Source organism: Panicum virgatum, chromosome 8K, assembly GCF_016808335.1.
Source record: "Panicum virgatum strain AP13 chromosome 8K, P.virgatum_v5, whole genome shotgun sequence".
NCBI classification, from domain to species: domain Eukaryota; kingdom Viridiplantae; phylum Streptophyta; class Magnoliopsida; order Poales; family Poaceae; genus Panicum; species Panicum virgatum.
Window position 1 is genome coordinate 43,285,057 of NC_053143.1, and position 72,089 is coordinate 43,357,145.

The following is a 72,089-nucleotide window of genomic DNA, read 5'->3' on the forward strand; positions in this document are numbered from 1 at the left end:
CAAGATGCTGACCGGTACTAAATGTTACCCTTTAGTACCGGACGGTGTCATTTACCAGTACATGCATTTTAGTACCGGGCCAAAACACCAACCGGTACTAAAAGATGACTTTTAGTACCGGGTGGTGTTATGGTCCAGTACTAAATGGCATCAGAGGGCGTCAAAATTTAGAACTGGTACTAAATGCACCATCGAGGCCATTTAGTACCGGTCCTAAATGCGACCGGTACTAACGCTCATGGACGAATGACTAGTTTTTTTTGTAGTGTCTATAGACACTTGGGATAGTATCTCGCACGGCTCATGGTTGGAACTGTCTAGGATAGCAGCTTATCACAGGCAGCTCTCGGCCTTTATTAGGGTGCCAGGGTCCTTATGTCAGGGGGCTCTAATTCAATATCCGCCTAAGAAATGATCATCCCATATTGTTTGCATGCAACCATTTAGGATGACTCATTAGAGGTGTGTTTTGTAGTAGTGATGGGACCCATGAATTAAGTGGTATAGATTGAAAATTAACGTGGTGATTTCTACCAAGAAAGAGCGAACGAAGTGGCTTCTCTTTTCACATATTACTTCATCAATTGTACTACTCCTATTCTGCAACATGTGTCTATAGCACATTATGTGCACTGACCAAGAAAGTACTAGTTCCAAGTAGAAGTTAATGTGGAACAGCCATCCAATGCCCCTATTACATAATATAATATAACCACTTCGCGCCTTTCGAATCATTTAATGAGGGGTAGTGAGTGCAAAATATTGCAATAACTTTATTGTTGGTACCCATAATGAACAAATATCATGAAACGTTTACTCCCGAGTCCATGGACAAACACTCGGCGAGTAATGGGAAGAACATATGTAGTTTCGTTAATAAAATAAAAGATACGTAGTTTCGTTACAAAATAAAAGTGTCTTTTTTATGCCCCGATTCAATCTCCTTTCATCTTTTGTTGGTAAAACTAATTAATTTCTCTTATCCAATCCTCAAATGATGTGCTATATATGGCAGGTACGCCATCGGAGTGAATGTGGTCGTCTGCTTCTACTCGATCGTGCAAGCATCTGCCAAAATCCGCCGTCAATTATGGCCAAGTTCTATGCCGCGGAGCATCTCAAGCTACTACTGCAGCCTCTTCCTCGATCAGGCAGGCACAACGCGCGCATTCTAGCTTCCAGCGAGATTTGCCGGTGTGATCAGCACCGGTTGAGTTTACTGTGGCTGAATTAGTTTCGCTGCAGGTATTGGCGTACCTGCTCATATCGGCTTCATCGGCAGCCGCGTCTCGCAACCATCTGTGGGCGTCGAGATACGGCAAGGACCAGTTCAACAGCAAGATCAACGTCGCAGTGTGGTTTTCATTCCTTGGGTTCCTTGCGCTATCAGCCAACGCGCTCATCTCCATGGCTAATCTATTCAGCAGGATCTGATAAATTGATGCTGCTCTTATGTTTTCCTGTATTGCATGCAGTACATATATACTGGTGCAAGTTAAATCGTGAACAAATATATACAAAATAATGTAAACTGAGTATGCACAAGCCAAAACACTTGCAATAAAAAATTATGAACTTTGGTATATATCTGTCCACGGTTCAATTCCCCCCTCCCCTCAAAAATCTTTCTAATTTGTGACCTTTTGATCTTTTACTTATTGTTTTCGCTTCTGGGTTTAACACTTGCCTGCATGCTCTCCTTTTTTTCTTCGGACTTGCTAAATTAAACAGACAAGATTTCTTGGTTTGACATGTGAAAGGAATTGGCGCCGTAGCCTAAGAGAGGGAGGGGTGAATTAGGCAAACTTAAAACCTTAATTTATGGCTCAAGCTAGTTTGCACAAAACATAAACTAGATCACGTTTTCATTTAGTGTGAAACTCTCATCCCAAAACAAGTTTTGCAACCTATAATCAATCCTAGCTTGGAACTACTCTAAGGAAGTAAAGCCACACAAGTTGTAAGTATGAAGTGCGAAAACGTAAAGAGGGATGAGAGGAAGTAAACTCTTGACGCGAGGATTTATCCCATGGTATCGGTAGGCACAAAGCTACCCCTAGTCCACGTTGCTGAAGCACTCACCAAGAGTATTGCTTTCCGATCACCAAGTCTCTTCCAGGGCACCCCATTGACTTGCACAAAGGCTCGGCCACTAAGTCTCACGCCAAGTCTCCCAGTCACCTTGATGCCGCCTTCACTACGGAGCTTCCCACGAAGGAGGGGTCTCCTTGTCCCCCGCACAAAGCCGTCGTCGCCGCTATACACCAAGCCGGAGGGTTGAAGACATGCCAGCGAGTCACCAAGAATCCAAGGGGTCGGTACACCAACATTAAAGTGGTGGTTCACTCTAGAACCAAACACAAGGCAAGTATACCTTGCTCTCTCACTCTCTCTTGGCCTAATAAACTATCACTAACACTCTTAAAGCTTGTGTTAAAGCCTATGTATGTGATCACTAAGCACTATGGTGGCTAGGATGTCCTCTTGAATGTGTATGAGCTTCCTCTAGGCCCCAGCACCTTCAAATGGCCGGGTAGAGGGGTATTTATAGCCACAACCAAGAAACTGGCCATTGCAACTCACAGCTGCATTTCTGCGTCTGACCGACTGATCCATTCAGGCATGAGTGGTACCACCGAATGAATTGGTGGGCCGCTTCGACTAGTCGTTGGGCCGCTGACTTGCGGGCCCTTTGCGCATCACCGACTGATTCGATGATTTCTTCCTTGGTATGACCGAATGATACTATCAATCTAGAGCCGTCTGCCTTCATCCCAAACTCACCGACTGATTAGGTGAGGTCTTCATGGTATTGACCGAATGATATTGTCAATCCAAAGCAGATCTTCTTCCTTCCGCCACCCTCACTGACTGATTCGGTGACCGTCATCTTGTCACCACCGAACATTACTATCAATCTAGGGAGGTTTGCCTTCATCTCAGACTCACCAATTGATTCGGTGCTCCCTTTGGTGGCTTGACCGAATTAATCTGTCAATTGCATCGGTGAGGAATCTTTGCTTGTTTTGATTGAAACTTTTTACTCGGACTCCAATTTTGATGATATTAGACTCTATGAAAAGCTTGTGAAATGCTCTACAAGATTCTCTAGAAATATAACCTATTTGATCAGTCAAAATATAAATATTCATGGGATGCTTCCAATTCATTCCTCTCAGTGTCCCGGCTTTGGAGGTTTTCTTTGTGTTGCATCTTTGGAACCTATAAAACCCTACAAATATTCATTCTTGACACACATGTTAGTCCCAATGACTATGTTGTCACTCAATCACCAAAATCACAATCATGGCCTAATGGGGCCATGTATCTTACAATCTCCCCCTTTTTGGTGATTGATGACAACACAATCAAAGCCAGTATAAATTTGCAAGAATTGATAAATTGAACCACTTACCTTGCTGGAATGCTTACCACTATCCAATCTTGGACTTGGCCTCCCCCTAAGTCCATAGTTTCACCTTGTCTTGTCCCCCTTTGCTTCTCCCACTATGACAAAATTTTTGAATTTGGTATATGGGTCTTTGTATTGGATTTCTTGTACCCCAAACCTTTTGAATTTTGTATGGGTCTTTGTATTGGATTTCTTGTACCCGAAACCTTGATTGACTCCATACTTCCACACTTCTCCCCCAATCATAATTGCTTCGATTCCACACTTCTTCCCCTTTGGAATCAAATCACCTAAATGGCCTAACAACACAATATGGCTCAAAGGGAAAAGTTAGTAGCCTAGGGAGTTAACTCCATGAATCATGATCCATATGGGATGATATCAATGAAGATACCACTTGAAAACTTACTAAGATGGATTACAAAATCATGAAACTAGCATGACATGAGCTAAATTCTCCACAAAAGTGTGCACGACATGATAATGTGAAAATGAAGTGCACAACTAGATATTTGAACAAGAGAGATTAGACCATATCATGCACGGAGGTAGCTCTAAAAGAACAAAAGAATTGACAAGGATACCAATTGAAAGGGTTTGAACCTTGCATACCTCCGGGGGATGATTAGTTACCTTGATTGTACCACATGAAAGAAGTTGAGTGAAGAGCACTTGGTACACCAAGGAGAGCAAATATATGAGCACATAGCCTATGTACTAGATATAGAAATTAAGTTCGATAGAGCATGACTCAATATGCATGAAAGCATATGTATTACTCTAATCATGCTTATAGAATTGCACCGGAAACGCGCCGTCAAGAGACTACAAAAGATAAGCTTGCAAACATGTTAGTCTCCAAAATCACAAACCATAGAATGAGCTACCCCTTAATATGTGCATTTAGTATTTGAATCACCAACCAAATATATGCACATGTTTTTGACAACATTGGGAAGCTTATCCTATAGCTTGTGCTCATGATACACAAAAGAAATACATACCTTATGAAGTCCATGTACCATGAAAGCGAACAACATGTAGTTTTCTACACACTTATCAAACCATGTAGGTTGCTGTTGGCGCTCACCAACGTCACCACTAGGATTGGGTGATCCCAGATGGCGATGTCCGCGAACGCCAAGTGAGATCTGAGGAGGTACGACATGAGGCCGAACTCTTCTCAAAAGTGATTATGGATTAGGAGTGAAATTTTGCGGCAAATCAAAACCGGTCATACACTATCCTATTTTCACTTTAAAGAGAAAACAAAGTCGAGTTAGCCTGTTTCGCAACTGAATACCAATTTCAATTTTGTTCATAACCTTGCCTATTTGTCTTTAACCTATGCCTTCCCCGACAAAGGCGCCAAAAATGCTTGTTGGTGCTCACCAATGTCACCACTAGGATTAGGTGATCCCAGAAGGCGACGCCGCGAACGTCAAGGGGTGCAGGTATTTCATGAACCATGGATAAATCTGCAAGCGCACGGAATACCGCTATAGCATTTTATCCGGGAGTATTCCGGGGTGTCATTTATATTTCCGCAGGGAAGGTGGCGGTTAAGGGAATATATATGCGGGTAGTTGAACTAATCTTAATTGGATATTCCATTGCATAAATATGGGTAAGATAAATAGTATGATAAGGTAGTATGACACACAAGTTTACATTCAGCTCTAATTATTCTAAAGGCAGGGAAAAAGGAAGAAGCTAGCAGCTCGGGTCTTATATACTTAGTTAGCTATATCTATACTATTTTATGATTAAATTAACATTAGATTAAACTGGTACAGCCGGGAGACCGCTACTAGCTTGACAGGAGAAACCCGACCAAACCATACGGCTCTTTATGGACCTCCTGCCCCCCAATCCGAATGTGGAGGATTACTAGGGCACGGACAGGGTTGTCACCACCTGCCGGCTACCTCTACAAACCATGGGAAAGGACGACATCTAGTAATACTTAATTAATCTAGACACCACGTCTATATTAACTAGCGATACTCTAGTATCCCGAGCGGAGCCTCCACCCTTCGGATGGACAGACATCATACTAGAGCAAACATATGAATACTGGAACAGCTCCCAGAGTTCTAAAGCTAATATGCTAATAATCTCATGCACAGGGCAATAATGCAACCAGATCATGAAGTAGCGAACATATCAGGTGCAAACCAACCTCTCCGTGCAAACTATGCAAACTTCAATCTAGGCCATCGGATCAACATCCAAGGGGAGGGACGCAAGGGGGTGGGAGGGGGGATTTGCAAAAGTGTGATTACCCAATCCACGTGTGGGCAGTTAATTGTAAAATTACCCAATCCCCCATGCCCTTGGATGTTGATCCAGTGATTGAAGTGTGATTACCCAATCCACGTGTGGGCAGTTAATTGTAAAAGTGTGATTGAAGTTTGCACGGTTTGCATAGAGAGGTTGGTTTGCACCTGATATATTCCCCATGAAGTATATGTCTGACATCTTAGGATATAAATCATGCAGATATCAGTAACTATAAGTTAAGTCTATTACAAATGACCGAGAATTACAAAGGAGAACTAGGGACGAACTCATACCGAGACTCCTGAGCAACTTCGGGGACCCGATGACCACTACTTTCAACCTAAACTCCACTAACCTATAGGCTAAAACAAGAGAAGAACTTGAGCTTGCAACTTGAGGTGTGTCTCTATTCTTACCCTCCCCCCTCTCATATTTATAGGAGGGAGCCATGGCCTTCACGGGCATGATCAGCAGCTGAGCTACCTTGAACCACCTTTTAGGACCAATGAGGAGCAGCCACATCACAGAGTTGAGGAAGTGGGGCCCACGAGCCGGTCGGCCGACTGGGCTGGTCGGCCGACGGCCTGTCGGCTCCAACCGACCCCAACTTCGGGGATTGGGCTGTCTTGAGCTGCCTCTTGTCCAAATAATATGCAAGGCCTCTTGTCTTAATGCTTTTGACCTGCAGGTGGGCCTCTTTTGATCCAATTCAGCCTCTCATTTGTGCTTTGATTTTTCGATGATTTCTTCCTTGGATCCAAACATGCTTGCAACCTGCATTTTAGCTCAAATACAAGTCTTGCATATTCTATAGGGGTAAAGTGTGTTTAGGCATTTATTTGAATAAAGATGTGGGTAAGGAATGCAAACTCTTATGATTTTCTGATGAAGTTGACACTTGGAATTGGTCGTTATTGAGCATTAACAAGATCCCCCAAGCTGTCCTTTGCTCATCCCGAGCAAAGCAGGATAAATCAGGTTGTTGATCAGAAAATCACTCTGACTCTTACCTGCCTGTTATGTCATAGTCTATACCAGAGATATTCATCTATGAATTTGAATGATTTGGCTTACGTACCTTTGCCTTAGTTCCTTACTCATCCATGGAGCTTTTAGCCTTCTCAATGTCATGAGCTGTTGAGAGCTAGAACGGTTCATAGAGCAGTACTCTATTTACTTATAGATCAGCAATTCATCTGGAGGTTTTCTTTTAAATTTTTTTTGAAACCAAGGTCATGTTCCTCGAATGATCCTCTTGAATCACTCAAAGTGTATAGTTTCCTTACCGGGGTAGTATTTGACTTTTGTACTTCCTTACTCAAGATAAAGTCATTGTGGAGCTCAAGGTAGGGCATAAGAACATGGCATACTTGTATTCCATATATTTTAAAGTCAATGAGTGGATCCATGGAGAAGCAAATCATACAATCAAGATCAAGATGTTCATGTGTGTGAGTGGAAGGATGGATAATGGTATGACTTACTCCTAATTGTGAATGGTCTTCTCTCTCTCTTTATTTCATCCCCAAATTTTTATTGTATATTTTTTTCAGATGTGGCTACCCTTTTTTTTTCTTTTCTGGGTCATGCTTCTTGGCATGCCTTCTTTTTCTTTGGGGCAACCATAGTCTAACACATATTATTTTCAGGGATGTTATCAAGAGAGAGTTTGACATCACATGGAGTATTTATTTGGTAGATGGTGGAAATGTTAATTCCTAGTGTAGGAATTTCTCAAGTGGATGTGGACGTGTATGTGATCTTGATCAAGAGAGTATGAAAAAATTCTCACTAGGGTCACAAAATTTGACAAAACTCAATGAAATAACAAGAAGCATATGTATAAGGTTTTTCATTAAGTATGACATATGGCTATGGTAGAAATTTATCATCATTGAGGAACTCACCTTTTTTTAATTTATGAAAACAAAACTTCTGATTTCAAGCATTTCTTAGAACAAGATTGGAGAGCTCTATTCACCATATCTATTCTCACAACAACTTAGACTTGGATCAAGCATTCGTAACCCACAAGATATTTCAGGCACATGACAATGGTTTAAGATAGCCAACAAACTCAAATTTAAGAGAACTCTAAGCCATAAACTAGACACATTCAGCTAAGCAGAATAGAGAGAATTTCATCCTTTCAACTCAAGAGAAGTTAAAACATACTTACCGCGCATATTGGAAAGGGAAATAAAGCAGTAAATATTTATTTTATTTTTATGAGTTTTTATTTTATTTTATTGAAAAGCAATAAAGGATATAGTTGACTTAGGGGAGAGAATCTCCCCCAAGCTAGCTCTTGGTTTAGGGTCCGATGAGAAGGACCTTTCTCCATACCTGATTAGATTGAGGTTGTATCGTCCGTACCTGGAGAAGTGGTAGTAGACGTTGATGTCTTCTTCTTGCGCCACACCTTCTTGGTCTTCTTTGGTGGTGTAGGTGATGCGGGAGCTGGACCCTCGGTCTTAGGGCTATGGACTTCTGAACCTTCCATTGCTAGATTAGTTGGGGGATCATGGATTTACCAATCTTCCCACGCTGGCTCGGCTGGGGGATCATGGATGTCCCAATTCTCCCAAGCGGGTTTGGATGGGGAGTCATGGATTTCTCAATCTTCCTAGCTGGTTCAGCCCATAATCCTTGCCTCCAACTATCCTCATGAATCAGGAACAATTCTTTCTTGTTTTGGAACCTAAATTTCATGGTCCTTCCCATGATGTGAAGACTGATCTTCCCTATTCCAACATCAATCTTGGCCTTGGCATCTCTTAGGAACGGCCGCTCGAGTATGAGCAGAATCCCGAGATCGCCTTCCATATCGAGGACTACAAAGTCTGTGAGTATGAAAGTGTCCTTGACTTGCACCAAGAGATTTTCAACAATTTCCTCAGGGTATCTTACAGTGGAGTCGGACAACTACACACACATCATGGTAGGGGAAAGAGCAGGATAGCCTAGTTCCTCAAATGTTACCTTGGGCATAATATTAACACTTGCTCCAAGGTCGCACAGAGCTTTGTCGAAGATCAATCAACTGATCATCGAGGTTTCGGGATCCTCCCTGATAGTTTCTGCCAATTCTCCCCATGGTCCTTTTGTGGGCCATGTGAGTTTCTCTGCATAGCTGGTAAGAGATGATTTTCTAGATGGCTTACGCCATCTAGTAGTCACAGCATTGATGCTCTCTAGGGTAGATTCGGGTTGCCCTGGGATCTTTCCTGATTCAGCAGCAGGAGTAGCAGCAGCTAGCTGAGCGAGTTTCAAGCATCTTGTTGAAACTCAGCTGGTTCTTGGTGGCAGTGGAGAAGCCATCCATCTTGGAATAGATAGTCTCCAAGGATTTGTCGTTGGCGGCCAATTTCTTCTAGATTGACTCATTGATCTTTGCTTAGCCGTAGACAAGATCCCTCAAGGTATGTTGGTTAGGATTGAAAGAATTTGAATTACCATTACCTCCTTGGTAGTATGGGCGTGGTTGGTTCCACCCCTAACCTCATTGTGGACGAAATCCATTGTTGTTGTTGCCGTGAAGGTACATTGGTTCTTCTTGGGTTTCTGGGAAATCATTGCCAGAATGTTCGGTATTCCGACAGACCTCGCACGTCATGTGAGCATCCAAGGCTTGAAGTGTTTGCATCCGAGCCTTGTCTTGGGAATAATCCTCAAATTTCTTGATGTGGAGATCAATCTTTGCAGCGAGCATGTTCATCTCCTTGATGGAGTGCATGCCCCGCTGATCGACTCCAACCTTGGTTGGACACCATCTTCTCGATTAATGATGTGGCTCTATCAGTGGTCAGCAAGAAGAAAGCTCCATCCGCAGTAGCATCCACATGATCATGGGCTATCTGAGTTAGCCCATTGTAGACGTTCTAAAGAATGAGCCAATTGTCCATCCCATGGTGTAGACACATAAGGATGTACTCCTGAAGCCTCTTCCAAGCTTCAGAAATTGACTCATTAGATGTCTGCTGGAAGCTTGATATCTTTCCACGAAGGGCATTCGTCTAGCATGTCGGGAAGAATTTTGTGACAAATGCCTTGGCACATTTGTCCCAAGTGTCTACTGAACTCTTGTTAGCATAGAACCACTGATTCGCTCTCCCCAAAAGAGAGAACGGGAACAGACGGATCCGGATCGCATCTGTTAATGTTTTGTAGCGTCACGAATAAAATCCGAGCGCACTGATATCGTCGTAGGCTTTCACCCAAGAGTATTTCAGGGTATCGTATCCACAGGGGAACGTGAGTATACTATCTAAGGCTCTAACTCATTCAAGGACACCACACTACTGAAGAGATAAGGGGTTGAGAGGATTTACTAAGGCTCAGAACCTAAGATAAGATAAGATATAGAGTTATTGTTTACTTTGGGCTAACAGGTTCCCCTGGCTAAAAGCCAGATGCCCTGAAAAACTGCGCACTGCTTTGTAACCGAACGTGGAGGATTGCTGGGCTCTAACAGGGCTGTCACCACCTATAGGATACCTCTACAAACCATGGGGTATAAAACAACAAAGTGGTAAAGTCTAGTCTAGACACCACGTCTATGCTATACCATACTAACTCTAGAGGCTACCAGGATTATCCGTCTCTATCCGAAGTCCTACTCTAGAGTCATCCACTAACCTTAAGTGGACGCTCGATCCTGTAAATGATAGAAACTAGTATATGAACTTAAACTCTATTTTTGAGAAACATAAGGAAATCACGAATACTTACTATGATTGATAAGCAACCGTCGAGGTACAAGCGAAGAAGAGTGCCGACAGACCCGACACTTCCCCGAATCTCCCTCACTCACATAGAGGTACAAATTAGAGAAGAGCACCGAAAGACCGGTGCCCCTCCTGAGTACCTCTACCCCTAACCTTTGCAAGACAACTCTAAACTCTAAAAGTGAGTGAAGAGTGAAGTGTGAGATGTGTTGTCCATTCTTCACCCCCTCCTCTCATATTTATAGGAGGGAGCCACGGGTCTTGCATCGCCTTGCTACAGCTGTTCCTACCTGAACCAACCTCTAGGACCAATGAGTAAGTGCGACGTCAAAGATGGAAGGCGGTGGAGCCCATGGGCCGTTAGCCGACCGGGCCTGGCCACCAATATCCCCCAGCTTTGGCTGGGTGGCTGTCCTGTGGGTCCTCTTGCCTTTAGCACGTGGCATGGCCTATCTTAAGGCGGTTTACTTGCTCTGGTGGTCCCATGGATCCATGTGCTTGCGTCTGATTGGTTGAGAAGATGTCACCTTGGATTGATGATGTGTCACTTGCTTATGGACTGCATCTCTTCTCATGTGAGGCTACCAAGTGAGCCCTTTTTGCCCTTGGGATTGCTTGTGCTTGGCTGGGAATTTATGCCTTGGATATTACTTGCTATTTTCTGGCACTTTAGGCCCAAATTCACCTGCACACAATTTTAGACCAGCATCTGTGGAATTCGTCAATAATTCATCCTATGCTAACATTTATTCCTTTCGATGCTCAACTTTTGCGCGATAGTTGATGGTCAAAATGGGTCAGAATAGACCGTCAATAGCATCCTGAGAAATGCCCTTGACAACAAAAGTGTTGCAGAGCTCTAGAAACTGTTGGAGATGAGCGCTAGCATCTTCGTTGGCCTGGCCACTGAAAGGGCTAGCCTGCACCATCGTAATGAGACCCATCTTGATCTCGAAATTCTCCCCTCCAGTGCTAACCTCGAGTCCGACAAAGATGTTGGAAGCAGAAGGAGCAGAGTAATCAAGGAGCGTCTTCTGGGTCATGGTGTGAGAAGCAGATGTTGCGGGGGTGACTGGTTCGGCTGCCGAGAGTGAGGTCTGAGGAGGTACGACACGAGGCCGAACTCTTCCCAAAAGTGACTCTAGATTAGGAGTGAAATTTTGCGGCAGATCAAAACCGGTCATACACTATCCAGTTTTCACATTGAAGAGAAAACAAAGCCAAGTTAGCCTGTTTAGCAACCGAATACTAATTTCGATTTTGTTCATAACCTTGCCTATTTATCTTTAACCTATACCTTCCCCGGCAACGGTGCCAAAAATACTTGTTGGTGCTCACCAACGTCACCACTAGGATTGGGTGATCCCAGACGGCAACGCCACAAATGTCGAGGGGGTGCAGGTATTTCATGAACCATGGATAAATCTGCAAGCGCACGGAATACCACTGTAGCATTTTACCCGGGAGTATTCTGGGGTGTCATTTATATTTCCGTAGGGAAGGCGGCGGTTAAGGGTATACATAGGCAGGTAGTTGAACTAATCTTAATTGGATATTCCATTGCATAAATAGGGGTAATATAAATGGTATGATAAGGTATTGTGACACACAAGTTTACACTCAGCTCTAAATATTCTAAAGGCAGGGAGAAATAAAGAAGTTAGCAGCTCGGGTCTTATGAACTTAGTTAGCTATATCTATACTATCCCATGATTAAATTAATATTAGATTAAACTAGTACAACCGGAAGACCGCTACTGGCTTGACAGGAGAAGCCCAACCAAACCATACGGTTCTTTATGAACCTCCTAGCCCCCATTCCGAACGTGGAGGATTACTAGGGAATGAACAGGACTGTCACCACCTGCCAGCTATCTCCTGTTGGCGCCTACCATCGTCACCACTAAATGACAGTGATGACGCCCGCAGACACCAAGGGGGTGGCAGGTATATCATGAACCACGAATAAATTCGCAGGCGCACGGAATACCTCTGTAGCATTTTATCCGGGAGTATACCAGGGTGTCATTTATATTTTTGCAGGGAAGGCGGTGAATGGAAGTGCATAGGCTAGTTAATGAACTTGATCTAGATTGGATATTCAATTGCATAAATAGGGGTAAGATATATAACATGGTAGGAGGTAGTGTGACACACACACAAACTTCCCTCAAAGATAAATAAACAAAAGATGCTATAGGCAGGGAGAAAGGCAGAAGCTAGAGCTCGAGTCAGATGTGCTAGGCTAGCTATATCTATGCTATCTTATGGTTAGATTGTCAAAGATTAAGCAAATACAACAGGGAGACCGCCCTATGGCTGACGAGCGAAGCCCGACCAACCTTGCGGCTTTATGTACCTCCTACCCCCAATCCAAATGTGGAGGATTACTAGGGCTCGGACAGGGAAGTCACCACCTGCCGGCTACCTCAAAATCCATGGGAAAGGGTGACATCCAGCAACACTTATCTAGTCTAGACACCACGTCTACATTAGTAAGCGATACTCCGCATCCCGCGCGGAGCCCCCACCCTCCAGATGGATAGACATCACACTAGAACAAACATACAAATACTAGAACAGTTGATAGAGTTCTAAGGCCAATATGTTAACCATCGCAAGCACAGGGCGATCATGCAATGCAAGCATCGAATGATAACGCAACCAGATCATAAAGCATATATCCAATAACTCAGAACATACTTCAAGCAAATATCTGTAACCATAGTCTAATTCTATTACAAACGACCTAATATTACAAGAGAGAACTAGAGTGAACTCATACCAGAACTCTCGAGCAACTCCAGGGACTCGATGACTCCTAGACTTCTCCTAAATTGCACTAAACCTATAGGCTAAGCAAGAATGCACTTGAAGTAATGAGGTGAGGTGTGGTGTGTGTATGTTCATTCCTTACCCCCTCCCCTTATATTTATAGGAGGGAGCCATGGCCGGGATGCAGCTCTTCCTCACAGAACCGGCATGGGGAGCCAGTGAGACGCCTCCACGTGGCTGAGCTAAGGAGGTGGGGCCCACTGGGCCATCGGCCGACCAGGTGGCCGGCCGGCCACCCAGTGGCGCCAACCGTCCCCAACTCTCTTCTGGTGCGCTTGTCTGGGCCTCCCCTTATCTAAACACCGAGGTATGGTCTGTCTTAAGTCAGTTTGGGTTGGTCTTTGGGCTTCACTTGGTCCATTTGAGCCTGATTCTATACTCTGATATTTTCTGTGATTTTCTATCGGGCCAAAGTGTGCTTGCAACCTACATATTAGCTCAAAAACACATCTTGCATATTTCTATAGGTAAAGTGTGGTTTAAGAATTTATTTGAATAAAGATGCATGTAAGAAATGCAAACTCTCATGATTTTTTGATCAAGTTGATGCCTGGAAATGATTGTTAGTGAGTGTCAACAAGATCCCCCAAGCTATCCTTTGCTCGTCCCGAGCAAAGCAGGACAAATCAGGTTGTTGATCAGAAAATCACTTTGACTCCTACCTACCTATCATGTCATAGTCTATAGCAAAGGTATTCATCTATAAGCTTAAATGAGTTGGCTCTCATACCTTTGCTCTAGTACCTTACTCATCCATGGAGCTTTTTAGCTATCTCCTCATCTTGGGCTGTTGAGAGTTAGAATGGTTCGCAAAGCAATACTCACTTGTTCATAGATTTGCGATCCATCTGGAGATATTTTTGAAGAAGATTTTCGAAAGCGTGGCTAAGTTCCCCAAAATGATTCCCTCGAAACACTCAACTTTTATTGTCCTAACCAGGGCAGTAACTGCCTTCGGTCTTCCCTATTATAGATACGGCTTTTGTGGTGCTCAAGGTAGGGTAACAACAGGGCATACTTCCATTCTATATATTGTAAAGTCAAAGAGCGAATCCATGGAGAAACAAGTCATGCAATCTCGATCAAAAGGTGCAAGTGTGTAGTTGGATAGATGGATGAATGAACGGTGGTATGGCTTACTACTTAAAGCATTGGTTCCCTCTCTCTTTCTTTTTTTTTTGACATGCTTCTTTGGCATGCCATCTTTTCTCTTTTTGGGGCAACCATAATCTAACACTGTATTTTATTTCAGGGATGTTCTAAGAGAGAGTTTGCCAAAATATGGAGCATGATGGTGGAACTAATTCTCAGTGTAGGAATGTAGCAAATGGATGTTGACGTGTACGTGCTCATGATCGAGAAAGCATGAAGAGATTCTCACTAGGGTCACACAATTTAACAAAACTCAATAGAATGATAAGTAGCAAATGTATAAGGTTTCTCATGGTGTATGACATATGGCTCTGGTAGGACTTGTTTATCACTGAGGAACTTGCCTTTTTGAACTTTTCTAAAACAAAAACTCCAGATTTCAAGCTTCACTAGAACAAGGTTGCACGACTTTATTTACCATATCTATACTCGCAACAACTTAGACTCAAATCAAGCATATGTAACCCACAAAACTTTCAGGTTCATGGCAAAGCGTTTACATAGCCAACGGACTTAAACTTAAGAGAAATCTTTAGCCAAAGACTAGACACATCAGGCAAGGCAGAACAAAGCAAAACTCATCCTTTCAACTTTCATGAGAAGTTAAAACATTCTTACCGTGCATGATGAAAGGGAAATAAAGCAGTAAATATTTATTTTGTTTTGAAAGTTTTTATCAAATTATTCATAGAAAATAAAGGGATACAATTGACTTAGGGGAGGGAATCTCCCCCAATCTAGCTCTTGGTTTAGGGTCCGAAAAGCAGGACCATTCTCCATACCTGATCAGGTTGAGGTAGTTTTGTCCGTACCTAGAGAAGTAGTAGGGGGCGATGATGTCTTCTTCTTCTTGCGCCACACCTTCTTGGTCTTCTTCGGTGGCGTAGATGGCGCAGGAGTAGGATCCTCGGTCTTCGCGACCTTTGAATTACACTTCTTCTTAGGTCTTTTCGATCTTATCTGATCATCCTTTATGAACGTCTTCATGAAGGTGATAAGGCTATCTTTCTGAGAAGATGTAACTTCGACTTCTTTGATCTTCTGAGGATTTGGCCCAAATTTGACCCGGATCATTAAGCACTTCTCTTTCTTAGGCCGGAAGTCAAATTTCTCCTCTTTACCATTGATATGGAGTCGAATTTCTCCGGCTCCAACATCGATGTGCGCATCTGCTATATTGAGGAATGGCCATCCCAAAATAAGGGTGGTGTCCTTCTGATTATCCATATCAAGTACCACAAAGTCAACAGAGATGAAACAGTCCCGCACCCTTACTAGAACATCCTCAGCAATTCCCTCCGGGTGTTGTACCGAGGAGTCGGCCAACTGCAACTACATCGGTGTTGGAGTCAACACTGAGTAGTTGAGCTGATCGAAGACTGCCTTAGGCATCACACTGACACTGGCACCCAGATCACATAGGGCTTTGTTGAAGTTCTGTGCCCCTATCAAGCATCTGATAGTGGGGCACCCTGGATCCTTTTTCTTCTCGGGCAATTGATGAAGTATAGCTGCACTGCATGCCTCAGTGAGCTTTATTACTTCAGTAGTTGGCAGTGGTCACTTGTTGTTGATTATGTCCTTGAGATAGCGAGCGTAGGTTGGGACCTTCATTGCATCCATCAAAGGCACATTGATGTTCGCTTGCTGGATCATCTCGACAAAGCGGTTGAACTGCTCAATTGTAGTTGGTTTCTTTGCCCTTACAGGGAAAGACAATACTTGGGTATCATAAAATTCGTGTGGAGCCATTTTCCCTTCATGAACCTTCTCGGGCTCATCTTCCCGAGATGGTTCTTCTGCCACCGGGCTTGCCTTCTTCCTGTTATCATGGTTAGGATAAGGCGGATCTTGAGTAGTTTTACCTCCTCTTGTCATTATTGCCTTAACGTTCTCCATAGCAGGGGGCATGGCGGCAGCCAATTGAGCGAGTTGATTCTCAATCATCTTGTTGAAACTCAGCTAGTTATTGATGGCAGTGGAGAAGCCGTCCATCTTAGCATGGATGGTCTCCATGAATTTGTCATTCGCGGCCAACTTCTTGTGAAGGGACTCATTGATCTTCGCTTGGCCGTAGACAAGATCTCTCAAGGTAGGTTGGTTAGGATTAAAAGAATTTGAGTTCCCGTTACCTCCTTGATAGTATAGGCATGGTTGACTCTACCCTGACCTCCCTGTGGATGAAACCCATTGCTGTTGCCATTGAGATACATGGCTTCTTCTTGGGTTTCCGGGCATTTATCACCTGAATGTCCAACATTCCCGTAGACCTCGCATGTCATGCGAGCTTCCAAGGCTTGTAGTGTCTGCATCTGAGCCTTGTCTTGGGAATAATCCTCGAATTTCTTGAGGAGGAGATCAATTTTCATAGCGAGCATGTCAGTCTACTTGACGGAGTGCATGCCTCGCTGACATGGTTGGAGACGATCATCGCTCCAACCTTGGTTGGACACCATCTTCTCGATTAATGCTGTAGCTCGTTCAATGGTCAGCGAAGAAAGCTCCACCAGTAGCGGCATCCACAAGATCATGGGAAGATTGAGTCAACCCGTTGTAGAATTCTAAAGAATGAGGCAATTGTCCATCCCATGGTGCGGACACGCAAGGATGTACTCCTGAAGTCTTTCCCAAGCTTCAGGAATTGACTCATTTGATGCCTGCTGGAAGCTCGAAATCCTTCCACGAAGGGCATTGGTTTTGCCCATTGGGAAAAACTTCGCGAGGAACGCCTTGGCACATTTGTCACCGGTGTCCACAGCTGTCTTGTTAGCATTGAACCACTGGAAACAGACGGATCCGAATCGCATCCTGAGATACTCCTTGATAACAAAAGTACTTCAGAGCTCCAGGAACTGCTGGAGATGAGCACTGGCATTCTCATTGGCCTTGCCACAGAAAGGGCTGGCCTGCATCATCGTGATAAGACCCGTCTTGATCTCGAAATTCTCTCCTCCGGTGTTAACCTCGGGTCCGGTGGGGACCTGGTCAGCAGACAGAGCAGAGTAATCACGGAGTGTCTTCTGGGCCATAGCTTGAGAAGCTGATGGTGCTTGAATGACTAGTTCGGCTGCCGAGAGTGAGATCTGAGGAGGTACAACACGAGGACGAACTCTTCTCAAAAGTGACTCTGGATTACGCGTGAAATTTTGCGGCAAGTCGAAACTGGTCATACACTACCCTGTTTTCATATCAACAGAAGAGACAGAAAATAGAGCCAAGTTAACCTGTTTAGCAAGCGAATACCAATTTCGATTTTGTTCATAACTTTTGCCTATGTGACTTCATTCTACGCCTTCCCCGGCAGCGGCACCAAAAATACTTGTTGGCGCCTACCAACGTCACCAATAAATGACAGCAATGATGCCCGCAGACGCCAAGGGGGTGGCAGGTATTTCATGAACCACGAATAAAGCGCACAGTATATCACTGTAGCATTTTACCAGGGAGTATACCAGGGTGTCATTTATATTTCGGCAAGGAAGGCAGCGAATGGAAGTGCATAGGCTAGTTAATGAACTTAATCTAGATTGGATATTCAATTGCATAAACAGGGGTAACATAGATAACATAGTGTAAGGATCACCGGGGTGTCCGACCCTAGAGGGGGAGGGGGTGAATAGGGTCGCTAATCGCTTTTTAACCTAGGGCTCAATCTAATCGCATAAGATAAACCTAACACATCCTACACATGCTAGTTATGACTAAGGTTTATCTATGCTACCCTCTACTTACCCCAAAAGACTTGCAACCTATAGCCAATCCTAATCAAACTAACTAGGAAAGTAAAGGTAAGCAAGAAACAGTAAATGCGGAAACGTAATGCGGTAAGTAAAGCGGTAAGGGAGAGGATATGCAAACTCCCGTGAAGACACCAAGACACACGATTTAACGTGGTTCGGTTAGGACACCAAAGTCCCTCCCTACGTCCACGGCCACTTGTCTAACATGAACAAGTGTGATGCCGAGTCTCTTCGCTTGATCACCGTCTTGCCACGCCTCCAAGGCTCCCGACAAGCAAAGGCTAAGTGATGCCAAGTCACAAAGACGAGGTCACCGCCACCATCTATCTCGAAGCGTCACCACGGCACCATCTTCACTATCTTGGAGCTTTAACACCAAGTAGGGGCCTCCTTCCCCGCACAAAGTGTCGTTGCCACTCCACACCAAGTCGGAGGGTCACACGACAAGTACACAAGGTGCTTGCCGCAACAAGGCTTTCTCTCAAGCTAGTTCTCTCAAGAACTAAGCCTAAACAAGCACTAAGCACTCTCACAAGTGTGCTTAAGCCTATATGATGTACAATGAAGCTCTATGGTGGTTGGAGATGATCTTTAGCTCTTGTATACTTTATTGAACTCCAGCACTTTCAAATGACCCGGCCTTGGGGGTATATATAGGTAGCACAAGCAAATATAGCCGTTGGAGAAAAGCTGCCAGAAATGTGCTTAACGTCGGTTAATCCGACGTACCCCAAAAGCCATCATCGGTTCAACCGGTGTATGTAAACTGCCACTTGAAAAACTAGCCGTTAGCAATTAACCGATGTATCGCCGGTTTAACCGATGCAATCAACCGGTGTATGTAAAATTAGCGTCGGTTTAACCGGTGATTGTAACTTCTTCACGTTCCTCCAAAAACCACCTCTCTGGACAACTGAACCGATGCAATTGACCGATGCATCGTCGATTCAACCGGTGTAGGTATTTTCCTCGGTCTTCTTCTGTCAATGCACCGACGTATGCAATTTCTTTAGCGTCGGTTCATCCGGTGTAAAACCCTAGCCCGCAGACCTTCTCTGTGATTGCACCGGTGAGTTCATTTTGCCCTACGTCGGTTTAACCGATGATAGCAAAATGCCTCAATTCTTGTCCCTTGGACCGAAGAGCTTTCAGGGCGCTGCCCTGAGATCCGCGAGGGGCGGCTCCCCCTCGACCCCCGTCCGCTAACCGTAGGGGTGGCCCTTCTGGCCTAGCTATGCTTATCTTCTCTTTGTCATCACTTGAACCTAAAAGCCTGAGAATGGTTTTCTTAACAATCATATTAGTCCAAGTGTTGTGTTGTCTATATCAATCACCAAAACATTATATTGAAATATGGCATGAGAGGCCATTTTCGCTACACATAGTAGGAGGTAGTGTGACACACACAAAAACTACCCTCAAAGATAAATAAACAAAAGATGCTATAGGTAGGAAGAAAGGCAGAAGTTAGAGCTTGAGTCAGATGTGCTAGGCTAGCTATATCTATGCTATCTTATGGTTAGATTGTCATCAAAGATTAAACTAATACAACAGGGAGACCACCCTATGGCTGACGAGAGAAGCCCGACCAACCATGCGGCTTTATATACCTCCTACCCACCAATCCGAACTTAGAGGATTACTAGGGCTCAGACAGGGCTGTTACCACCTGCCGACTACCTCACAATCCGTGGGAAAGGGTGACATCCAGCAACACTTATCTAGTCTAGACACCACGCCTACATTAGTAAGCGATACTCTAGCATCCCGCGCGGAACCCCCACCCTCCGGATGGACAGACATCACACTAGAGCAAACATACGAATACTGGAACAGTTGATAGTGTTCTAAGGACAATATGTTAACCATCGCAAGCACATGGCGATCATGCAATGCAAGCATCGAATGATAACGCAACCAGATCACGAAGCATATATCCAATAACTCAGAACATACTTCAAGCAGATATCGGTAACCATAGTCTAATTCTATTACAAACGACCGAATATTACAAGAGAGAAGTAGAGATGAACCCATACTAGAACTCTCGAGCAACTCTGGGGACTCGATGACTCCTAGACTTCTCCTAAACTCCACTAAACCTATAGGCTAAGTAAGAATGCACTTGAGGTAATGAACTGAGGTGTGGTGTGTGTGTGTTCATTTCTTACCCCCTCCCCTTATATTTATAGGAGGGAGCCACGGCCGGGATGCAGCTCTTCCTCGCAGAACCAACATGGGGAGCCAGTGAGATGCCTCCACATGGCTGAGCTAAGGCGGTGGGGCCCACTGGGCCATCATTCGGCCAGGTGGTCGGCCGGCCACCTAGTGGCGCCAACTGCCCCCAACTCTCTTCTGGTGGGCTTGTCTGGGCCTCCCCTTGTCTGAACACCGAGGTATGGTCTGTCCTAAGTCGGTTTGGGTTGGTCTTTGGGCTTCACTTGGTCCATTTGAGCCTGATTCTGTGCTCTGATATTTTCTGTGATTTTCTGTCGGGCCAAAGTGTGCTTGCAACCTGCATATTAGCTCAAAAACACATCTTGCATATTTCTGAAGGTAAAGTGTGGTTTAAGGATTTATTTGAATAAAGTTGCATGTAAGAAATGAAAACTCTCATAATTTTCTAATCAAGTTGACGCCTGGAAACGATCATTAGTGAGCGTCAACACCTCCACAAACCGTGGGAAAGGTCGACATCCAGCAACACTTAATTAATCTAGACACTACATCTATATTAACAAGCGATACTCTAGTATCCCGTGCGGAGCCCCCACCCTTCGGATGGACAGATGTCATACTAGAGCAAATATAAGAATATTGGAATAGCTGCCAGAGTTCTAAAGCTAATATGCTAATCATCTCAAGACATGGCAATAATGCAACCATATCATGAAGTATATGTTTGACATCTTAGGATATAAATCATGCGTATATCGGTAACTATAAGTTGAGTCTATTACAAATGACCGAGAATTACAAAGGAGAACTAGGGCTGAACTCATACTAAGACTCGTGAGCAACTTCGGGGACAAGATGACTACTACTTTCAGCCTAAACTCCACTAACCTATAGAGCTAAGACAAGAGAAGAGCTTTAGCTTGCAACTTGAGGTGTGTCACTATTCTTATTACCCCCCTCTCATATTTATAGGAGGGAGCCATGGCCTGCACGGGCGTGATCAGCAGCTGAGCCACCTTGAATCGCCTTCTAGGACCAATGAGGAGCAGCCACGTCACAGAGTTGAGGCGGTGGGGCCCACGAGCCGGTCAGCCGACGGCCTGTCGCTCCAACCGACCCCAACTTCGGGGATTGGGCTGTCCTGGGCTGCTTCTTGTCCAAACAACATGCAAGGCCTCTTGTCTTAATGTTTTTGACCTGCAGGTGGGGCTCTTTTGATCCAATTCAGCCTCTCATTTGTGCTTTGATTTGTCAATGATTTCTTCCTTGGATCAAAACATGATTGCAACCTGCATTTTAGCTCAAATACAAGTCTTGCATATTCTATAGGGTTAAAGTGTGTTTAAGCATTTATTTGGATAAAGATGCGTGTAAGGAATGCAAACTTTCATGATTTTATGATCAAGTTGACGCTTGAAATTGGTCGTTATTGAGCATCAACAGTTGCTCATGGGTTAGAGCAAGACAAAAGCAACCTACCATATGTAGATAACACTAGAAAATGCAACACATGCATACAACCTAGCAAAAGCAATGGAGCTACATGATGCTTGAATTGAAATCTAGCTACTATTATCTTATGGGGGACTTGGGCAACAAATGTCCAAGTTGTGAGCTTGGCTTCTTGGCTTGATTCTTCTCATCATTTTGGTAGCCAAGCCTCCGAATCTCCCGAAGCTGTTCTTGAGGCTTCAAGTCACCTTTGGAACTCACACCATTTGAGGCCCCTTCATGTTAGTGATGACTTCCTTGGGCACCCAAATGGAGTGATTCCAACTCCATTCCTTCTTCCCAACCTTATGAGCAACCACCTTACCATTGCTCTTCTTCTTGATGACATAGGAGGTGTTTTTGCTTTTGTTCCTCCAGTTGGGTTTGGTGTAGATGAGAGAACTCTTGATGGTGAGGTTCTTCTTGTTCTTCTTTGGTTGAGAGCATTGATTGGACTTGTGGCCTTCTTGATAGCACTTGAAGCATATCATGGTTGCTCCCTTCTCAAGCTTGTTCACCGTATTCTCACAATTATCTTGAGGAGGTTGGACAATACTCTTGCCCTTCAGTGTTGCCAAGTCCTTCACGAGCCTTTCTACTTCTTACTTGAACTCACCATTTTCCTTGACAAAGAGACAATCACGTGATTCTACAACAATATTCTCGTAGAATTTCTCATTGCAAGGGTTAGAGCAAAATTCATTAATTCAATCAATGCAAGAAATTGAAGCATCTACCTTGAAGATTGAAATTGCACAAGGGATAGATTACTCTATTTCCAAAGAGTCATTAGTTTCATTCTTAATGCTCTCAAATTTTAATTTGAGCTCATCATGCTCCTTGTTAAGCAATTTGAATTTGCATAACACATCATCATAATTTATAACTAGGGTAGCATTAAGATCATTAAGAGCATTAACTTGTTTAATTTCCTTAGCTTGTCTTTTCATGACTCCTTGTTGCTCATGGATCAAGTCAAGAAGATCTTCAAAGGAAGGGAAGTCGGAGTCATCATCATTACATTGTTATACATACCTTTGGCCATAGGGCACATGTTCGATGATGATGAAGCTTCCTCATTGGTGCGGGTGGTGGTGCTTTTGATTGACTCATCACTTGAGCTTATGCTTGGCTCTTCATCACCACCCACCCTTTTTCCAAGAAAAGCATGAGCTTCATGCTTGGGCTTTTTCTCTTTCTTTTCCTTCTTCTTCTTGTGCTTGATCTTCTCAACCTTTGAGGGGCATTTGCAAGTAAAACATTCAATCCTTCCTCATTGAACCGTGGAGCTATTCCTAAAGGATCCATCCCTTCCCCCAACGAGCTAACTCACTAGGCGGTGAAGTCTAACTGTTCCAATGAGCCGGTTTTCACTATTTGCCAATGGAATTGGCTTTTCTTTGTGAAAAAAGTGAGCCCCGTCTCTGATATCAGTTGAAAGGAATTAGAGCTCATAGCCTAAGATGGGGAGGAGGTGACTTAGGCAAACTTAAAATCTTAACCTATGGCTCATGCTAGTTTGCACAAAATATAAACTAGATCATGCTATCTAGATGTGCAACTACGGTTCATTTAGTGTGAAACTCTCATCCCAAAATAAGTTTTGTAACCTATAGCCCATCCTAGCTTGGAACTACTCTAAGGAAGTAAAGGCACACAAGTTGCAAGTATGAAGTGCGAAAACGTAAAGAGGATATGAGAGAAAGCAAACTTTTGACACGAGGATTTATCCCCTGGTATCGTAGGCACAAAGCCACCCCTAGTCCACATTGTTGAAGCACTTACTAAGAGTATTGCTTTTTGTTCACCAAGTCTCTTTCGGGGCACCCCTTGACTTGCTAGAAAGGCTCGGCCACTAAGGCTCACGGCAAGTCTACCGGTCACCTTGATGCCGCCTTCACTACAGAGCTTCCCACAAAGGAGGGGTCTCCTCGTCCCCCGCACAAAGTCATTGTCGCCGCTCCACACTGTTGACGGCTCTTAAGTACCAATTTTAGGCCGTCAGTTCCTACATAGATGCATAAAAGATGAACATTAACCTAGTGGTAGGGGTTTATTACTAACCATTTTCACAAGTGTTGGTAAATATTTCTATGCAGGTCAATTAAGGGAGAAAACACATCCCCTAGTATCGGTAGGCACAAAGCAACCTCTAGTCCACGTTGTTGAAGCGCTCACTAAGAGTATTGCTTTCCAATCACCAAGTCTCTTTCGGGGCACCCCTTGACTTTCTAGAAAGGCTCGGCCACTAAGGCTCACGGCAAGTCTCCCGGTCACCTTGATGCCGCCTTCACTACAGAGCTTCCCGCGAAGGAGAGGTCTCCTCGTCCCCCGCACAAAGCCATCATCGCCGCTCCACACTGTTGACGGCTCTTAAGAACCAATTTTAGACCGTCAGTTCCTACATAAATGCATAAAAGATGAACATCAACCTAGTGGTAGTGATTTAGTACTAACCATTTCTACAAGTGTTGGTAAATATTTGTATGCAGGTCAATTAAGGGAGAAAACACACCTCAAGAGCAAGGAAATACAACCGTCAATTCAAGGCAAAAAGGGTCGACCAATCAGAGCATGCCGTTCAGCATCACATGGATCCATGGGCCCACTAGAGAGGGTAAACTGCCTTAGGACAGCTCGGTGCACGGACGACCGACCTTAGGGCCCACTTACCAGTCACCCAGGGAAGATTGAAGCCGTTTGGGGCCAAGGCCCGGTCGGCCGACCAGCTGGCTCGGCCGAGCCAGCTTTGGCACCACCGCCTTACTCCTTCAATGTGGCGTCTCCCCATTGGCGTACAAAGGCGGTTCAAGGTGCTTGGGCTTCAACTCTGTTGACACCATTTTTTGGCACGTGTCAATCAGATGTTGCATGGCAGGTAGCCGATGGAAGTAAGCCGACGTCGGAGCAAGAAGGTGGAAGATGGAAAATTAGGCCCATGGGCCGAGGAGGCGTCGCAGCTAATGGAGTGAGAACTGCAGGTATATGAAATTCATCTTTTATCCTATTCAAAAATAAATGCAACATGTGTCTCCTATGCTGCAGTCATACATTTTTTTTAGTGTTGGGGCAGTATTCTACTCACAGATCGACTAGGTACTTGCTGCTTGAGTGTAATGCAGGGCCTAAAATTCTTTTAAAGTTGATACCATGCTTGCAATCACATACCATACCACATTTGTATTTTCCTGGTTAAATGAAACAATTTCATACCTGTTAAGCTGAATTCCCCTGATATTTACTTGAGGGTTGCTTGTGGGAGCAGGACAATTGTCTATATAGTATTATAGTCTAGTTGCATTAGGCCAGAAACGGTGTATGCATTTGGAGACCTTAATTTTTTAATGGTGTATGCATGCCAAAATGCTAAACTCCCTGTTGCGGTATTGCCTTCTGTCAGGAGAAGGCTCTGGTGATTCAGAAGTCTTCTCAGATTGTTGGGCTAGGATTGTGATGGCAGGTTTGTAGCATATGGACAGCCATGCTTTGTGTATTCCAAATGAAATTGTTGGCTTCGTAGACATGTCACTTTTCCAGTATTGGCCCAATTATTATGACATTCATTTTCAGCTCAGATTGCTAGGTTCGGATAGTAATTGCTCTAGTTAACCTCCGTAGCTGACAGCTATTTTGCTTCTTGTTTGTATTTGAACTGGGAATAGGCTAGTTCGCTTTCTATTATGCTCTACATACTTAGCACATGTATTTGCTCTGTTTAATTAGCTGAGTTATCCACCTGAAAAGAACATAAGAATGACATCTAGACTCAAATTAGAAATCTTCTCTAATTATGTTTTTTTTTCGCGACCATGCCTGAACACGTTTTTCATTAAGAGGTCTAATTATGTGTTTTTAACCCTTCAATAGGGTTTGTGTATCAGACTGAGGGAGGGTGCACACAGCTGCACCAACCCAGACACTTAGCTAGCCGCAGCACTCCTGCCGGTGGAAATGGGTCAGTTATACCACCCTAACCTACTTTAACTTCCTTTTTCTGGTTTTTTCTTTCACTTCTGAACCTATGTAACTGGTAACCCAATTTTAACATACCCTTGCGAAAATTATAAATGAAGAAATCAAGTTTATCTGATGAACTTCTTTTTTATTTGGTAATAAGCTAGTTGTACTATCTGATACACTTTCCTGAAGTATAAAATGGTTCATTGCTTCTGTTGATGACTGAATTATGCATTCAACCACTACATATAAATGGCTATCCGCATAAAGGCCACCCAGACTATGAGTTGTAGGAATGTATGCCAATGTTATTCAGTTATTCTTGTGTTTATATGGTAAATTCCACCCTTAATGTCAATAGAAATGAAACTTGCTAGCTGTTTTCTGCATCTTGGTTAGATGGTTCTTGGAGACCATTCGCAAACTTTGCAACATTGGATTGTTGTAACTTTGAACAGCTGGATTTCATAAGCTGTTAAGGAAGCCTCAATTCGTGCTAAGGCTGAAATGATTTCTGTGCAAACACAATTCTTCTGTTTTCTTGAGATTGATATAATGTCTAAATGCAGGTGACATAGTGCTAATGGTGGGTTAGTAGCAGCGATGCAATGCAAGGAGATAATAATGGTCACACTAGAGATAACAGTTGATGTACGAGTTCAATAGATTAAGCGATGCAATGCAAGGAGATAATATGTGTGTTGTATTAGTATATAATGGAATAGATCTGTGTACCTGTATATAAAGGATGCAGTACTACGAGAAAAGCATTTGTAGAGGCGGGTAAAAATGTATTTTTAGGGGCGGGTAGCGCGCCCATTGCTATTTGTTGCTGCTAAAAATACTTATTTTCAGGGGTGGATAACGAAATTGCCCCTAAAAACCAGTTTCTAGGGGAGGGTCACCCTCCCACCCGCCCCTACAAATAAATTTTCAGGGGCGGGTCAAGGGGTGAACCGCCCCTGAAATGAATTTCCAGCCCACTAAAATAAATTAGCAATTTAAATTTAATTTGTTTCTCGTTGTTTTCTAAAATTTGAATTCCCGCTATATATATTGTTCTACCAAGTTAGGTCTGAATTGACCCATTCGGATCCAACACTCAAATAACAATGCATATAAAAAATACTTAAAGGTAGAGCATCCATGCATATAAAAAATACTTAAGTTTGTACAAGCTGTTCAAAGATAACAGTAGCGGTACATCCATACATATTACAAATTTCAAGCTACTGAAATGCCCGCAACTGTAGATATCTAAGATAGTTAAGGTCTCCAATCGTCCAGCCTAGAACTTCATCAAAATATACTAGAGCACGAACAAGTGCACTCTCCTCCGCTTCCCAATACCTACCACATATAGAACTACAAATATCGAACAATGGAATGTTAAGCTGACTTGTTCTGCAAAAGGAGAGCTTTGCTTGGAACCTGAAATCTCTAGTAAAGAATGGCTCTCCACCCATGTAAGTCAAACCTAAGTAGCCCATGACTTGTCAAAATAGCCCGAAAGCTAACTGCCACAATGGTAGATTCACCATCGATGAGATTTCAAAAGGTGATAATAATGTTATGAAAGTTGAAAGAATAATGCAACATTACTAAAGTTAACAATGACTAAAAAGAAAATCTCATACTCTGTCTTGTCGAGTAAGCCGGCAAAAAGCCTCTCTGTAGTCAGAATAACATTACTTTCTCTCGCCTGTAGCTGCTTAATTCGAAAATATGAAAAGTCGGGCACAATGTACCCATGATCCTTAAGCTGCCGCAGGCAGGCCTCCACCGCTAGCCTCTCATAAGTTGTCCAAATTTGTGCCTCTCCACCCATTACGGCAATTGAAACCATAGGTATCCTCGAGGAGATTGGATCCTCTCCTGGTTCCATCGAGGAGAAATCTATATGTCGAACAGGTACTTGAAAAGAAATATGTATCCTTTTGAAATCCGGTTGCCGAACAAGCTCGAGTCGCACCACAGGAGTAGTACCACCCAAACCTTCGACAACATCTTTAAGCCATCTAATAATGTTGATATGCTGTATTATATGTGAGCTGATTTAGAAAATATTGAAGTGTAGGTAAAACTATATAAAAATAACAAACGAAACTTACAAAATTTGGAAGTGTATGCCTGGCTGTGGAGTATCACAATCGTGCATACGGCCACGACCCCTACCACCACCGCCACCACAGAACATCTAGCAGATATAAATCGATTCCATATGAATATGAATAAAAAAAAGCTATATTCAATACTACAAAATAAATATGAAACATATGAGTAATAAAATTTGTAGTGCAACAAAAAATCACTAATTCCTGTACTCCCATTCACATTGAAATGAAAAAATTCTAACCCTAACCCTAATCGGGGCGCGCCATGGCTGGAATCGAGGCACGGCTGCAGGGGCCCGCGCCCTGGGCAGCCCGGCGAGGGAGGGAGGGAGGGAGGGAGCTAACCACGTCGAAGAGGAGGCGGATCCGGCACGGCGGCGGCGGAGGAGGAGGTGGCGGCGGCGCGAACCCGAGCGGAGGAGGAGGAGGAGGATCCGGCGTGGCGGCGGCGGAGGAGGAGCTGGCGGCGGCGGCGCGAACCCGAGCGGAGGAGGAGGAGGTGGGGCGGCGGCGGAGGTCGAAATTTTGGCAGCCTCCCGGCGTTTGTTCACGCTCGCCGGGAAACTGAATTGTTTTTTCAAGTCTTCATATATATATGAGTTACATTTTTAGTGGCGAGTCGACCCCCTACCCGCCCTGGGCAGCCCCTAAAAATGTCAGCCCCTAAAAATGTATTTGTCGGGGCGGTTGGGGGCCCGGCCCGCCCCTACAAATCTTTTTCAAAATTATTCAGAAAATTGGATTAATGCAAATAAAATTGTAGAACACATGATAAAATTGTGAAACTTTTACCGTAGGTTTATTATGATATGTGTAATATAGGAAAAATATCAAAAACATATGTCACAGTATATAATGAATAAAAGTGTTGAAACAACAATGTATACCTATGTCACACTACTATCTCATACAACTTAAGGCTGACTTTGTGTTTTGAACACTCTTTTACACTAAACGTGTTGAATTGTATTTTTTATATTTTTTCCAGTTCCATAGGTCACTACATGCTTATGGTAAAAATTGCACATTTTTTAACTGTTTTGCAACTCTATTTCAATTAAATAAATTTTTGGCGGAATTTTCAAAACGATTTTTAGGGGCGGCTCACCCCACCGCTCCTGAATATCAGGGGCGGCTAGGGGAGTGAGCCACCCCTACAAATGACATTTTTAGGGGTGGCTTAGATTTACAGTATCCGCACCCTATTTGTAGGAACGAGTGACTTTTTGGTCTGCCCTTAAAAAAATTGAGGCGTTGCTACAAATCATTTTTGTAGTAGTGATGAAAACTGTGTATTCATATCTCATTTATTATTTTTTTGTTTTTTAATTCATCATAGGGTGTTGTGGAAACCCGTCACTGATAAGGGTCGTATTGGTGACGTGTTTTCCCATCTCCCGTCACTATTGACCTTATCTGTGATGGGTCTAGCCAAGTACGTCACTGCTATGGGTAATCAGTGACGGGTTACTTGTAAAACACGTCACGGAAGACCTTATCAGTGATGCGTTTTGGTACGACATGTCACTAATGATGAGTTATTAGTGACGGGGTTTTCGCTTCACTGATGATGTTCACATTAGTGACAAAAATTTAGTGACGCGTATTTCGGCTGTCACTAATGTTAGTCTACAGCCGTCACTAATATAGGTATTCTGACGTAGTGCTAGATCCATTAATAAATTCCTGTTGCTTTTTCGGTTGTAGATAACGCGCCCCACGCCATCACGCTGTACTACGCAGCACACATATCTTGCACATGGTTCTGTACAGCCAAAAACATTCCCATTTCAGTCAAAGTATGTGCATGCAAGGCAAGGGCCAAGTGTGAATGCATGGAAAGTAGAATTTAATAAATTTTAAATGCTTATATTTTCTAAACTATTAATCCAATTAAGGCTCAGTTTGCATGATTGTGGTCCTTACATTTTTTTTGTTGGCAAAATAAGATCCATCTTCCTAGATTTTGAAGTAAAATTTTGTATAGACACAAGTGGGTACCACACCTTAGGGACGATCGGATTTAATTTGTTTTAATTGAGATGGCCGAGTGAACGGTGTCTCGATTAAAGTAGGTTAAATTGGACGGGTCCTCATGTAAATGTTTTAGGAAGCGTTGAACCCCTTTGGGGGCCGCATCTCTGTTAATATAGGCAGGGAAAAGCCCTCCGGCGTGGCTTACAAGTCAAGCAATCCTTTGGATAAACCTAGGCCGAACTAACTCCTAGATTTACATAAGATTTAAACAAACTCTATCTACAACTACTAGCTGGATTGGTTTCCATGGATTACAATGATTACAATTGAAATACAGATATCTGAACACCACACAGGCAAACATTTCCAAAAGGCATAAAATAAAAGCTTTGTGCCTTGCTTGAGATGCCTTAACCATTTAGGCGAGCATTCCGTTACCGACATCTTGAGCACCAATTTTCTGCCGAACTGCCGGTCTATAACATGTCTACGCTTGCTTTTGCAGAGGCATAGGTTTCGGATGTCTGAGAATCCACGTCTGATTTTAGAAATTGCCACTACCTGATGGATGCTTACCCAACACACGCGCCCACAGAAAGAAAAGTATCTAGCGCAAACTATACAATACAAGCAGCCCTTAAAAAAAAGTATACAATACAAGCAAATGTGCCTTCTTTTTCAATGTCGAAGACATTGTACTGAGATATACTGATATACGATGTCTTCAGGTGCAGTCTTTCTATATATAGTCTACACACACACACATTTTATTCGAGATATTCGAACCAAGTTTTAATATGTTGTATGCATGTTGACCATCTTATTTATAAAAGCAAAAATAAAAAATGGGCCCACTAGCCCCGCCCGCTGGTCCCACATCACCAGTTTTAGCAGGAGGCCGGTAGCAAGGTTTATATGCCGAGCGTTGGGGACAGTCTTCTTGTGAAATCCGCTTTGAACTAATTCTCTTCTTCTATCTCAAACAAAGAAAGTACAACCTTTTCATGGACCTAGCTACCCATGAAAACCTCGTACACCCTTTTCTTATATCTGGTCACAAGCGAAGGATAAATGCTTTATTTCCCTCTTGGACGGCACCTTGTTTGACACAGGGCATAAAGTATTTAAACTTTGAAATAGAACTCCAACATTGTCTTCAGATAGTTAAACATAACGAAGCTCATATGTACAATTTTGAAACCTTATACTGAATTGGAAACATATTATTTGTAAATTTTTATTTTGAGCAAAAATTTAATACACGAGAATCTGATTTATTCATTTTTAGTTTCTAATTGAAATGTTAGTATTAAAATTTTCTTGGAGCTTCAATTTTCGTACTCTGAAATAAAATTTGTTTATTTTTAGATACATAAATTGTAGTTTTAAAATTCATTTTAATTTGAATTCGAATGATGTATTTTGATGTCATATAATATTTTGAATTATGAAATTTTAACATTCAACAAATGAGCACCTAAAACAAATGACATAAGTGACAGTATGTGGCAAGTTATTGATTAGGCCAAGACGGCCGTGTGTTCAATTCCGAGGTGCAAACAACCTGTATATAAAAGGGGCACAAAGAAAGAAACGAAGGAAGGGCATAAAGAAAGAAACGAAGGAGCACAAATAAAGTTGTGCCGTGCTCAGTTTGTGCGTGCGATTGTCATTCTACCGTGTTTCATCGAGAGCCTCAACGAGCCTCCTCCTCCCTGGTGGTTAGCACAAATGATGCCGGATGAGCCTCCTCCCTTCAACGATGATCAAGAGCCTCCTCCTCCAAAGCCTGGGCCGGCGAGGCCGATGCAGCGAGTGCAGCTCATCAAGTACCACAGCCTCAATGCGCCCCTGGCCCCCAACGAGCAGAAGGTGGTGCTGGAGCTCAAGGGCGCCTCCTCCGCGGCCTCCAGAGCACCACTAGATCTTGTCGCTGTCATGGATGTCAGCATTAGCATGAGTGGAAGCAGGCTCGACAGCACGAAGAAAGCCCTCCGCTTCATCATCCGCAAGCTCACCGACCACGACCGCCTCTGCATCGTCAAATTCGACGACTCCGCAGCCCGCGTGTGTGCGCTGCGCTGCGCCACCGAGGCTGCCAAGGCTGTCCTCGAGGGCCATGTTGGCAGACTCTATACCCTTGGCTTGACCAACATCCAGGCCGGCCTCGAGACTGGCCTCAGCGTCCTCAGGGAACGCAAGTTCACCGCCGGTCGCGCCGCCGCCATCATGCTCATGTCTGACGGCGAGCAGAACATGGGTGACGCCAGGGACGTCGACCCCGGCAACGTGCCCGTCCACACCTTCGGCTTTGGCTCAGGCCACGACTCCGCGCTGATGGACGCGATCGCAAAGAAGAGCCTCGGCGGGGTGTACAACTTCGTGGATGACGACATCAAACCCAACGTCCTCTCGGAGACATTCTCCCAGATCCTGGCCGGCCTCGTCACCATCATCGTGCAGGACCTCGAGCTCACCGTCACGCCATTCATGGACGAGGCCACCATTAAGAAGGTGGACGCCGGGACCTACCCGCGGAACACCGCCACCGACGGCTCGTCCTCCGTCACCATCCGCTTCGGCACCCTCTACAGCGCCGAGGAGCGCAAGGTCATCGTCGAACTGGCGCTCAGGGACCACACCTCCTTTCGCCCGTACAACGCCGACGTTGCCAAGGTCCAGTACAGATTCAGCTTTGAGGGCCAGCGCTTCACCTCCAACACCGAGCTGGTCACCATACACCGCGGCAGGAAAGCGCCGGACCCAGCTGACGCACCGCCGCAGGTGCAGGCCGAGGTGGCCCGCCGGCAGCACGTGGACTCCATCAAGGCGGCGATGGAGAAGGCCGACGGCGACAAATTGGAGGACGCGCGGAACATACTGGAGGAGGCGCTGAAAGCGCTGGAGCGCCTTGCCGACCCCATGGTGGACATGCTCCGGAAGGAGCTGCACAAACTGCTGGAGCTCTTCAAGACGAAGGCGATCTACGACAGGCAGGGCCGCCCCGCCGCCATCTCCTCACTCGCCTCCCACGAACGCCAGCGCTTCACAGCCAGGGGCGACGCCGAAGACATCCGCATCTTCGCCACGCAACGCATGGACACCTACCTGGAGCAGGCCAAGCAGCAGGACGACGACAATAAGCCGATTCGGACCGCCGCCGCCGACGTCGTCGAGGAAGAGCCGGAGCCAGAGCTGAAGCCGGAGCCGGAGCTGAAGCCGGAGCCGGTACCGCAACACGTGCCAGCTTCGCCCAAGCCCAAGGCCTGGGAGGCGAGGACGCTGTCGATGGCGCTTCAAGCGGTCACGGCGGTGCTCAGCCTGCTGGCCTTCTCCATTATGGTCAGCGCAATGACGCCCGCGTGGGACGGCAACGGCTACGTCCGCTACGAAACGTACAGGTTAGTGACCACCTTGTCATCAGCACGCTGCCCTTTCTCTGTCTTTTTTTTCATCTTTTATATATAGTACTCCCTCCATTTTTAAATGTATGTCGTCATTGACTTTTTATAGGAACTTTGACCATTCGTTTTATTCAATTTTTTAATGCAAATATGCACAAATATGAGTTATGCTTAAAGTACCTTTATTGATAAAACAAGTCACATAAGAATAAATATTAATTTCATAAATTTTTTGAATAAGACGAATGATCAAATATCATATCAAAAGTCAACGGCGACATACATTTAAGAACGGAGGTAGTGTATACAAGTATCCCCTCCGGTTGAAAGTTCAGTTACAATTATTTGCAAAATTCTCTTCAAGCGACGAGTGAGTGGAATATACATATGTGCATACAACTAGTGCAACAATTATCTTGACCGCACTAAGAGCATCTCCGGCAGTCCCCCAACCTCAATAAGGGGATATTGGGGCTGCCCCTAATAACTTATTTAGGGGTATTAGAAAAAATGCTTTTGTAGTCCCCCAATAACCCATCCCCAATATACATGACGTGTGGGGCCTCTTCTCATCTCGTCCCCCCCCCTCTTCTCTCACCTCTTCCCTGCTTCTCTTCCCTCTCCAGCATCCCCCGCCTGTGTGCGCCCATCCGTCCATTCCCGTTCATGCGTGCTCCGCCGTGCAGCGTGGGGAAGGGCGAATGTAGATAATTTAGATACAAATTTAGGGTGCAATGTTAGATTATTTTAAATAATGGCATAAGTGAGTAATTTAGATCAAGATTAAAGGTTACTTCAGATTATGTTTCATAATGCCAGAAGTGAGTAATTTAGATACCGATTTAGTAGGTTATTTTAGACTATTTTTATAATGGAAGACGTGGATAAATTTTGAGAAAATAGAATATATCTAAATGATATTATTAACAATGATGATTGGAGTCTAAATTGATGACTAAATATTTCTGATTTTTATGAGAATTTTTAAAATTTATCTTTTTCCTAGCTTGTCTGGTGAGGGTTAACGTGGAGACTCCAAAAGATATCTCTAATTAGTAACAATAAGACAATATATGAGAGTGCCCTTTCTTTTGAGAAGGCATTACAACCTAAACACAAGTATATACAACCAACTATACTAGATCAATAAATATATTGACCAGATTTTTAAATATCTCTAACAAATTCGGTCAAATATAATTGCAAGGATTGTAAGTTGCTTGTACCATGGACACGAGTGATCTTTGTCCGCCCACTGCTATGACCAGCCCAAGCCCAACTATTGCAAACTCTATCCAACCCCGTCGATCCAATCAATAAATCTATTGTCAGCATTAGTTGTTGCCGATTCACCACCCGCTGACCGTACCCGCAGCATGCGTGTTCTGCCTTGGCGCTTCACACACAACAGTAGTTTTAAATAGTCCTTAGCATTTTTATCAAGTGGCTGACAGTTTTTTAAGTAATGTTTTTTTTGTCTTTCCCAATAGTTTTGATAAATTGCCAACAACATCGTCCTCAACAAACATATTACCAACAGTTATGATAGATAACTACATAAGACTCCAAATGTGTTGACCATTCCAAAATAGAAACTAATGGGGAAGACTATCCCTCTTATAGTGGCAGCTCCAAAAATTTTCCGCCTACGCAGAGATTGAGCTGTGCAATCTGTGCAAATGAAGTGGTGCCTATGTACACAATCTGTGCAAATGGAATGATGCCTATATAGTATCTCTTTCCTATCATTTCTGTTATCCTCGATGTAGATCGATCAACCTCACTATAAGAGAATCTCCTGATTATTGTAACTTAGGAGATATGTGTGTGCGCGCGCGTATGTGTGTGTTTTTTCAAATTGCAAGAGAACCTAATTCCTAGTAAGCTTATACATAACTACAAAATAAATTGGTTGACATACTCATGCTCATCGTATGGATTGGACAGATTAGATTAATGTTTGCACAACGACGGCAAGGATAGTCTATGGAGTACTATATCATTGTCATCCCTATCCTCGACCTTAATCCTCATACTCCATGTCTCTAATGTGAGAAGTCAAGATTCTAGGATCATTGGGGATTCTAGGATCATTGGGATGATCATGTAATGCTGGCATTCCCCAGAATAGCGCTCCGGAAGGTGGTGCAGTCAAGATCACCATCTTGTCCTTGCCCTTCCTGACGATCACCATGTTGGTCTTCTTTTTGATCTCCACGTTCCTGTGGTATACCCCACTGTCACATTACTCAAAACATATCACTCATATGTTTTCAAACTTTAAGTTGTATGTACTAGCCATTTGCATCGAATAAGACTAAATCTAATCAAACTTGCAACCTTTAGCTCTAATAGCATATTGAGTTACACGCAGCAACCAGTTGGACAAAAAAAAAGCTGATAGGTAAAGTGGACAATTCATTTTACACTTGAACACCTACTATGGCTTAGCGTCTGCGCTACTGCCTTACTACCTCAACTCCCGTGAGCGTCACCACTAGGTCAAGCGCATCGACTATACGATAGTCACAAGTGCACATAGCTTCTATTATTAGCTGGTTACTTTATTAAGGAAACAGGTAGAATATAGTAAAACCATAGTTCTAAATAGCGGGCTATAGCCTAGCTATAGCAGCGCTATAGCACCTGGAGAGGGGCGCCGCAACGGGCTATAGCGGGGATTTAGCGGGCTATAGCGGGCTAAAGTGTGCTATAGTGGGGATTTAGTGCAATTTCGGATTGCTACCGCTAGATCACTACTACAAAAAATGATTTACCGCGACATTTTTTATTCACCTTCGAGGCAGGCAGAAATTCCTACCGCCTCGTATTAACCGATGCGGTCATTTCTTATTAACTGAGGCGGTTGGAAAAACCGCCTCGCAAAATATATTAACAGAGGCGGCCATTATTAAAATGTTTGCCTCGGTTAATTTACCTATTTTTGGAGGCGGGTTCCTTAAAAAGATCCGTCTTGATTAATAGATCGAGCCCAAAACAAGCCCATACGAGCCCGGTTGCTGAGAACAGTATATAAATGACCACAAAACCCTAACCACTCACCTCTCCCCTCCAGCCGCACTTCTCCCTCCCCCCTCTCTCTCCCTCCCCACCCGCGCGGCACGCTCTCGCACACCACCTCCATTGCTGGGTCGGCGGCGGCGGCGCGCCGCTCCCCTAGCGGACCCGGACAGGGATGACATCCCCTTCACTCGGCCCTGTCGGCGGCGGCAGCCTCCTCCACCTTCTCCTCCAGCTCGGCCACCTTCTCCTCGACATTCTCCTCCACCACGGCGGGGGGCGGGGGCGCGGACGGCTCCTCTGGCATTGGCGCCTTCTCCTCTTCCGCCTCGGTAGTGGCCGCGGCGAGGGCCTCCTCCTGGTTGAGGTCGCGGGCGGGGTCGGTTTTACGGGAGACGGCGCCACGGAGGCGGTCGACGAAGGGTCTGAACGCGGTCTCAATGGTGACCCACACGAGCGCGAGGCCCCCGGCGACGACCCGGTGGGAACCGGCGGCCGTGGGCGCGATGGGACCCGGTGGCGGCGGGTGGGTGGCGGGACGCGGCGGCCGCCGCTCGTGGCCATTGACCCCACCAACAATGAGGACGGCGGAGGCTCTGCGGCGAGGGCGGCGCGAATGAGCTCGCTGGCGGGGAGGCTGGATCCAACCTCGGGGATCACGGATTTGGCCTCGGGACTGGTGGATCTGGCCTCGGGGCTGGCGGATTCGGTCGGATACCGATGGAGCGGAGGAGCGGCAGCGCCAGCAGCGGCCTCTCTCGTGGATGGGCTTGGCGGGCCTGTCCACGGGCTTCCCATTTTTTTTGTTTTTTCTACACGATTAACCGAGGCGGGTAAACAACCGCCTCGGAAAATAGGTTATATATTGTGACCTTGCCTCCGAGGCGGTTGCGAAAAATGCCTCGGTTAATCGTTTTTGTCCGCCTCGGTTAAGATTTGTGTAGTAGTGAATCCTATAAACCTCTATTTAGAACATTGAGTAAGACTCGTAACAAAAATAAAAGAATATCTTTTTTACGCCCTGGATTCAATCTCTTCCTTTCATCTTTTGTTGGTAAAACTAATTAATTTCTCTGATCCAATCCTCAAATGATGTGCTATATACGGCAGGTACGCCATCGGAGTGAATGTGGTCGTCTGCTTCTACTCGATCGTGCAAGCATCTGCCAAAATCCGCCGACTATTATGGCCAAGTTCTATGCCGCGGAGCATCTCAAGCTACTACTGCAGCCTCTTCCTCGATCAGGCAGGCACAACGCGCGCATTCTAGCTTCCAGCGAGATTTGCCGGTGTGAGCACCAGTTGAGTGTACCATGGCTGAATTAGTTTCGCTGCAGGTATTGGCGTATCTGCTCATATCGGCTTCATCGGCAGCCGCGTATCGCAACCATCTGTGGGCGTCGAGATACGGCAAGGACCAGTTCAACAGCAAGATCAACATTGCAGTGTGGTTTTCATTCCTTGGGTTCCTTGCGCTATCAGCCAACGCGCTTATCTCCATGGCTAATCTATTCAGCAGGATCTGATAAACTCATGCTGATCGTACGTTTTGCAGTATTGCAGTACATGTACACTGGTGCAAGCTAGATCGTGAACAAACATATAAAAAATAATGTACGCTGAGTGCGAACAAGCCAAAACACTAATAATAAGAATATAAGATATTAAGATGGTAGTTACCTGTTCGTGGTTCAGTTCCCCCTCCTCTCAAAAATCTGTCTAATTTGTGACCTTTTGATTTTTGACTCGCTGCTGGGTTTAGCATGTGTCGTGGTGTGGCAAACCACAGCCGGGTGGCGGAAGGCACCCGCCTAAGCCCAGAGGGTGAGTACTCGGGGGTTAGCTAGTGACTAGTTCAATCTCGCTCAAGAACACGATGAACACAGCATGATTTAGAGTGGTTCGGGCCGCCGGAGCGTAATACCCTACGTCCACTGTGTGTTGTATTGCCTTGCCTTAAGAGAGTCCGCGAGAGCTTGTGTGTCGTGTGTTCTCGTGTGTGCCTGTTGTGTACAGCGAGCGCCTCCTTTTTATATCTCAAGGGGACGCGTACATGGCCGTTGGGACCCCGTGGGCGCAACGATGTAGTACAAGATAACGTACTGTTCATAATTATGGCGTCGCAGGCGAAGGAGATCTCTCTCCTGGATTCCATTGTCTGCTCCTAGAGTTCCCCGTTCAGCGTGTCCAGGCACTGTCTTGTCGGAATGGCGCCAGACATAGCTAGCGGCGTTGCCTGCCACGTAGCTGAACGGGCCGCGTAGCTTGCGGCGTAGGCGGCATGATGGATAAGTGCCGTGCCGTCGTATCCAATTAATGCGGCAGACGGGCTCTGCGCGGGTGCGGCACAGGCGGCTGCACTGTGTACCTTGGTAATACGCGGTGCATAGTGAGGCCTGACAAAGGCTATCCCGCGTGCCGCGGCGACAGAGCACACCTCAACCATCCGCATTAAATGCGGTGGGTGGGCGTGTCTTCCAGCGAAAGACTCGCGCACGAGCCCGCGCCCGTGCCTCCGGGACACATGGCGGCTCCGGACCCCCACGCGGTAAGGGAGGTCCGGATGGACGCAGGAGGTCCCGGACCACATGGGGGGTCCGAGGCCTCGGCTGTCAGTTCGGAGCTTCCCTTCCTTAGGGACACGTGGCGTCTCCGGACCCATCCCCAGGCGGGGAACAGGTCCGGGGCCGTTGGCCTGGTGAGGAAAGAGCCTGACCCGTGGGGCCTGGCTACTCCGTCCTTTGCGCGCAGTTACGGATAACTACACGGGTCCTGCCTTGCCGCAGTAAAAGTGGGTATCCCTGCTACAGGGTACCGACAGTGGCCCCCGGGCCTACCTTGGGGGAGGTACGAACCCGCAGGTGGGGCCACTACTGCGATTTGGCTCTGCATAGCTTGAAGCTTCTTACTGCAGGGGTCTTGACCGGCTTTGACCATCCATCGGGTTGTTTGCTGCCTCATCACATCGCAACGGCTTACTGACTCATGGCCCCCACGCACAGTGGTTCACCTAGTCACGCGCGCGACGCTCAGCATTGTTGCCGCCGGAGTAAATGGAACATTTACCACCGGCGCAGTTCCTAAAAAGCTCGGCCACGCCAGCGCTTAATACGCGCACGTCAGCTCAACTTCTGCCTCGCTTCGCGCGTGGGCGACGGTTTAGATCCCGCCTTTTCACACCTTTGTTGGTTACCCGCTCTCCCTGACAGATGGGCCTGGGCCCCCTTGTCATGGACCGGCGGTTAACACCAGGTGCGGGCGTCGCTTGGGTTCCAGCGACGGTTCTGGGGCGCGCCGGTTGAGTCAGGCTTTATAATGGGGCGAACCGCATACCGCGGTTACTTTCCCGCATTTGCCTCCTTCGTTCCAACCTTTGCACCCCTTTGCCTTTGAGCTTTCCTTGCCCCTTGCTCCCCCACACAGATTGTTCTTCACCTCCACAGAGAGATGGCATCCCTTGTTCATCCCCGCCGGTTCCAGACCGAGGAAGAGTTGAACACGGTGCGCCGCCTGCTTGGGTGGAGTGCACAGGAGACCGGCTGGGGGGTCCGAGCAGGCTCGGTTCCCCTCGGCAACCTCCGCGCCGGGGAATTTGTGCTATTCACCTCGCACATTTCCACCAGCGTGGGGTTGCCGATCTCTTCGTTCCTGCTGTTGCTGCTGGAAGACTTCGGCCTCCAACTTCAGCACCTTACGCTCCACTCCCTCCTCCTGACATCCATCTTCGTCCATTTGTGCGAGATGTTCGTGGGAGTATGGCCCTGCATCATCCTTTTCCGCAATTTCTTCATACTGGTGAAGTCCGGGAGGGCGAAGGATGAGGTGGGGGCGTATTACTTCCAGACAAGGAGCGACCTGCCGACGCCTTACATTTCCGGCCTCACTGGCGGGAGGTGGGAGGAGTGGCGCAGGGATTGGGTTATCGCCACCACCGAAGCCAATGAGCGCCTCACCCTGCCGACCGAGGGACCCGCCACCAACCGAGCATCCTGGAGGGCCAAGCCGTCCCTGCAGCCGGATTTCGACTCCGTGCTGGGCAAGATCAGGTCGCTTGTGGAGAGCGGCCTCACCTTGCTGCACGTGCTCGGAGATTTCATGAAGCGACGGATCGCCCCCCTGAAGTAGAGGCCGCGCCCTGCTTGGAACTTCACCGGCCTCAACGACTGCAGCAGGACCCACCGCGGAGAGGGGAGCGATCTGACCCAGGAAGCTTTGGAGGTCCTGGTGCGGGCGGTGACGGGGGATGCCTTCATCCCGGAGCAGCTGATCCTTCCCCAGGGTGTCGTCCCCCTCTGCGAGGACTCACGCCTGAGGACCGTGGTGCTGGCCACCCTGCCGACCCTCGATAACGGTGGGCTGGCCGCACGCCAGACCGGAGGCGACCCGAACCGTGGGATCCGGATCCCTGGTGCGTACGGGAATCAAGACGTGTCAAGCATTGCGGGGTCCGCCCCCATCGCGAAGGGCAAGCAGGCCGTGGCTGGTAGCGCCGCCACGAGGGATCCTAGCCAGGCTCGGAGCAGCCCCGACGCATCGTCGGGGGAGACGGGCCGGCGCAGGTTGCAGCGGGGCGATGGGACCCTGGTTGGGGAGCCCGCCGCGAAGCGCTAGAGCTCCGTCGAGGACGCGGGCCAGGGCAGCTCCCGGGCCCCCGGCCATCGCGGGACCTCTGGGGTGGATGCGTCGCCACCATCACCGCGGAGAGACACCTCCCCCCGGCAGCAACAGCGGCAGCGGCAGCCACGGGAACAACAGCTGCAGCAGAAGCAGCAGCCACAAAGAGCGGCAGGAGCAGCAGAAGCAGTCGTCGGGCCTCCGAGGACGCTGGGTTCCCGGCGCTTCAGGGTTAGTATTATTCTGGTCACACCCCTTATTCTTGGTACTCTGCTTTACACTGAAAGCTCCTTCTCTTTGTTGCCAGGGCTCCTCGCCCAAGCATCTCTTCCACCATCGCCGGCTCGTCGGCTGGTGCCCAGGCGACCGCGGCCTCGGCGGCGACAGTGGCGGCGACGGCGGGTGCGGGATCCTCGGGTGCAGCGACCTCTACCAGCCCGGTGGTGCCCGATGCGGTGGTGACGGGCGCACCATCACCAGGCTCAGCAGTGCCCAACGCTGCAACGGCTGATGCGCCTGTGGCGGGCGTGGCAGACGCAGTGGCTGCGGAGGCGCCGGTGCTGGGCACAGCCCCGCCTGACGCAGCGGCGGCGGAGGCGCCGGCGCTGGGCGCAGCCGCACCTGACGCTGCGGCGGCGGAGGCGCTGGTGCTGGGCGCTTCCGTACCCGACGCTGCAGCGGCGGAGGCGCGGGTGCTGGGCGCTTCCGCACCCGATGCAGTGGCGGCGGAGGCGCCGGTGCTGGGCGCAGCCGCACCCGACACAGCGGCGACGGAGACGCCGGTGCTGGGCGCAGCCGCACCCAACGCGGCGGCGGCGGAGGTGCCGGAGACAAGTGCTGCAGCAACGAGCACAACGGCTACTGGGGCTCCGATGCCTGCACCGGAAGCTCCCACCTCCAGCTCCGGTCCTGTTGCAGAGGAGGAGTTGGAGGTGGTCTTTGGCAGGCAGCTCCTGCAGCTCCAACTCCCGGAGGAGGAAGCGACTCCCCTTCCCTAGGTGCTGATCCAGGTCCGGCGGTCGATAGAGGAGGCAACCTCCTCCGCCGAGGCGGCCTTCCGGCGGTAGTGGGCTGCTCTGGAGAGCGAGCGCCAGCGCCTCTCCGACTGGCACACCCGCCTGGAGGCGCATACGAAGGCTGAAGCCTCCCATGCTGCGGAAGTCCGGTCCAAACTCAAGGCCGACCAAGAGGCCTACCGGGCCAACCTTCGGAAGGTGTTTGACCGGGATTTCGCAGTATCGAACCGGGAAAAAAATCCTTGGCGCAGCGGGAGGATACTTTTGCCCTGGAGGTGGTCAGCTTTGCAGCTCAGCAGTCCGATCTCGAGACTCGGCTCGCTGCCCAGCAGTCCAAGCTTGAGAGCCGCAGCCAGGGTCTCGAGATCCGCAAACAGGAGCTGGACGAGCTCTCTGGGACCCTGGCTGGATGGCAAAAGCAGCTGGAGGAGAGGGCCAGCAAGCTGGCTGTTGCCGAGGCGGAGCTGGAGGAGGACCGGAAGTCCCTCTATGAGCGGGAATCCCACGCCACCAGCATAGAGAAGCAACTTGGGATACAGGCGACTCCCTCAAAAAGCAGAAGGAGTCGGTGAAGAAGAAGAAGACTGAGCTCGAGGAGAGGTCCCGCGAGATGGACGTAGCCAAGGCGGCTCTAGACACCCGGGTCCAGGAGGCGGTCCGGACGCACAAGGAGGACCAGCGCGTGGGGGCCCAGTGGATCGCTGACTGGGCGACCGAAGCGAGCCCAGCACTGGTGCCACTTGGAATGAGCCCAATCCAGGTAGCGGAGCCGCCAGCTTCGATAGCTGACGCCCTCCCAGTGCTGAACTCCGCTTCGGATAGGCTCCGGCATCTGGAGCCGGTCCTTGCTGGCCAGCTCGAAGCCGAGGGCCGCGAGCTGATCCGGATGGTGGCGGAGCACATCCTGACCTGCCTCCGGAGCCACAACCCGGCCATCTCACTGACGCCCGTGGTCGATGGCCCTATAGCGGAGACGGAGGCCGCCGCTCGGGACAGCGTGCGGGAGGTCGTCGACTTCGTTGCCGCCTACTTCAAGCGGGAGCCTGCAGACCCTTGAGCTGGGCATTGTATCTTTTTCCTTTTGCGTTATGTAACAGACATTGTACTAGTTGAAAATTTTGAAATAGAAGAAAACTTCAACTTAGCTGTTTGTCAGTTGCTGGTTTGCGGTATGCAGCACCCCGGCGCCCTGGCCCGCTGGTGGATAGGTTCAGTTGTTTGGACCTGTCTGCCACCTAAGCCGTAGAAGATACTCCGGACCTCCTTGGGCATAGGTGCCGCATAGTTTGCAAGCCGAGCGAGCGTCTTATTCCCTGCCCTACGTAGCAGAAAGAACTACAGAGAGAAGAATCAACTTGTTCGCATGGTAGTAATGATACTGCGACTTAGCTGTTTGATGCATGCAGGATCGATCATTGGTGTCTGGCTCAAAGCAAACGCCCCGGCCCCCTGGGAGATAGACTCAGCTGTTTTGAGTCTGTCTACCATCAAGACTGGACATCGATCTGCATGAAACCTTTAAAGCGGATGCTGGGACCCCCTGGTAGGTAGGCTCAATGGTTTGAGGCTGGCTACCACCAGTCAGGGCTTAACCTGTGTACCACTTCAAAGTTACAGCTTAGTAGCAGGCCCGCGGGACTTATCCTGGACCGGCCCCAGGCTAGTACCAGGTCCGGGGCTCTAGATGCACAGGTCCAGGTAGCTCAGTGCTTGTTACAGAGTGGTGGAGTGTGTAGGCTTAGGGTGCGGAACCAGGCTAAGGCGCTACACAGGGCTTCGGACCACTCCAGGAAACAACACGATCTTTCCGGACCTGGCTTCGACGCCCCAGACCCTTCCCAGTAGTGGGTGAGGTCATTTTGTCGTACTCGATCCTTTGAGATATGGAGCTGGACATGCCGTGTAGGACTTAGGAAGCCAACTCTTGGGCTAGAACGAGGTCCAGGCCCCTAATTACCTAGCTCCGGGTACTAGGGCACTCGTTACAGGGTGGTGGAGTGTGTAGGCTTTGGGTGCAGAACCGGCTAAGCGGCTACACAGGACTCCGGGCCACCCCAGGAAACAAGCACCCCCTCTCCAGAGCAGGTCCTTAGGAGTCCGGACCCCTCTCCAGCAGCAAGAGGGTCCAGATCTGGACGGCAGACCAGCAACTCAATACAGATTTTAGGTGTAGCGACAAGAGTGGAAGTCCGCGCGGAGGTTAGAAAAGTAAAATCTTCGAGAATTGAAGTGAGAAATTAAATTTTGACACAAAGACAGAACTGGGGTAAATTTTTCCTTTGCAACTTGACATACATGGCTTGCGCGATGGATGCCAGAGGCCGGGCTTACGAGGGCGGACCTCTACTGCTCTGGGCCGCGCGTTAATGCTAGCCGACGGTGCGATGGTTGCCAGAGGTCGGGTTTACCGGGGCGGACCCCCAACCGCTCTGGGCCGCACGCTGATTCTATCTTATTACAAAGGAAAAGTTCATTTCCCTGCCCTGCCTAAGTGTAAAACTTACGCAGATGCTCTATATTCCATGTGTTGGGGAGCGGCACTCCATCTTCTGTGGCAAGGCGAACGCACCCGGGCCGGCACACCTCTGTCACCTTGAAGGGCCCCTCCCAGCTGGGGGAGAGTTTGTGGAGCCCTGCTCGGTTCAGGATCCGTCTGAGGACGAGGTCGCCAGCCCGGAGCTCCCTACCATGACGGCATCATTACGACCAGCTGCTGTGATGGCGGTAACGTACACCTGCAGGAATTCCGACGGGTTAGTGGTACCGTCGTACTTCTCCGGCAGGTGCGGGCGGAACTTGGACGGCCATGCCACCGCGCGGAGGTGCTCCGCCAGCGCAGCGCAGCCCACCCCAGCCACCGGGGCGCACGCCTGTATCCGGGCGTTCACCGGAGGCTTGGGTGCTGCCACTTCCAAGTCGGCGTTGAGGTTGCGACCCTCAATGTTCTCGACGGAGATGCGGGCATCCTCTCCCGCACGCCGGCGGTTGAGCTCTGCCTGCAGGTCTTCTGTTCGTGCAACCATCACGGTAGGGGAGCGCACGGATGCCGACGCACCGCCCTGGCGCTGGTGGGAAGGTACCGCCGCATTACCGGGCGGAGGTCGTTGCCCAGTCCTTGCAGAACTGGGGGAGGCCTGAGCCAGATGGAGGAGACGGTCAACGTCGTCCCGCCACTGCCTCAGGGCGTCTGGCGAGGCTGCAGCAGCCGGAGGGTTGCGAAACAACTCCCTAGCCGCCGCCAGTGCTCCGCTGCTCGCAGCCTGCGAGGGGGCCGTGACGGCCGCCCTGACCCTTGCCGTCGAGCAGCGCGCGCTGCCGCCGACGGCGCCTGCTCCACGGGCACGGTTACCCCTGGAGCAGGAACGCGAGAGGCGTGTGGCGTGGAGAACGCCACACCCTCCGCCATCTCCGCGTCGTCCACACGAACCATGGAGACAAGGAAGAGATGAACTGCGACCTGCTACTTCCCCTACCTGGCGTGCCAAATGTCGTGGTGTGGCAAACCACAGCCGGGTGGCGGAAGGCACCCGCCTAAGCCCAGAGGGTGAGTACTCGGGGGTTAGCTAGTGACTAGTTCAATCTCGCTCAAGAACACGATGAACACAGCAGGATTTAGAGTGGTTCGGGCCGCCGGAGCGTAATACCCTACATCCACTGTGTGTTGTATTGCCTTGCCTCGAGAGAGTCCGCGAGAGCTTGTGTGTCGTATGTTCTCGTGTGTGCCTGTTGTGTACAGCGTGTCCAGGCGCTGTCTTGTCGGAACGGCGCCAGGCATAGCTAGCGGCGTTGCCTGCCACGTAGCTGAACGGGCCGCGTAGCTTGTGGCGTAGGCGGCATGATGGAAAAGTGTCGTGCCGTCGTATCCAATTAATGCGGCAGACGGGCTCTGCGCGGGTGCGGCACAGGCGGCTGCACTGTGTACCTTGGTAATACGCGGTGCACAGTGAGGCCTGACAAAGGCTATCCCGCGTGCCGCGGCGACAGAGCACACCTCAACCATCCGCATTAAATGCGGTGGGTAGGCGTGTCTTCCAGCGCAAGACTCGCGCATGAGCCCGCGCCCGTGCCTCCGGGACACATGGCGGCTCCGGACCCCCACGTGGTAAGGGAGGTCCGGATGGACGCAGGAGGTCCCGGACCACATGGGGGGTCCGAGGCCTCGGCTGTCAGCTCGGAGCTTCCCTTCCTTAGGGACACGTGGCGTCTCCGAACCCATCCCCAGGCGGGGAACGGGTCCGGGGCCGTTGGCCTGGTGAGGAAAGAGCCTGACCCGTGGGGTCTGGCTACTCCGTCCTTTGCGCGCAGTTACGGATAACTACGCGGGTCCTGTCTTGCCGCAGTAAGAGTGGGTATCCCTACTACAGGGTACCGACAGCATGGTTCTCCTTTTTTTTTCTTCTGACACTGCTATATTCTAAACGTGCAGGATTTATGGGTTTGCGTGCCATAAATAGATTGGAATGCAGGCCCCCGTCCCCGTGGTTTTGGGCAAAGTGCAATCATGTAAGGGAACAAAAGTGTGTATCCAATTTATGATCCGTTTTTATCATTGCATTTCTTGTATTGTATCAACAAAATAAGATCCATTTTACCTATATTTTTGAATAAAAATTTTGAACACACACAAATTTTATTTTCCAGAATTAAAAAAGCCTAACCTCGATTAAAATGCTTGGCATGTTCGATAAAATTGCCTACCTTAGAACCCGGAAAAGCCTTCACTTATTTAACTCAGTAGCTTCTCAGGAGCAGTAGTTCCGGTTAAGGGCACCCGCAACAGGTCGTTGTGAGCTCTCTACAATAGAGCCACATCAGCATTTCAGATTTAAAAAATGAGAAGAGAGAGAAATCATTGCTGCGTCTAGGGATGTAAATGAATCGAATACGAATGGTTATTAATAATATTGTATTTGTTCTTATATTTTTATTCAAATACGGAATCGGATACGGATAGCGTTAGTTTTTGCCGGATAAAATTGTAATGGACATCGACATCATAAAAATACAACTTTTTAGTATTCAGATACGGATTAGGCTGGGCCAGGCGGTCAGACCGGTTACATTAGGCAGTCTGTCCGGTCTAGACCCTGTAGCTAGTCCGGCAGAGGTCAACCGGTCTGACCGAAGGGTCTAGGCGGTCAGACCAGTCCGCATAGAGTCTGAGTGTAATTAAGAACTTTCATTAGATCTGTAAAAGGATTTCTTGCAGGGCAAGACCTCCCCACCATATAAATATAAAGGGCCACAGCTGATTTAGCAATCCAATCGATCAAAAATATATCTATCTATTACTTTTTGTACTCTCCCAATACTAGCTCTTCCAACCCCGTATCTGCTGTTCTTCCTGCATCTCGATGACGTTTGAAGACATTCTAGGTGATCTGCCGACCCTAGAACAACCCTGCGTGTCCTTGCCCTGACGGGGTCCCTCCCGGGCGAGCGTTCATCGGACTTTTGCTGGTTCAACTTGCGAACTGGTCTGACCGGTCCCAATGACCGATCTAACCGCTCTGCGTAGGAGGTGCTGCATCGAGTTTCTCCTCGTGCCGCACGTTCGAGTGCGTTTGTGTGTTGGCCCCAGAAAGGCGTCAACATATTTTTGGTGACTCCTCTGGGGAAGAAGAAAAGGAATCTACTACCATGGTGAAGCTATCAAATCCTGATGAGATTGATGTCGACAGCATCACTAGACTGACTGTTGATGAGTTGTTGCCCGAGGATCGTCAAGCTTATGAAGCCTTCATGAAGGATTCTGAAGAGGAGAGCATACGACGCAAAGCCAAAGAAGATGAAAAGAATCGTCGATGATACTTATCTCACTTCTCCAAAAATCAGAACGGTGACGTCTCCAAGGACAAGAAGGTTGTCATTCTTTCAGATGAGGATGAGCGGGCCAAGAAAAACACCAATGTGAGTACTATTGCATCATCTCTTACTTTGGAGCAAGTTAGTCATTTACCGGTTAGTGGTCAAGAAAAAATATTTGCTACTGTTCAAAACATGATTGATAGATCATTAGGAAAGCAACCCTTGGCCGAAAATAGCAATGCTCCTAAGTCTAATGTTGCTGATAGTTCACAACATAATGCTATGCCTCTTGAGTTACCGGCAGCACCTGCGCCTCAATATGTCATACTGATGAATTACTACAATGGTTAGAGAAGCTCGAGAATAATATAGTGCGAATAGAGCGATCGGACCGGTTTCACAAACTTGTCAGACCGGTTATGGGGGACCGGTTCTGGTGCTTTAGTTGCATATCAGTCGTCTCCTGAACCAATTGCTAGTATACCACCTGTTCAGACAGATCTTAGCTGAAAAAATGGATTTGCTGATTATTGTGTTCCTCTGTACGCTGCTACGACATATAATTCATATACTATGCCTCCTCAAAGTTTAGATTTTTCGTACGGTGCTGTGCCAAATAATGGGTATTTGCAGCAATCATCGTATATACAGCCGAACCATGCACCACATCATACGCTGAATAATTCTAACTCTGTTACGCAAAAGCCAAATGATCCTTATTATAATCAAATGCTTGAAAAATATAAGAGAGATTTGACTATTATGTTTAAAGAAACTTTCACCGTAGAACTTAAGGATAAAACTCTTGTGTGTCAAAAATCTTATCCTAAGAGTTTTGATGCTATACCATATCCTAAAAATTTCAAGGTGTCAGAATTTATTAAATTTATTGGGAAGGATAGTAGAACTACATGGGAGCATGTCAGTCAGTTTAATGCACAAATGGGTATTCATAGTAGTCTTGATCATTTAAAAATCAGAATATTCCCTTTGTCATTATCTGGTACTGCTTTCTCATGGTTTTCAGCATTATCTCCTAATTCTATCAATACATGGTCTCAATTAGAGCATAAATTTCATAAATATTTTTATAATGGTGATAATGAATTGAGATTATGTCATTTAATATCGGTTAGGCAAAATCTTGATGAGCCTATTGCCGAATACATTAGAAGATTTAGAGATACAAAAAACCGATGTTATAGCTTGATTATTTCTGAAAAGAATCTTGTTGAATTAGTTCTTAATGGTTTGAGATCTCATATTAAAGAAAAACCAGAAGGCTATGAGTTTTTAACCATTAACCAAGTGTTGCAAAGGGCTTTGGCTCAGGAAAGCCGAAGTAAAGATTCTAAACCTAAATTTGATTGTCTTGGTATGCATGTGCTACATTGTGATTCTTCAGACAATGAGAGTAATCAGATTTATGCTACTGAATTTGTATGGTCATCTAATCATAAGCCAAGTACTTGTGCTTCTCTAAAGCCGATTCCCAAAAATCGGCATGACGAGGTTAAATTCACTTTTGATGTGTCTAAGTGTGACAGGGTCTTTGATGAGTTGGCAAGGCTTGGGAAGATTAAATTTTCTCACACAATGCCATCATTGGATGAGTTGAAGCGGCTTGCTTATTGTAAATTTCATAATACCTTCTCTCATGCTACTAATGATTGCAATGTTCTTTGTAGACAAATACAATCAGCCACAAATGAAGGACGATTGATTATTCCTACAATGCAAATTGATAAAAATTCTTTTCCCGTGCATACACTTGAGTTGATTAATTCAAAAGTGTTGATTCGGCCGGACCAAGCTGATAAAGCCAAAGGGGAAAATGTGATAATTGGTGAAGAGAGGCCTACAAATTCAGAGAAGGTTACAAAAGTATCAGTAGAAAAGACCCCTCGATCTACATTGAAGACTTCAACACTCGGGGGGCAAGATAGAGGCAAAGGCACCAGTTCTGCGCGAACCGGTCTAAATGGTTGTAAGACTGGTCTGACCGGTCCCTCTGGGAATTTTGCAAAACATCCCAGAAACAAGGAGAAGGAGAGATGCGAGCCTCTGGGGAAAGATAAAAAAGCTTCATTAAAGGAGACCCCTGAAGTTTCATTGAGGAATTCAACACTCGGGGGGCAACAACAAGACAAAAGCATTGGTTCGGCACCGACTAGTCTGACCGGTCGTGAATCCGGTTTGACCGGTCATACTGGGTGTTCTGAACATAGGTTCAGATCCAAGAATAAAATAAGACCGAGTTTTGAGGAACTCCTGGCCATGTATAAGAAGAAAGGAGTCGCTAAGCAGAGCAAGCAGCCAAATAAAGTTAAGGATGCAAAGCCATTGTCGAGATGTCGAGAGCAATCGGATTCTCATTCACATCAAGGTAATTGTGCTACTGCGCCATATTCATTTGATAGGCCGGTTGCTCCATAGTTTTGGTCGTATCCTTACTATTACACACCTTTGGAGTATAGTAGAATGCATATGCAGCCATATATCATTCAATATCCCTCTACATATTCAAATTGTGATTCATCGCAAAGACAGGTTGTCACTAATAATAATCTAGTTAAAAGCAAGTTTATTGATAGCCAAGAAGGTGAGAGGAACAAGAAGCAAGATAACCATTGTTTGCAGCCGAGGTGGTGTCCCTCAGGCTTATCGTACACTCAAAAAAGAAGGCGTGTGCTTGCCCTGACGGGTCCCACCTGGGCGAGCGTTCGTCGGACTATTGCTGTTTCAACAGGCAAACCGGTCTGACCAGTCCCAACGACCGGTCTGGCCGCTCTGTGTAGGAGGTGCTGCACCGAGTTCCTCCTCGCGCCGCACGTTCGAGTGCGTTCATGTGTTGGCCCAGAAAAGACGTCAACACCCCCCAACCCACCCACCTTACTCCTCCCCTGAAAATGGCCCCCATTTTCAGGGGCGGGTCCCCCCAGAAATTGTATTTTCAAGGGCAGATCATGCCGTCATCCGCCCTTGAAAATGCCCAACAAAAGTAGCAGACTACCTTCTTCCTCCTCTTGACACCCCATTGCTTGCTTGGGGGAGGTGTTGTCTAAAAATCTAAAAAAAAGTGAAAAGAAGAAGGAAAGTTTTAAACTTGATTTCCTTCGAGTTGGGGGCTGTAGGAGTTAAGTTGATACTAATCTCATGTCTTTTCTATACTTTTTTGATAGTTTTAAGGCTCAAATGGAGCTCTTTTTGCCTCTAGCTAGATCTAGATCTCCATGATGTGGATTTGCTATTTGGGGCTCCATTTGCCTCAAATTTTTGGATGAAGTTGTGCTATTTTATAAGGAGAACAAGATTATGAAATCATTTGGGCTCAATCTACAAGTTTTAGTCTCATTCTCAAGTATATAATTTCTAGATCCATGGAGGAGAGAGAGGAGAAATTTATTTTTTTCTATATTTACACAAATGCATGATAGTTTTTTCCTCAAAATTTAGTGGTATAATAATAGGTTGGGTTTTGATTTTTTTAGTTAGTACCTATTAAATTGACTTTTTCCAATATCTACACATATATAGAGGTATATTAATAGGTTGGGTTTATGGCCATTTGGAGCTCCATTTGCCTCGAACTTTTGGATGAAATTATATTATTTTAGTAGGAGAAAAAGATTATGTAATTATTTCGGCTCAATCTATAATTTTTAGGCTTATTCTCAAGTAAATAATTTTCTAGACCCATGGAGGAGAGTGAGTAAGAATTTTTTTTATATTTACACAAATGCACGATAGTTTTTTTCTAAGATTTAGTGGTATAATAATATGTTGGGTTTTGATTTTGTTTTAGTTAGTACATGTTAAATTGTCATTTTTCCAATTTCTACTCTTATATAAAACTCTATATTTATTTAATTATCATTTATATAATTATCTATTTAAATTATTTATTGCTGTTCAGATGTGGATAGGACATAAATATACAAAGCACGAAGGACGGAGGTCTATTTCCTTGTAGAACTTAATAAATTCATTCAAGCTGCGGAGAATCATACAAGAAATGAGAAGACACAAAGGATAACTTGCCCATGCAAAATCTGTAAGAATGTGAGAGTATTCAGAACACAAATATAATCAGATTGCATGTGTTGGTAGGTGAGAACTACGTGATCTAGAAGTATAATGACGAGAATGCTCCCTCTCCGACGAAGGTACTGTGGAATTGACTGGATCGGAGGGAATTTCCCTCCTTTCCACGGAAACCGTGTGGAAAGTGATGGAGAATAATTGACGTGGCAGTTTTAAAGCTGGCGCCGCGTGACCAGCCTCGGCGTCGGCTCCTGGTTGGTTTCGAGCAGGCGTGGGTGGTTCATGACCAAGGTAGTTTGCCTAATTTTACTATAATTAATTGGAATCTCCTTTTAAAACCTTCACTTGGAGGCTCCTTTTGAAATCTCCACATAAAACTATCTAGGATATTAAGTGGACACTTAAAAAAATAAAGAAATTCTAGAAATTCTCACAAAAATCAAAAACATCCGATCATCAATCCGACAACTCTAATCATAATAATCATTAAATCTGTTATCTTTCTTAAGAGCATGGTTAATAATAGGGCCAAGGGCTTGCCTATAAACCAAGATACAAGAGCCAAGTTATACAACAGTAGTTTTTTTATTTATCTATGAGATATTATTTAATTTATACCTTATATTCTCTTTCATATTGACCCTCATATCTACTCCTACTTGGACCCACTTCTGCCTAGGAGCTCGTGCTCAGCTTGTTGCTTGCATGAGAGCCAAGCTATCCTCTCTCTCCTTCCTTCTCTTCTCCACATCAGCAAAAATGATAAGTGGCTTGGCTATAAGCCCATTATTATACCTGCTCTAATAAATTACTCACCTCTGCCGTTATAAAAGTAGACTAAAGTAACCCCTAAACATGCATCTAAATTACCCACCTCTGCTATTATAAAAAAAATCTAAAGTAACACATAATCTTCATGTAAATTATCCACCTATATTATTATAAAAATAATATAAATAGCCCCAAAAGTTTGCATATAAATTATCCAATTATGCCATTACTAAAAGTTAAAGTCATCCCTAATTATGAATCTAAATTATATAATTATAACAAAATATTAAAGTGCACCAATAAAAAATTTAAGTTACTATTTTTTTATTAATATATTATTTATGTTATTATTTATATAAAAATACTACCCGCGATATGTGTCACCATGTATCCATGTATGATGGAAGAGATAAGAATACCAATTCACAAACAAATGGTTCACTTAAATATATATCAAATACATATGGAGGTGCGATGCAAAATGAAATCTATTGTAACTAGATAAGTAAAATATGTATTTTAGAGTATGTGTTAGAATATTTAATAGATGAAAGAGGGCATGAGATAGATAATTATAATTATTAGCTATACGTCTTATTTTTATATTAATTCCACACGGGTTGATAGGCTAGTTTCTAATTAATTGGAGGCTCCTTTTGAAGCCTCTATATGAAGCCAACTAGGATCCCAGGTGGATAATCTAAAAAAAAGAGAAATTCTAGAAATTCTCAAAAAAATCAAAAACATCCGACTATCAATCCGACAACTCTAATCATAATAGTCATTGGATCTGTTATCTTTCCTAATAAATTATCTATCTCTGCCATTATGAAAATAGACTAATTAAAGTAACCCGCCTAAATATGTATCTAAATTATCCACCTCTGTCATTATAAAAAAATTTTAAATAACCTCCTAATCTTCGTGTAAATTACCTACCTATACTATTATAAAAATAATGCAACCCCTAAAATTGCATATAAATTATCCAATTATGTTATTATTAAAAGTTAAAATTACCTCTAAATCTGAATCTAAATTATATAATTATAATAAAATATTAAAGTACATCAATATAAAATTCTAAATTACTATTTCTATCATTATTAATATATTATTTATATAAAAATACTACCCATGATATATGTCACCATATATTCATGTATGATGGAAGAAATAAGAATACCAATTCACAAACAAATGGTTCAATTAAATATATATCAAACATACATGGAGGCATGATGCAAAATTAAATCTATTGCAACTAGATAATGATAAATATGTATTTTAAATCATGTGTTAGAATATTTAATTGATGAAAGAGGGTGTGAGATAGATAATTATAATTATTAGCTATAAATTTTATTTTTATATTAATTTCAATTAGCTTTTGCGGGAGCACGGATTGATAGGCTTGTAAAATTAAATCCCGAGCGTGACGGCGTCTCTGCTCCGCAAACTGACGGAGCACTGAATTGAACACTCTGGCGTTTTGAATACCCAATTGCTTGTTAGCAATAGCTAGGGATTGGAAGAATAATGGAATTGGATAAGAAGAAGAGGAGAAGTTAAGAGGTAGCACGTGAAAGAACGAGGAATAAGTTGGGATTTCTCCAGTACTACTTATCTACTTAGGGGTTGTTTGGTTCCAGGGGCTAAACTTTAGTCCATGTAGTATTTTAGTATTTAGAAGTATTAAATAAAGGTTAATTATAAAACTAACTGCAGAACCCTAGGGCTAAACTGCGAGGCGAATCTAATGAGGTATATTAATCCATGGTTAGCAGATGGTTACTGTAGCACAACTGTAGCAAATTATGGATTAATTAGGCTCATTAGATTCGTCTCGCGGATTAGCACTCAGCTGTCAAAAAAACATTTATAAATAAATTTTATTTGATACTATAAAATAGTAAGATTTCTTTTGATGTGACACGGACTTGAAACAAATCCCTTAAACCAAACAAGCCCTTACAGCCATTCTGGGCTGGCCGGTCGCACATGGGGCCGTACGGTCCCCTTGGACAGTCTTGTCTTCCACCTGAATTACTTCAGTGACCGAATCGGAATCAGCTTCATCAGACTGACGCTGATCAGGAGCGAGCACTGACAGTGCTTCTGCTGCTCTGGTCGAAGTTAAACAAGCAAGCACGTTATGAAGTGAGCACTTGCACTGTCGAACTGAAGCTTTAAATTACAGGCCATGAAAGCGCGGGATTGGGAAGTCATTGGGAGGATGCCGGAGCTCCGCTGCCTGTCTGCCTACGTACCATGGAAAGGCCGCCCGGCCATGACCATGGCTGGAGGAAGTACGGCCAGAAGAGGATGCTTGGAAGCAAGCACCCAAGGTTGCTGTTGTTCTTTAGAGGAAGGCCTTTTGAGCGTGTGCCACTAGTTAGAATGGCAAAAGAGGCAATTGTGAGCTAAGCTCTTTTGAGTTACAGGATGTCCCTTCGAAAATGTTGGAGTAAAACACCACCAAGTTATGTCCTTCATCCATACTAACTTCTCTCTCATGGACACAAGGGATGCTGTATTTTTTAGTGTAGGAAGAATAATTAGGATCACCTCGGGACGCGCGCATAGAGTATTTCCGCTCAAAAATTTAGATCCTAGCAAAGTGGAACAAAGGATTTTTCTCTCAAAAAAGAAGAAGGATAAACTGTATTGAAATTCATGGAGGCAAAGCGCTCCCAAAACAGCCAGCTCGTGGCCAAAGCAAATACATTATTGAAAGTACATTAGGATAATAAAACAAAAGGTGATCTATAGGTTGAATCAAACATACTAGCATGACCACAAGGAACAACGAAGACCCGTCCATCAATACATAGGCGCACAAGGCATCTTCAACAATCTTTATTTCTTCACGCAGTGATCGTTGCAGGCGCTCATGCAAGGGGTATAGCACTGTTGGGCAGCCCCGCTTCTGCAATTTTGGCATCTTAAGATATCAGACGCATGCATGCTGCAGGGGAACGCGCAGCTGGTTTGGACGGCGGTGATGCAGTTGTCACAGCTGCAGGTCGTGCAGTTACCACTGATACAGTCGTCAGGGCAGCAGGAGTAGCTGCTATTGCCATTACTACCGCTACAGAAGTCCAGACAGCATTGCGGGAGGATCTGGGACTTGCAGCTGTCGCATTGGGCCACCGGGGGGCTGCAGTCATAGCTGCATCTTGCATCAACTACGGGAGTGCAGTTGGCATTGCACAATGATAGACAATCGCTGCATAATGGCTTCTTCGGATGCCCCTGGGAGGACATGACCAGCATAGCGAAAACGGCAACAGCCATCAATGCGGCCTTAAGACCTGAAACCATTGTTGTGGATGGATGCTGAGCAAGATTGTAAAGAAAGAGAATAACACAATGTAAGATGTGAATAGCTTGGTGCCTATATGATGCTGTGTGGGTGATGGTATTTATAGGCTAGCAATATAGGGCAAAGATCTAAACTAAGTCATACAGACGGAGTAGTGTTCCATGGTGGATCGATGAGGCCATGCATGCATGTTACAAGTTGACTTGGAGTATATGATATTCATCGTGAGGCAGACTCCATTCCTCACATACATACAATAAAAAAAATTATGATATATATATTGCTTACTATTGACGTTTGACGATGTCAAAGTCTTCGCCAAAGGTGCAACTAACATAAAATAAAACGTTGTCATCGAGTGGTGTGCACACTCAATTTATATGAGCAACATGCTCTTAACTAACAATGCAAGTTCCATTCAACTTCGATTTTGAACTTGATTCCTCACATGTATTAATCAGTACTCCCTCCATTCTCCTTTATTAGTGATAATAGTTTCAATGTAGAGAACAATCAATTTTTTTTACTGTGAATCCTTTTTATTATATTTTATTGACAGTCACAAAATTGTAACCATTAGAAAGCGATTTGAATACGAATCAAATTGTTCCAACTTTGTGGCACACTACAAAACTCACTTTATAATCCTTATTACTATTTCTTAGTGAAATAATGGTTTTGGATGGCCATGCTATACTCGTTAAAATGAATGGAAGTAGTAATACTACAATACTACATTGCTAGTGCAATTTCCCTGATGCACCGACTTTGATCTGGTCATCCAAAGCGAATAATTGGCAAGTGGATTCGATGAGATTCCCTTATTTTGCTTCCCCATATGTAGGTTAATATAATATATACAAATTGTTTGGGTTAGAGTTTTAGGGTTAAGTAGTTCGCTAAACAACATGTCAGCTCACAGTTTGGGGCCTGAAAGGATGAATCAAATGCTAGATGGTTTAAATGGTCGGTAGCACGCTGAAAAGAAAACAGTGTGAACATTACACTTTTCTTAAGGATGTAAATATCACAACTAAATGCAAACTAGACATGTGTAGACTCCTGGCCTCATGTCGTAAAATTAGTTTAGTTGACGGCATGCAAAGTCCGGAGAGGTCGGCACCAGAGGTTGATACGATGTTTGTTCAATATTCATAGATGCTGAACTATATATAATTATTGCTGGTAGGATATCCTGTGCCTGTCGATCCGTACTTAGCATTGGTAGGGATATGCTAATAATATTTGTATCAGGTATGTACATGCTCACCATACCGCTTATTACATATACTGTATACATGGTATGTATGGTGACTTGTATCTTTTATATATATTACCTTTTCCCAAACTAAAAATGGTATAAGTAGATAATTTAGAAGAATAAATGCTAGTAATTTAGCATACTACTTTAATGGTAGGTGTAGGTAATATAGTTTTAGATTTAAGAGGAATTCATATGAAAAGTTCAGGGGTTACTATAGATTATTTTTTATTATTGCAAAGATGGGAAATTTAGATTATTTTTTATGTATAATGGACCTCGTAATGCGATATTTATATTCTATAACAATTTATAATATGTTTTAAGAAATTTATTATCAAAGTACGTGTGTGTGACATCCCATGAGTCAACCAGGTAATGGTTCGGTGTAAAACCGGGTTTCCTAGTTCGGTTTTGTTATTTAGGCCTACATGGTTTGGGTGGGAATAGGTTGGAATGTCTAATGCGCTGGTCTGGTTTGGGGTAGCAGCTATATGGATTGGTTGGATTTGGTGCAAACGATTGGAGACCATGGTTTAGCTAATGGTCTTGATCGAAACAGTCCTGACATGCGGCCTGGACTTGCTGGTATGGCGAAGCTGATAGAACACGCTGTGGTTTCTGATTCATTTAATGATGTTTTGGGCTTATACAATAGAAAGCTCGCCACATGATGCGGTTGGAAGCAGTTTTGAATTTGCAAGCAGCTCGGTTCAGTTTGGTTTTGGCATGCGATGGGTTGGTCCAAGACAGTTTGAGCTGACGCGATTAAAGAAAATGGTACGGTTTGGATTTAGTCTGGATTACAAACCATTAGCAGCTTGACCCCAAGGGTTTGGACAATAATTAAGCCTTATCACCATTTTAAAGGTTTAAGCTTTATTATGGCAACAGAATGGTATGTGATGAGAGTTCAAATTTTGGGCAAATTTGAGCAAAAATCATTCAAGTTTGAGAATATGAAAAATTGTAAGTTCCAAGTTATGGAAAGGCAATAAATCACCAGCAAAGTGCATGAGGAGGTCCAATGAGTGAAAGAAGTTCCAATCAATTCTATTCAAAATATTTGAATTTGGATTAACTTTTAAGTTGTTTGAATTTTCATCAAGTATCCCTCTTTGATATATTCAAATTTTGAATTTGATTAAACAGTGAAAGTTTGGAAAAAAGTTATGGTATGAACGACTTTGTACTACAACATAGAAGGGGTTTGGATGTTTTGGGCATGAACTAAAGAGCCAAAGATTGAAAAGAATGCTGATTTTGGAGAAGAGCCAAAAAAGTTCCAAGTGTTGAAATGACAGTGGTAAGGGGTGATGTGTGACTGGAATTTAAATAAACGTTTGTGACTGAAGTTTGAAAACTAGTACATCAGCTAATTAGAATACTGGAAGATCATAATAAAAAGGGGGCGAACAATTCAAAGCCAGGCCGAGCTTATCTGTCACCGCACTGGCAGTAAAAGTTTGGGTGTGCCATGCACTGGTGAGCGACGAGAACAAGGTGAAGAGGGCAAGCAGGGGTTAGAGCTTGCTGGGGCGGTGAAAATTCAAATAAATAACGTGCCCCAACCTTCCTCTTCTTTTTTTCCCCACCATTCCAATCTCCTCCACCTGAAGCTTGTCACCGGAGAAATCCATTGCCACTGAGCCATCTTTGTCTGTTTCCTCTTGCCTACGGCACCACCACCAACCCAAGAACCCGTCTCAGCCATCTCCAAGCCAAGCCAACCACCACAACCCTTAGTCACTCCTCATCTTATTCCTTAGTCCGCCGCCGAGCTGAAGTAGGCCGCCCCTTCCTGACCTCCTTTGAGTGTTCTAGTCACTCGATCATCTGGAGCCAGTAGCGCGCGTAGATGCTCTAGGAATGAATGGCCCTGTTATTGCTTTGGTCTGTGCCTAAGTTGGCCGTTCTCTAGAAATTCTCTAAAAAGGTAACAAGGGTAAAATGCAATGAAATTCGAGGCAAATCGCTTCCAAAACCAGCTCATGGCTGAAGCAAATATATTATTGAAAGTACAGTAGGATAATTATACAAGGTGATCTGTAGGTTGAATCAAACGGATTAGCATGACCATAAGGAGCAATAAAGATCCTACATCAATACATAGGTGCGCAACGCATCTTCAACAATCTTTCTTCACGCAGTGATCGTTGCAAGCGCTGATGCAAGAGGTATAGCACTGTTGGCCAACCCCGTTTCTGCAAGCTTCGCATCTTAAGATATCAGAAGCATGCATGCTGCAGGGGAACGCGCAGTTGGTTTGGACGGCGGTGTTGCAGTTCTCACAGCTGCAGGTCGTGCAGTTACCACTGATACAGTCGTTAGGGCAGCAGGAATAGCTGCTATTGCCATTACTACTGCTGCAGAAGTCCTGGCAGCATCCCTGGAGGACCTGGGACTTGCAGCGGTCGCATTCGGCCACCGGGGGGCTGCAGGTACTGCTGCAGTTTGCTGCAACTACGGCACTGCAGTTGGTATTGCACAATGATGGACAATCGCTGCATAATGGCTTCGTCCTCGGATGCCCCTGGGAAGACATGAACAGCATAGCAAAGACGGCAACGGCCACCGTTGCCTTAAGACCTGCTACACTTGAAACCATTGTTGTAGATGGATGCTGCAAGCTTTGCTATAGAGCAAGATTGCAGAGAAAGAGAGTAACACAAAATGTAAGATGTGAAAAGCTTGCTGCCTATATGATGATGTGTGGGTGATGGTATTTATAGGCTAGGGAACATCTAGACTAATAAATCGTAGTGTTCTATCGTAGAAGATGCCATGCATATGCATGTTACAAGTTGTCTTGAATAGGAGTACTATGGAGTACTTATATAATATTTTATCTTGAGCCAACTCCGTTCTCCACGTACATGCAATATATATGAAAGTATCTACTACTGACTTTTGACGAAGTCATCATTGTCTGCGGCGGCAGAGGTCGGTACAATTCAACTTGAAAATATTGTCATGGAGTAGTAGTATCAATTCACATGAGCAACATAGTATTAAGTAACAATAAGTTACATTTAATTTGCATATTGTGAATTTGGCTCCTCGTATGTATTAGTCAGTACTTCCACCTTTCACTTTTAGTGGATGTTTCACCATGAGAATGAATTACTCACTTTATAATATTTTTAATAGTAAAAAATTGTAAACATTAAAAGAGATTTAATAAATAATTTTTCCAATTTGTAACATCACAACTAACACTACTACAAAATAGGCTTTTGTTCCAGTCCATTTGTCCCGGCAGCATTTGGGCCCGGGACAATAGGTGGCTTTTGTCCCGGGTCCAACGGCTAGCCGGGCCAGCACGGGGGGGGGGGGGGACAGGGGCCTTTTGTCCCGGTTGGAGGCACCAACCCCAACCGGAACAAAAGGGTGGCCTTTTTTATCCCGGTTGGTGGTTCCAACCGGGACAAAAGGCCTTGGTCCCCTTATCCCCTTCCCTCTCCCCCCGCCCGAGCCATTCAGCTCACTTGTTTCTGGCTGTTCTTGGCTCGGGAGAGAGGAGTTCTTGCTCATTTCTTCACCGCATTTGTGAAGATCTTTGATTCCCCGTCCATCCATCGGTGCTAAAGGTTTGGGGCTTGTTTTTCTCTTCTTCCTTGGCTTGTATAGCTCATTTCATGCTTTAGCAATAGAGAAAATGTGTAGCTAGCTCATTTCTTGGACATTTAGATAGATTGCATATGTAGGTGTGATTTTCTTTTAGATTTAGATGAGTATGTGGATAGTAGAAATTTTTAGAATGAGTGTAGACACTTCATGTGATGTACTTGTATATATGACCATATTGTGGATAGTTGATTTTTGTATTCATGAATGAATTAATGAAATGAGTATATTAGAATTTTTTGTATTATGAATGGATTATTTTGACACTCTAGTGATGTATTTATTCAGGCTCACATTGAAACCATCTAGAAGCTAAAAAAATCTTTATTTCGAAACAAGTATACGTCGTTAATCTCCATCCAACGGTGATGGCACTACCTTTCGGGGATACACGATGCGCTATAAGGACGTCGCGAATCGGTTGGTCGCATCACCAGCACTTCCGATTGATAAGAAGACTGCATTTGACGCAGTCAGCATGGCTGTTGTTGTACTGAGAGCATATCAACGAGCACGCTGCCTGTGCCAAGTGCTGTGCCTATTAATCGTAAATGTTGGTGCTGCGACTGGCCGATTGGTGACATCCTTGTACCGCACCGTGTCCCCCTGAAAGGCAGTGTCATCACCGCAGGGTTGAGGTTACTGACATATACATTTTCAGAAATAAAGATTTATTTTTCTTCTAGAAGGTTTCTGGATATTGAAAAGAGTGTACTCTTGGAACTGAAGGGTGTCAAAGTAATTAGAAGTTATAGAGATTTCTTTCAATTAATTAGAGATTTCTTGAGGATTAATGATACATTTCGTCTTTTTTATATGATTTCAATGTTATATGCAAGAGTTATTAATCTGATCATTGTAATTTCTAGATTAAAATTCACTTTTTAAACATTAATATGGTGATAGAATCCACTTTTTGTCAAAAAACAACAGTTTGAAAAAATTTGTTCACCTAATATATTTTTGCATGGTCAAAATAACAAATATGATTTCAAAAAAGTTAGATATTTCGTTGACCCAATCACTTGTATGAAAATTAATTATTTTTGTTGCGTGTATCAAGTTTATATAGAGATAAGAAATTTTGTTCCATAATTTTTGGAATCATAATTTTATTAACTGAATTAACAAATGAAAACCAATTTTAAAAGAGAAGTAAAAAGAAACAAAAACAAACATAAGATTTGGCCGGAACGAGGGAAAACGGGCCCCTTTTGTCGCGGGTGGTAGATCCACCCGGGACTAAAGGTGGGCCGCGGGCGGGGAATTTTCCCGGCCCGCTCAAAATCATCTTTAGTCCCGGGTGAAGCCACCACCCGGGACAAAAGGGTCTTTTGTCCCGGATCGTGGCTTCACCCGGGACAAAAGGCCCCCACCCTATATATCTCCCATTCCTCCGCCTTCCTCCAGTACTTGGTCAGTTCTTGATCTCCGCCTCGCTCGTGCCGCCGCCGTCCCCTGCGCCCACCTCGTGCCGCCGCCGTCCCCTGCGCCCACCGCCTCCTGCTCGCCGCCGTCCCCCGCCACCAGAGGACGCGCCGACCGAGCTCCGCCGCCCCACTGCGCCGCCAGTCCCGAGGTCCGCCATCCCCGAGCACCGCCCTGAGCTCTACCGCACCACCGCGCCGTCGTCCCCGATCTCCGCCGCCCCGAGCTCCAACCCCGAGCGCCGATGTCGTCCCTCCTCCCCACTCGCGCCTGTCGTCCACGGCCGCGCCGCTTGCGTCGTCGTCGTCCTCGACCTCCGCCTCGCCCGTGCGCCGCCCCGAGCTCGCCGTCCCGACCTCGCCCAGACCTGCATTAGGTGAAAACGGCACCGACCGTGGGCCGTTGCCGCCCCGGCCCCCAAACCCTAAATTTTGTGCAAATTTTAGTGAATTAGGTGTTAATTTTATTTATTATATATTAAGTAGAATTCAATTATTAGAATTAGGTGCAAATATTATTAGAATTCAATTTTGGATATAATATTAGAATTCAATTATAGATATATTAGTAGAATTCAATTATGGAAATATTATTAGAATTCAATTTTGGATATATTATTAGAATTTAATTATGGAAATATTATTAGAATTCAATTTTGGATATAGTATTAGAATTCAATTTTGGATATATTATTAGAATTCAATTTTGGATATAATATTAGCGACAAATTATGGATATATTATTAGAGAGAATTTAGAGAGAAATAGAGAAGGAAATATAGAATTAGAGAGAATTTCTATTATGATGTATTCATTATTTAATTATGTCATTCAAAGACTTTAATTTATCATGTATTTATTATTTTTTATGTCATTCAAAAAGTTCTATTTATCATGTATTTATTTTTTAATTATGTCATTCAAATATTTTAATGTATCATGTATTTATTATTTATTTATGTCATTTATATTACTTCTCGAGCTCGCAAACTCGCGCTAACACACAAACATTTCCGATAGTTTTCGATCGTTACCGATCCCGACCGAATCGTTTCCCATAGTTTCCGATCATTACCGATACAGACCGAATCATTTCCGATAGTTTCCGATCGTTACCGATACCGACCGAATCATTTCCGATAGTTTCCGATCGTTACCGATACCGACCGAATCGTTTCCGATAGTTTCCGATCGTTACCGATCTAAATATGTGGATTATTTAGAGAATTTTTTAAGGGTTTTATTTGTATTCATATTTTAGTTACGATGGACCCGCGACACACAGACGCAGAAGACGAACAGTTCCTGTTGAATATGATTGGCGAAGGTCAAGGAGATGTCGCTGAACAAGCTGATGATGGCAGCAATACCGACATATATTTGAATATGTCCGGTGATGGAATTGAGCCACCATCTATTCAGGATGATGCTGGTGGTGAACAAAGTGCTAATGTACATATCACAACTATACTTATTTGTAGTGACAATCATATTTTCATCTGAATCTATATGAATACTATGAATGTTTTTTATAGCCGTCTGGATCATCGTCGCAGCAGAAAAAGACGAAGCGAGGCCCAACAAAAAAACTGGAAGGGCGGTTCATTATAACGGAAGTTGGTCCAGATGGCGAACCGATCGCTCCAGAAGCTGCCGCCAAAAAACTTCAGGCTTCAGGCTCTGGAAAGCTTCCAATCCAAGCGAGGAACGGGATGCGGTACCCGAAAGAGAAAAAGAATGGTGCTGGAGGGAGTTTAAGAAAAACTTTACGGTTCCAGCTGAATCCGAAGATATATGCTAGCACTGGACCTTGAGTAAGATGGCCGAACAGCTGCAATCATTCAAGAAAATTTTGACGAAGAAATATATCAAGACCGGGACCACACCCGTATTTACCGGCGAGCTCGAAAAGCTCAGGGGTCACTGGGATGCATTTGTGGAATACAAGTCTTCAGAGCTTGGGCTTCAGAAGGTGTAGAAGGCCAAAGACAATGCCTCGAAGAAAGTGTACCATCACACTCTAGGCCAAGGAGGCTACAAGCTTGCAATACCCAAATGGGAGAAGATGGAGCAGGATCTGCTTGACAGAGGCATCCAACCTGCAACCATGAACTGACCTGAAAGGTCAAGGACCTAGTTTTATGGTCACGGGAGAAGCTTGGACCCATTGACTGGTGACTGCATCTATGGGCCAAACATCCAGCGAGCAGCCCAGAGACTACAAGAGGCCATACAAGCAGCGGCCGAGGGAACATTCCAGCCGGATAGAGAGAGAGCCGAGCTGACTTACGCCCATGGGAATCCAGAGCATCCGGGCCGCACAAGAGGCAAAGGCGTGGTTCCGTGGAAATATGGGTTCAGGGATTACATTGAATCATATAGAAGCCGGCAAAGAAGAAAGAATGATGAGCGGATGCACTTGCAAAGGCTAGAGGAACGGCTCATGTCACACGATCAAAGACTGGAGGAAGAGGTTCAACGCCAAGTGGCCATAGCAATGAGCCAGCAACAGCAAGCGCAAACGGTGCCTCCAGAGCCTAATGTCGCAGCCGATCATCTGTCTCAGCGGAAAAGTAGCTGCGCTTCCACAGACGTCGCTGTCGCCGAGCCAACGGGGATCCAGGCCGCAGTTGAAGTGACGGCCCCGTAGTGATTTCCAGTGGATGAGATCACCCAGCGGACACCTTGTGACCTGCAGACTGCCGTTAAGAACTTAATGTTCACTGTTGCGTACCGTACCGCCATACCAACCCAACCTGGCGACGTGTACCACAGGTAGCAAATTCTGCCAGGATACACAAGAGTTGGCGTGGAGCAGGTGTGCCAGGGTTGGGAGACGCTCGAGCTTGATATTCCTGGAGGCGATGGGGAGAGGACACTAGCAGAAGCCATTCAAGGCTACATCCTATGGGATAAGCGCTACATTGTCCTAAAGTCGGATGATTAAACACCAAGACCGGCATCTCAGCATGCCTCTCCAAGACCGGCATCTCCGCAAAACTCCCCAAGGGCAGCACTGTCTCGGCAAGGTTCACCGGCACATTCTCCACCACCATCATCTCATGCGCCGATGAACACTCAAGCGTCACTGTCGCCTCCATGGTCACCCCTCAGCCGCCGGCAAAGAAGCAGAAACGGACGCCGGCAAAGAAGGTAGCTGCACCAGCTAAGGAGCCTCCAAAGAAGAAGGAAAAGGAGAAGAAAACCAAGGAGGCTCCTATTAAACCCTGGGACATGAGCCTTGAAGAATGCGATCGGATAACTTAAGAAAGAGTTAAAGAGCACTTCAAGCCGAAGCCGAAGCCGGAGCCCGAGAAAGTGATAAATCCGATAGATTTGAAATTTTTTAAGGGAATGAGCGAAACAAATAAGAGAAATTTCATTCCGAGAGACCCCCCTTCAGACTACGAACGCACAATTATCAAAACTACTGAGAAAAAGAAGAGACAATCAAAGTCGTCGTCGTCCGACATTCCACAGCTCGGATCCCAAAAGAAACAATCAATAGAGCTTCTCGTAGTGGGACAGACGACGCAAGAACAAGACTTTGTTAGATTTTTGAAAGAATCAAACCTGACGGTGGCTCAGATTGCAGGGGGAGAAGATATTCATAAGGCCGATGTGGTCGTCAAATGGACGTATGAGATCAGCAAATCTCTTGTACCCCCCGAAGTAGTGTCCGTGCTTCCAACGCAAATGTATAAGTTGCACCAGCACTACATGCGTGCGATGGCCAATTGCATCTTCATGCAGGGCGCAAAGATTAAAGATGACGATTTCTTACGGGGGGAGGCCATTATATGGATTAACTGGGAAGAAATTTACCAACTATTCCATCAGGAGGCCCTCGACATCTCTATTGTCGGCTTGTGGGTTCTGTAAGTATTTTACTCTCCTTATGTATTATTTTGCATGATCTCAACATACTGATTTCTTGATTTATTCGGTATCATGTAGAATGGAGATACAAACTTGCAGGAGAAAGGGATACTCTCACCTCGGCTTCATCGACCCAATTACTTGTAATTGGAGGATTCTACGCGACACTGCCGATGAGCTATACCAAAACTTGTTCAAGTACATAAGTGTTCATCACAACAAGCAAATGATATTGTTTCCTTACAACTTTGCGTGAGTGATTCCTTCCGTCTAACTCTTTCTATTCTGTAATCGAATTGTTTAAACCTTAACTACCAAGAACTGCCTCCGTATAATCTTGCAGTGAACACTGGGTCCTAATTGTCATAATTCCCGAGAAGAGTCTATTCGTGGTTATGGACTCATTGAGGAGACCTCCAGAACAATACGGAAATCTTCTTAACATGATGAAAAAGTAATTCTACCACTACTCCGTCGATGACCGATAATTTGAATCACTTTGTTACTTGACTATAATTGTTCTAATCATGCACAGGATTTGGAAACAATTCGCTAAAAATCATCCAGGCAAATTTGACAAGGAATTGAAGATCAAGACAGATTTTGCGGTATGCACTTGGATGATTCGTCATTAGTTTTATTATATATTCATGTAAATACCTGATAATTTCTTCACTCTTAAAGTGTATAAGGCAGAAACAAGGCACTAATTTATGCGCATATTATGTATGCGAGAACATCCATGGTTTGGTAGGTCCTCCAAAGGGCTGGACAGATTTGGAGGAGGAAGTAAGTAAAAAACTTGTTAATATTTGAACTCGTATTTTAATTAGTCGATATTGATTATCCCCTTTTTCCATAGGTCGAGAAGATGCGCGATAAACTCATACCGGAGGAAAAGATTATGGCGATTCAAGAACAATTGTCCGGATTTATTGTTGAGCAAGTCCTCGATCCAAAAGGCGAATTCTACTATGATGGACTATCTAATATTGACAATCGCAGCAAATATGATAATATACGCGTATATATGTAATTAAGAACGAATATACCTATGTAAATATATATGTGTGTGTATGTATTAAATTTCTATTTATGAGTATGTATGTATTATATATATAAGCACTCCAATAATATATATGTGTGTATATATATTTATATAATATTGATCCTAGACATTTTCATATGTAAAGGAATTCACATGTATAGATATGTGTGTGTGTATATATATATATAAGTGAATTAATTTATATATGAAAACTATCTAGGACAAATATTATATAAGTAACTATATATATATATATATATATTAGTGGAGATCATACACACTGAATTCCAATACATAAGTTTAATTGAAATGCAAAAGTATAATTGAAATAGAAAAAGAATTGAGAAAAAGAAAACATGAAAAAAAGGGACCTTTTGTCCCGGTTGGTAACACCAACCGGGACAAAAGGTCCTCTTTTGTCCCGATTGCCTGACCGGGGACAAAAGGGCACCCCCTTTTGTCCCGGACTGGCGTTCCCGGTTGGGAAACCGGGACAACAGGGGTTTCTCAACCGGGACAAATCAACGTTTTTGTAGTAGTGTAACCTCCCTAATGGATTTACTAATTGTCAGTAAAAATGTGGTGTTGAACCGAATTACTAGTAATACATTGTTTGTGCAGTTTCCCTAGTGCATGCACTGACTTTGATGGATCTGGTCATCCAAAGCCAATTGGCAAGTGGAGGAGATTCCCTTACTTTGGCCCCCGTGTAGCTTAATGTACACTAATTATTTGGACTAGCATTTTAGGGTTTAGTATATGCTAAACATCAGGTCAGCACCCAGTTTGGGGCCCAAACTATGAATCAATTAGACTCCTGACCGCAATGGAGAAAAAATAATGTAAACATCGTAATTAGAGGCGATCTAAACACATGTAGACTCCAGGCCACATGTCTAAATGTTTGTTTAGTTGATGTCAAACGAAGTCCGGAGACATCGGCAAGAGTGGTTCATATGATGTTTATCAATACTGATCGATGTTAGACTATAAGTAAAACTGGTAAAATATGCTAATTCCCTATTGGCCCGTAATTAGACTCGATCTTAATGAGAGATTTATGAGTGGATAATTTAAAAGCATACATAGAAGTAATTTAAGTTACTTTTTATGAGAGATGTATTAGATAATATATATAGTTGTTTCTTTAAAAGTTACTTTTTTATTTTTAATTATAGAGAAGTTGAGTAATTCATATGTAAATTTTAGGGATCACTTTACATTATTTATTTGCAATTGCAAAGATGGTAATCAACTTTTTGGTATTTTTCCAAAAGGACATAGTAGTTGTAGTTGTCTATATTAGAGTCCACGAAACTGATGTCCGGATATTTCTAAAATATTTGAGAAATTATATTTATTTATCATTTATCACTTCTAGGATTAATGTGAAAATTATGTCTGTAGTGTAATAGTATCATTGTGCACAAATCATTAGTGTTGTTTATCAATATGTAAGTAACTTGTAAGGTGAGAACTATTTTTTTTTCTGGTGAGCTATTTTTTTCTTTTAACAACAACAATATCACATTATTAATTTAAGCTGTAGAAGTAATAATCTTTGATCACCTCAGCACGTATAGATAGAATATTTTTCTTTACAAAATTTAGATCATAGGAAAGAATGGTAAACAGTTCTGCATTATTAAAAAAAACTCAACCCTGGGGTAATGACCTCCCCCGAGGTTTCATACGAAAGATAAAAGTTTTCTCTTCCGCAGGGTTGAGAAAAGGCCACGAACCCAGCTACCCAAGACATGCCACTGACGGCGAGGGCTGGCTGTGCACCGCGAGCCATTGCAATTCAAGCTAATGCTCAGTCACTGTAACACCCTGCCCCCCAACACCGCACAGCCCAGTTCTTCCGAGAGACGAGCCCGCTTACACATAGCATCTCACTTACGCTTTTGTCCTCGCTTCGCGCCCAGTTCTTCCGAGAGACGAGCCCGCTTACACATAGCACCTCACTTACGCTTTTGTCCTCGCTTCGCGTAAAAGGGTCAACCCGAAGGTGCTATGGCTAGAGGACAAAGACTTATAACTTGGTTCCACCTTTACTCAACTAGCAAGGTGCTATGGCTAGAGGACAAAGACTTATAACTTGGTTCCACCTTTACTCAACTAGTAAGATGGTACTAAACATGTGCACGCAGCACTCATAGGCCACAACTAGGCCACATCCAAATTGGGCCGGATGTCACCCCCCCCCCCCCCCCTCAAAGAACCCGACGAGTCCGCACACTGACCGGTACGCGCAACCACGAGGGTCGGCTTTGATACCATTTGTAACACCCCTCCCGCCAACACCGCAAAGCCCAGCCCAGCCCTTCCAAGGGGCGAGTCTGCTTACACATAGCACCTCACTTACGCTTTCGTCCTCGCTTCGCCTAAAAGGGTCAACCCGAAGGTGCTATGACTGGAGGACAAAGGCTTATAAGTTGGCTCCATCCTTGCTCAACTAGCAAGGTGGTACTATCATGGGCCACAACTGGGCCACATCATCCAAATTGGGCCACAGCAAGTGGTATTACAGGAAGAAGATGGATAAGTATTGAGATTTAATTGAGGCTAAGCACTTTCAAAACCAGCTTGACGTGGCTAATTATTATAGTAAATGCAACATTGGAAGTACAAAAGGATAATAAATACACAAAAGATGATCTATGAGTTGAACTAAACAGACAATCGTGATCGGCAAGGAGTAATCAGAACCCATACACTCATACATCAATACATAGGTGCACATGGTATCTTCAAAAATCTTTCTTCGTGCAGTGGTCATTGCAGTCGCTGATGCAAGGGGACAAGCAGTCTTGGCCAATCCCGTTTTGGCAAGATTGACATCTTAGGTTGCTAGCGTCTGAGCAAACATTTTGGACGGCGGTGTTGCAGTTGTCACAGCTGCAGGTCCGGCAGTCGCCGCCCATACAGTCGCTAGGGCAGCAGGAAATGTTGCTTGTGCCAGTACTACTGCTGCAGACGCTCTGGCAGCAGGCCTGGAGAACTTGGGATTTGCATTGCTCCCAAGGGAATGTGCTGCAGTAACTGCTGCAGTTTGCAGCAGCGATGGCAGTGCAGCTTGTATTGCACAGCGATGAACAATCACTGCATAGTGGCTTCTTCCTCGGAAGCCCCTGTGATGACATGACTAGAACAGCGAAAACGGCAAGGGCGGCCGCTGCCTTAAGACCTGTCGCACTCGCACTTGAAACCATTGCTGTGGATGATGGATGAAGCAAGCTTTGCTAAAGAGCAAGCTAGCTATGTAGAGCAAGAGATGAAAAATCTTAATTGCTGCATATATGATAGATTTTAGGTGATGGTATTTATAGGCTAGAAATGTAGGGGATAAGATCTAAAACAAATTAGCGTTCCATCCCAGACAACGCCATGCATGCATGGTACAAGTTGACTTGAAGAGGAGTGTTCTGGAGTGTATGATAATCATCATGAGCAGAGGCTCCGTTCCCCACATACATACAATACAATATTCATGCATATATCTATGAAGTATCTACTATTGACTTTTGACGTTGTCAAAGTCGGCACCAGAGGTACATTTTAAAAATAGAACGTTTTCATGGAGCAGTGTAGATGCGCGGCAAGCTTTTAACCGAAAAGTTCCGTCTAACAACATTCATTTTTAGTGGGAATAGCTTTCATCGTCAATTTTATAATACTTTCTTAATAGTCACAAAATTATAGCCATCAGAAATTGGTTCAAATAAAATTGATCCGATTTTGCAAATTCATAAATTACCACATACTTTTCAGTCAAAAATGTGATTTTGGATGGCCAAACTGTCCATGATAAAATGAACAGAAGTGGTGATACATTGTTTCTGCAATTTCGTCGATGGATGCATTGACTTTGATCGGGTCATCTCCACAGCGAATTGGCATCTGGAGGAGATCCCCATGTAGCATAATTAAGACTAATAGTTTAGATTATCATTTAGGGTTTATTAGTATGCTAAACAATGGGCGAGTACACAGTTTGGGGCCTAAACCATGAGATACATATTAAGGAAGATTGAAGACACATGTGCCTCTAATTAAATTCAGTTACCAAATTGGCGAAAATCAAGGGGAGACCTAGCCCTTATAATTTAAGATGAGTGTTTCTCTAATTGTAAGAAATGGTTTCTTAATATATCCATAATTCCTTATTTATGGGCAATTTTTGAATTCTAAGATCTCTTCCAAGTTTGAGGGTTCAACAATGAAATATATGTAGCCATTTAGAATGTTTGCTTATTTTTTGTTACAAAACAAAGCATCTTAACCATCTAGTCAGTTGTCTTACTATCTAAACACTAGTCGGACAGTGACTGACTGTGTAGAGACATCTAGCTTGGAAAACACTGCTCTCTCATTTTTTCACATTCTAATGTAACATTCATATGTATACTTTCGTATCTTGATCCAGTTGTGGTTGAATTCACTTATTGATTACTAAGCATAAATTTTTGTCTGCATTTGTAGTTTTACCTTTTTATCTCTTAAGAAACTAGCGCATAATCTCCTTATTTGTATTGGTCTAAATTAAATGAGGCCTAGTTTTGGATGTCAACCACGCCAACGCTTTTTCATTACTCCACTAGTACGAACTTCAAGGGTTAGCAATCAAGAGCTTATCGATTCTTTTTGGAGAAGACCAGGTCCATGCCCGTGCACATATGGAGACGGTCGATCGAGGAAACCTAGTAGCTGTTGTCCTGTTGTCACGTGGTGCAACCGGAGTGACTGGTAAATATGTAAGTTTCTTCATGGACCATAGATGACAATTTGGCGTGATATTTCGGATGCAAAATGACAATTGTGAGTAAAGGCCCTTTGAGTTACAAAGATGCCCCTTGGGCATCTGCCACATCAATGTTTTCAAATCGTATTATCGAACCTAGTGGTAAGGCCACCGATAAGACTATTAGTCTTGATTAATCGTCGACTAGCTCGATTAGTCGAGCCTAGTCGGTCC

The 72,089-nt window shown here is 45.0% G+C and overlaps 2 protein-coding genes and 2 non-coding genes across 4 annotated transcripts in view; all 4 read left to right on the top strand.

The window, feature by feature from the left end:
- The window catches only part of LOC120644782, a 6,408-nt gene extending 4,825 nt beyond the window's left edge, over positions 1-1,583 (top strand). Inside the window, exons 2-3 of the mRNA XM_039921491.1 lie at positions 1,016-1,151; positions 1,246-1,583. Of these exons, the coding sequence (XP_039777425.1) occupies positions 1,016-1,151; positions 1,246-1,434 (325 nt within the window). The 3' untranslated portion in view covers positions 1,435-1,583. The remainder of the gene's footprint in view (positions 1-1,015; positions 1,152-1,245) is intronic.
- An 8,015-nt stretch (positions 1,584-9,598) lies between these two features.
- Positions 9,599-9,705, top strand: LOC120646553. The gene has a single exon (XR_005664458.1). It is a non-coding gene; the product is annotated as a small nucleolar RNA R71 (small nucleolar RNA).
- Positions 9,706-16,992: 7,287 nt separating this feature from the next.
- Positions 16,993-17,099, top strand: LOC120646630. Its single transcript, XR_005664530.1, has one exon. It is a non-coding gene; the product is annotated as a small nucleolar RNA R71 (small nucleolar RNA).
- A 14,402-nt stretch (positions 17,100-31,501) lies between these two features.
- On the top strand, positions 31,502-37,970 carry LOC120646333. The gene is made up of 3 exons (XM_039922947.1): positions 31,502-33,267; positions 37,402-37,537; positions 37,629-37,970. The coding sequence occupies exons 1-3, from the start codon at positions 31,598-31,600 to the stop codon at positions 37,815-37,817; spliced, it is 1,995 nt and encodes a 664-aa protein (XP_039778881.1). The 5' UTR covers positions 31,502-31,597; the 3' UTR covers positions 37,818-37,970.
- The last annotated feature ends 34,119 nt before the right edge of the window (positions 37,971-72,089 follow it).

Coding starts and splice junctions, on each gene's coding strand:
- LOC120646333 (XM_039922947.1), top strand. CDS start 31,598: ATGATGCCGGATGAGCCTCCTCCCTTCAACGATGATCAAGAGCCTCCT. Junction 33,268..37,401: donor GTCCGCTACGAAACGTACAG/GTTAGTGACCAC, acceptor TATATACGGCAG/GTACGCCATCGGAGTGAATG. Junction 37,538..37,628: donor GCAGCCTCTTCCTCGATCAG/GCAGGCACAACG, acceptor GTTTCGCTGCAG/GTATTGGCGTATCTGCTCAT.